The sequence below is a fragment of the Carassius carassius genome, chromosome 21 (genome assembly GCF_963082965.1).
Source record: "Carassius carassius chromosome 21, fCarCar2.1, whole genome shotgun sequence".
Lineage (NCBI taxonomy): Eukaryota > Metazoa > Chordata > Actinopteri > Cypriniformes > Cyprinidae > Carassius > Carassius carassius.
In genome coordinates this window covers 20719865-20785166 of record NC_081775.1, presented here as the reverse complement: position 1 = coordinate 20785166, position 65302 = coordinate 20719865, and the positions used below count along the sequence as shown (strand labels likewise).

General features: G+C 39.8%; 3 protein-coding genes across 5 annotated transcripts; all 3 read left to right on the top strand.

Annotated features, from left to right (window-relative positions):
- Positions 1-5857: 5857 nt before the first annotated feature.
- On the top strand, positions 5858-14976 carry LOC132097193 (tumor necrosis factor receptor superfamily member 14-like). Of its 3 annotated transcripts, XM_059502825.1 has the most exons (6): positions 5858-5950; positions 13589-13776; positions 13931-14056; positions 14298-14453; positions 14544-14631; positions 14706-14976. In XM_059502825.1, the coding sequence occupies exons 2-6, from the start codon at positions 13653-13655 to the stop codon at positions 14902-14904; spliced, it is 693 nt and encodes a 230-aa protein (XP_059358808.1). In that variant the 5' UTR covers positions 5858-5950; positions 13589-13652; the 3' UTR covers positions 14905-14976. The 3 variants fall into 3 exon arrangements, with proteins under 3 accessions (XP_059358808.1, XP_059358810.1, XP_059358809.1); XM_059502827.1 differs by having other exon boundaries at positions 14544-14836; XM_059502826.1 differs by lacking the exon at positions 5858-5950 and having other exon boundaries at positions 13062-13776.
- Positions 14977-16260: 1284 nt separating this feature from the next.
- LOC132097816 (tumor necrosis factor receptor superfamily member 14-like) lies at positions 16261-32227 on the top strand. The gene is made up of 6 exons (XM_059503763.1): positions 16261-16391; positions 21326-21712; positions 22042-22167; positions 31388-31543; positions 31690-31777; positions 31851-32227. Exons 2-6 carry the CDS (start codon positions 21586-21588, stop codon positions 32092-32094), a joined length of 741 nt encoding a protein of 246 aa, XP_059359746.1. The 5' UTR covers positions 16261-16391; positions 21326-21585; the 3' UTR covers positions 32095-32227.
- Positions 32228-45026: 12799 nt separating this feature from the next.
- On the top strand, positions 45027-47676 carry LOC132097817 (tumor necrosis factor receptor superfamily member 14-like). Its single transcript, XM_059503764.1, has 6 exons — positions 45027-45113; positions 45350-45656; positions 45817-45942; positions 46051-46200; positions 46756-46843; positions 46930-47676. The coding sequence occupies exons 2-6, from the start codon at positions 45524-45526 to the stop codon at positions 47126-47128; spliced, it is 696 nt and encodes a 231-aa protein (XP_059359747.1). The 5' UTR covers positions 45027-45113; positions 45350-45523; the 3' UTR covers positions 47129-47676.
- Positions 47677-65302: the final 17626 nt, after the last annotated feature.

Sequence of the window (65302 nt, the reverse complement as noted above, 5' to 3'; positions counted from 1 at the left end):
AAATTGTTTATAAGAGACCAAATAAAATGCCTTGTTGTGGTTATTGTCAGCATCTGCCAGATTTTCTATACCTTTTATATGTGGTTTGAAAATTGTACCAAAAAATGAGTTTAACATACTCTGTTACCCAGTGTCTAATGAGTGAATGAGAGACAGATTTCAAGAGTATGGTCTTTAGACCACCTTCTTCTTTGCTGTGCACCTTTGACCCTTCGTTTAAACGGATTTAATTATTTGATGATTTTACCTTTACTTTCCCAAACCTTTTCATTTTCCATATCATTTTCATTTAAATGTATTTTATTTTATTTATATTAGATTAGATTTTAATGCAAATGAACAAAACTCAGCTTAGATCTTCATCATTTTCTTCCATGGAATTCTTACAACTCAAAAAGAAGCATCTAAAATCTGCACATCCTACTGCAAGCAGGTTCTCTGCTATTCAAGGGAAATAATGTAAGTTAGTTACAATTTAAATGGTTGTTAAAATTAAATTTGCACTGTTACACTGTTAAAATGGATTTTGCATAGAACTTGAAATAAAAATTGAAAATTTAAGTAAGCAGTTTGCATTGCTATGTTATGCTGCCTTCGCATGCTGTCAGAAACTTCCTACTTTCCACTTCTGAAGTTGTAAATATGAGTTTAGTCACGTTCAAGTGCTTGGTTTTCAGAAAGAACAGGAACAAGTGTGGACTGTGGACAGCCCTATCATATTTATTAATACCCAACATGCTTTGAATAACATCCCATTCACTGGTCACCATGTAAATATTAAGATATTTAGCTGGCTTACAATTCCTACATTTCAGTCAAATAAATGCTCTTTTCGCTGTGTTCAATACATACAATAGGCATCAAATGGTTATTTATATACGTAAACATCACTGTAAAAGTAGCCTATGTGGAATAAACAAACAAAACTTTACTACAGCTACAGTAGGCCTATGTTACTCTCTTCCACCATGTTTAATTTCATAGCCTGCCCAAATCAGAAACTCAGGTATCGAAATTATCTGCGAGTGTCCCACGTGTAAATACGACTTGAGAGGCCGTTCATGTCTAGGAAACTCATATTTATGATCATAACCTTGTATATTCTGTACTTACTGCTTATTGCACTTCTAGTTAGATGCTAACTGCATTTCGTTGCCTTGTACCTTACATGTGCAATGACAATAATTGAATCTAATCTAATCTAATTTCAGGTCTTTTATTGTTTTAATACTGATGATTTTGGCATACAGCTCATGAAAACCCAAAATGCCTGTCTCCAAAAATTAGCATATTTCATCCGACCAATAAAAGAAAAGTGTTTTTAATACAAAAAAAGTCAACCTTCAAAAAATTATGTTCAGTTATGCACTCAATACTTGGTCGGGAATCCTTTTGCAGAAATGACTGCTTCAATGCGGCGTGGCATGGAGGCAATCAGCCTGTGGCACTGCTTAGGTGTTATGGAGGCCCAGGATGCTTCGATAGCGGCCTTAAGCTCATCCAGAGTGTTGGATCTTGCGTCTCTCAACTTTCTCTTCACAATATCCCACAGATTCTCTATGGTGTTCAGGTCAGGAGAGTTGGCAGGCCAATTGAGCACAGTAATACCATGGTCAGTAAGCCATTTACCAGTGGTTTTGGCACTGTGAGCAGGTGCCAGGTCGTGCTGAAAAATGAAATCTTCATCTCCATAAAGCTTTTCAGCTGATGGAAGCATGAAGTGCTCCAAAATCTCCTAATAGCTAGCTGCATTGACCCTGCCCTTGATAAAACACAGTGGACCAACATCAGCAGCTGACATGGCACCCCAGACCATCACTGACTGTGGGCACTTGACAGTGGACTTCAGGCATTTTGGCATTTCCTTCTCCCCAGTCTTCCTCCAGACTCTGGCACCTTGATTTCCGAATGACATGCAAAATTTGTCCAAAAGTCCAGTGCTGCTTCTCTGTAGCCCAGGTCAGGCGCTTCTGCCGCTGTTTCTGGTTCAAAAGTGGCTTGACCTGGGGAATGCGGCACCTGTAGCCCATTTCCTGCACACGCCTGTGCACGGTGGCTCTGGATGTTTCTACTCCAGACTCAGTCCACTGCTTCCGCAGGTCCCCCAAGGTCTGGAATCGGTCCTTCTCCACAATCTTCCTCAGGGTCCGGTCACCTCTTCTAGTTGTGCAGCATTTTTTGCCACGCTTTTTCCTTCCCACAGACTTCCCACTGAGGTGCCTTGATACAGCACTCTGGGAACAGCCTGTTCGTTCAGAAATTTCTTTCTGTGTCTTACCGTCTCGCTTGAGGGTGTCAATGATGGCCTTCTGGTCAGCAGTCTTACCCATGATTGCGGTTTTGAGTAATGAACCCGGCTGGGAGTTTTTAAAAGCCTCAGGAATCTTTTGCAGGTGTTTAGAGTTAATTAGTTGATTCAGATGATTAGGTTAATAGCTTGTTTAGAGAACCTTTTCATGATATGCTAATTTTTTGAGATAGGAATGTTGGGTTTTCGTGAGCTGTATGCCAAAATCATCAGTATTAAAACAATAAAAGACCTGAAATATTTCAGTTGGTGTGCAATGAATCTAAAATATATGAAAGTTAAATTTTTATCATTACATTATGGAAAATAATTAACTTTATCACAATATGCTAATTTTTTGAGAAGGACCTGTATAACTTAGCACCTAGCATCACGTTATGTGTTTTGATAACTTTAATAACTGGGCAGCGGATTTCTAGTTCCCAGTATGATTTGCATATGACTGGATGAGCAGAATAAATGAAACCTATGGCTGGGAGGATGACAGAGAAGAGTTCAGTCTAGCGCTCCCAGTTAGGGTGACCACCTGCTAATAAGCCCAAGGGGGGACAAGGGGTATGTTTCTGAGGGACATTGTGGGACACTGCCTTGCGCGGCGGTGCCCCCACCCCATGGGCACACTCACTGATAGTGGTTTACCTAGTGGTTTACCCATTTCTAGCACATACCACCTTACATGGTATATTAATAATGCCCTATTCCCCTAAACATTTGTAATTGCTGATGTATGCTCATGACAGAATTGACAGATGCACTTCCACTTACGATTTACTTTATTTTATTTATTTTTCATTACAATTTATTCACTTTAAATAAATTATAATATAAAATTCTAGGATTAAAATGAATTGTAGTTGCTCAACACCACAGGAACAGTTAAAAAAAATTCTAGGGTCAGAGCTTTAGGGGTGCTGAGCACCCAATGAGCCCCAATGCCTCCACCCACCCTCTTTTCACACGAAAACAAAAAATATGTCTATTGAAAAATAACTTTATAATTTTAACATTGATTCAACTAACTCTAAAATCCAGATTTTTTTTTTCTTTTTTTTTGAGACCTTTTCAAAACAACAGCTTAATTGTGAGAGTTCACACAGACAGCCCTCTGTAACAAACACAAAACCTTCTTCACTCAGTGGGTTTTCCTGACCGTTAACTCCATGTGCCTCCTTTTGTATCAACAGTCATCAGATTGGTTACATTAGATTCAACTTTATTGTCATTGAACAAAGTAACAGGTACTTGGACAACAAAATGTAATTCATCTTCTGTAAATTATTTACAAATGGCCATCTCTAACATATCTGGATGCACGCCTGTCTGAACTTTCATAAACCAATATGTCATCAATAAATAATAATAAAACAAGCTTCATATCAAGAGTCATTTTAAATGTCTTTATTATTATTGTTGTTATTGGGCTTAGAAACTTTTTTAAATGACAAATTCCTTTCACAAGAGAAGCTTGTGAGTTTGAAATAAATAAATAAAAAATAAAAGCAGGGGACCATTGCCTAGATAAGTAATTTGATACAACAGCAGCGGGTTAGCATTATCTGTTACTTTAACTTAACACTTTTCAGCAGAAGAAAAAAAATGTCATTATGGACTGTCCCTAGTCTCTCACCTGAATCGGTCTTTTTTCTTTTAAAGAATTGTCGTATGTCCATTGCTCACTGCCACACACACACACAGAGAGAGAGAGAGAGAGAGAGAGAGAGAGAGAGAGAGAGAGAGAGAGAGAGAGAGAGAGAGAGAGAGAGAGAGAGAGAGAGAGAGAGAGTAATGCTAGGAGTTCAGGAGTTAAGCCTGGTTAAGGTTAAATCCTGTGTGTGTGATGAATGAATAAATACAGCAAAAGAAAAACATGAAACTTTCTTTTATTGTCTAGTTTGATTGTCAGCCACAACTGAAAAATAACAGATATAAATCTAGGAATTAATAACAATTCTTTTAAAAAGCCACAGTGAGTGTTTTCAGTGATACGTCGTTTGTTTTCACTCAAAACGCCAGGGCTTCATGTTTCCATGACGACTGACGAGAAAAGACGCACGTGACGTCATGTTTACATGACTCCCGAGTATTAAATTAACGATAAACTTTAACAACAGAGACACACGTACGCACTACACAGGTTCGCAGTTTATTTGTCGCGCTTCTGTTTTTGTTTCACGCTCTAGCAGTTAATAAACAGAACTGCATGCGTCTTGCGGAAGAACATTATAACCGGCGTTACTTCTCTCCGTTTATGACTATGGACGAGTCACCCAGGTCCTGTGCTACTCCACAGCGGCGGCGACCCGCCGGACTAAAATAGTCCGAAAATAAACACTTATTATAGATGTACCACCATGGTGATTCAGGATACTGACTCCAGTATTCACCGATATGGTATCGGAACTTAGGTGCATCACAACCGATCACAACACTACATCACGGGTTCTCACTCTGCGTGTGTTTCGCGCTGGATGACGGTCGTGCTGAGCGGTGCAGGTACAGAAGAGAAGAGGATGACACCATTTGCTATGGGGGGATGTTTTCATTTTCCTCCTTAACACATACATTTTAAACCACAAACTACGGAGTGTGTTTTGGACATTATTTAACCGTGTAAAAGACGAACAAAAATTTTAGAATAACAACATACTCTACATTAACATTACTCCAAGTTTTAGGGGTGCTGAGCTCCTTTTTAGGGGTGCTTCAGCACCACTAAAAAGGGGCTAGCCTCGCCCATGGTCTAAACTCACAACTCCAGAGGTTCACGGAACGAGAAGGGGGAGAAAGGATGGTGAACTTGCATGTTAGTAAAGGCAGGCGCATGAAAAAAAAAAACAGTTTGAAACAGGAGACACCTTCTCTTTTTTTAATTGATGATGGCGGTGCCTCACTTTCTCCATTTTTCGAATTGGAAAGCATGCATCTAAAAGTTCCTTCCCAGTGTGTCTGGTATGCACGTGCGTGCGCTGTCATGACAACAACGAAAAAGTTGACAACAACGACCTAGTCAGCAGTTCAACTGAGGGGTGGGTGTGGCAACAGTAGCGTGCTGAACTGTCAAGTAATGTTCGTTTGGCTGCCTGGGACTCGAAGATATAGAGCGACCAACTTTTTTTGAGCAAGCATTGATTATGCGTGACACAATCTCAATTTGTGGGACGCATGAATTGGGCTTCAAACGCTGTGCGCGCACGCGCTACGCGGGACGGGTGGTCACCCTACCTGTTAACCACACAAAACACGAGTTGGTGCAATTTTGGTGTACAGCCTACTGGTGATCATATTTTTTCAACAATTTTAATCCTGATTTTCTTTCACATGATGCGAGGTCATGGGACTTTCTGAAACCAGGAACACATTCTTCCGCTATGTGGAAATCCCCACTGCTGTAGCATACATTGCTCTTAGTGTTTGAATTTGATCATTAATAGCCTAATACTTATTACAATTTAGTTAATTACAGTATGTTTTAACTATATATTTAGAAGGATCAATATTCTAAAAGCTCGGCTGTCTTGATAGTGTATTTTCAAACTTGCCAACCAAAATAGCAACAATCTGAAAGCAAAACTGGACTTGAATGACGACGCGAAAAATACATAGCCTACGTCCTTTTTGTGAACTGACTTGTCTTTACCGCGGGTAAGTTTTTATTATATTTATGAGGCGGCGGTGCAAGGCTAGTCTACTAAATAATAAATACACACTCTTGCTGTCTGTATTGTAAAGGCGCTCAAACAGGCTGTTGTCTACAGTAGCCACATTTTCGTCACATTGGAATTAGAAGGCTTCTTCAGACATATCTGTCACTTTGAAGACTTTTGAAAACTTTGAAGCTCAATATCTCAAAATTGCTCAGAATACGCCCAGTGAACCACTCTGGTCAGTTCATGCGTTTCTCTGATCGGATGGCTATGCGATGCTGAAAAGACCCAGGGCTACGTTTACTGAAACCTTAACACTACAGTTGTTTATGTTGTACCTTATAGTTAATAGGCTAGTTTGCCGAAATATTCTTTAAGTATACCTTCTCTAAGTCATACCTTCGTAAGTTGGGTCTCTGGACTACTCTGTCAGTTTTGACAGTTCACAGTTCTTTGCATCTCATTATATATAATAGTTGTGTGCAAAACCAAAACTGCGCAGTCCGTGGAGCTTGGTTCGGCTTTATCGAGACAAATTCATCTGCTGGCGGCTCTCCTCTTTCTCTCTTTTTCTCCGCAATATAGTACGCTAGCTGTTGATTTTATGTTTATTCTGTTGCGCTTTATTGAGTAGGCTAGGTCACCCAAAAACAGAAATTAGTGATTTACACAATTATGTGAGGCGTCTGCTGAGCAATCAACCCTGGTTGTGGAGTAAATGAAGACACTATGGAATATATATTATGATAATATAAATGACCCATTCAAGTTCAAAGGCCAGTGAAGGCTGCAGGGCCGGTGTCCTGACATTTTATCCTACCCATCATCTGCTGTGGTTTTAGTTTATAGGCAATATTTTTGTTGGGAAAACAAAGCAAAAACAGAAAACATTGTGTTATATTGTATATAACACAATAATATAATTACACAATGATATAGTATATAATATAAAAAACCCAATAATATAATTTGATCTAGAATTATGTTATATTTTAAAATATAACATCATATTAATTTCTTATTTACTGAACGATTGTGTAAAACCACATTTGGGACAAACAGCAAACATGCCCCAATATCTTGAATTTTAGGCATTTATGATATAGTTGCCCTGCATCATATCAAAGTCCTTTTCTATAGTCTTTGATCATATTTGATCATTACACACACACACACACACATATACATTTTTCTTCCATTTCCTCACTATCAATATGAAGATCCAACAGTTAACAGAGCCAGCCAACTGTATAGGAATATAACAACACATCATTTGTATTACAACCCGAATTCCAGAAAAGTTGGGACGTTTTTTAAATTTTAATAAAATGAAAACTAAAAGACTTTCAAATCACAAGAGCCAATATTTTATTCACAATAGAACATAGATAACATAGCAAATGTTTAAACTGAGAAAGTTTACAATTTTATGCACAAAATGAGCTCATTTCAATTTTGATTTCTGCTACAGGTCTCAAAATAGTTGGGACGGGGCATGTTTACCATGGTGTAGCATCTCCTATTCTTTTCAAAACAGTTTGAAGACGTCTGGGCATTGAGGCTATGAGTTGCTGGAGTTTTGCTGTTGGAATTTGGTCCCATTCTTGCCTTATATAGATTTCCAGCTGCTGAAGAGTTCGTGGTCGTCTTTGACGTATTTTTCGTTTAATGATGCGCCAAATATTCTCTATAGGTGAAAGATCTGGACTGCAGGCAGGCCAGGTTAGCACCCGGACTCTTCTACGACGAAGCCATGCTGTTGTTATAGCTGCAGTATGTGGTTTTGCATTGTCCTGCTGAAATAAACAAGGCCTTCCCTGAAATAGACGTTGTTTGGAGGGAAGCATATGTTGCTCTAAAACCTTTATATACCTTTCAGCATTCACAGAGCCTTCCAAAACATGCAAGCTGCCCATACCGTATGCACTTATGCACCCCCATACCATCAGAGATGCTGGCTTTTGAACTGAACGCTGATAACATGTTGGAAGGTCTCCCTCCTCTTTAGCCCGGAGGACACGGCGTCTGTGATTTCCAACAAGAATGTCAAATTTGGACTCGTCTGACCATAAAACACTATTCCACTTTGAAATAGTCCATTTTAAATGAGCCTTGGCCCACAGGACATGACGGCGCTTCTGGACCATGTTCACATATGGCTTCCTTTTTGCATGATAGAGCTTTAGTTGGCATCTGCTGATGGCACGGCGGATTGTGTTTACCGACAGTGGTTTCTGAAAGTATTCCTGGGCCCATTTAGTAATGTCATTGACACAATCATGCCGATGAGTGATGCAGTGTCGTCTGAGAGCCCGAAGACCACGGGCATCCAATAAAGGTCTCCGGCCTTGTCCCTTACGCACAGAGATTTCTCCAGTTTCTCTGAATCTTTTGATGATGTTATGCACTGTAGATGATGAGATTTGCAAAGCCTTTGCAATTTGACGTTGAGGAACATTGTTTTTAAAGTTTTCCACAATTATTTTACGCAGTCTTTCACAGATTGGAGAGCCTCTGCCCATCTTTACTTCTGAGAGACTCTGCTTCTCTAAGACAAAGCTTTTATAGCTAATCATGTTACAGACCTATATCAATTAACTTAATTAATCACTAGATGTTCTCCCAGCTGAATCTTTTCAAAACTGCTTGCTTTTTTAGCCATTTGTTGCCCCCGTGCCAACTTTTTTGAGACCTGTAGCAGGCATTAAATTTTAAATGAGCTAATTAAGTGGATAAAAGTGTAAAATTTCTCAGTTTAAACATTTGCTACGTTATCTATGTTCTATTGTGATTAAAATATTGGCTCATGTGATTTGAAATTCCTTTAGTTTTCATTTTATTAAAATTTAAAAAACGTCCCAACTTTTCCGGAATTCGGGTTGTAGTAGCTTTGTTTTATGAAAGCCTTATAAATCTCACTTTGTTTTTGATCAGCTACCTTATCTATTATCTGATTTAATCGTTATAAAAAATAAATAAATAAATGACATCCATATGCGGCCCCTCCCCTCCCTAAAAAAAGCCCAAGCCCCGCCCCATGCATGGCGGTTGAAGAGGTTTCTGGTCAGGGTGGACTAACGCTGTATCGAAGCTGTGGTCCCCTGGAGGACCTCTCGTCTGTTTCAGACAGGAGTGAGGATGGTGTGGTCTCCAGAAGGAAAGTGATCATGACTGACGCGTCCAACTCCGGGTGGGGCGCACTATTCGAGGTCAATCCGGCATTTGGCTCCTGGAAAGCTCAGCAGTGATGCCTATATCAACTGCCTGGAAATATTGGCAGTCTCCTTAGCCCTTAGTCCATAGACAGGCTAGGGGAACTAGTATTAATGTTAAAAAACTCATAAAGTGAAATTAACCTCAGTTGTCTGAGATAAGGGAATGAGAGTTATGTCACTTGACGCACTACAAGCTGTATGAATCGATTATCATCGCTTTAGTTGAATAATCTGATGAACGATGTTACGGGACGACTTATATAGCGGTCGGCCTCAACCGTTTGGCAGGCTAAAGCGCCATTGGTTTGTGCAGCTACACCAACGTGAACAAATCAGGCTTCAGCAGAAAAGAAAATAGGAGATTTATCCTTATCTCAGGGAACCGAGGTTACGTTAACCCTCTGGAGTCTAAGGGTATTTTTGGGGCCTGGAGAAGTTTTGTCATGCCCTGACATTTGTGCTTTTTTCAGTTTCTTATAAATATCTAAATGGGTAAAGACTAATCTCACTGTAATCAGCACAAACTGGGCTGTAATAATATGTGAAATGCATGTATGTACATGATTGTGTTTTTGAGAAAAAAAATATTATGCGTGGTTAGTGAAAAACTAAAAATGTTAAAACGCTTGAATAAGGCAAAAAAACACATAAAGAACAATGGTTCCCGGGATTTTTGAGAACTGGAGCTTGTAGCCTAGAATTTTTCTTTCTAAATGATGTGAAAATCATCTTGTTTACTCACTCACTCATTTTCTAAGACACTTTTTGTTGGTAAAAGTCATATGCGAGTAGGCGTCAACTACCATGAATATCATTGTGATTTACACCTGAGAAGACAAAGGGCCGCATAATGAGCTGCATAATGAGCCATTCAGTCATCTGTGCCACTGTGAGTGAGGAGTTACAAGAGAGAATGTGAGAACAAAATAAATCTATATAATTTTATGTTTGTAGTTTATTAAGAATATATTTAATTATCCCACAACATAATTTAATATCCACTTGGGGGAGCAGTTAAACAGTTTATTAGAAACAATCAAAGCTGACTTTCAAATAAATTGTTTGGCATGCTTACTCCAGTCACACAATCCTTCAGAAATCCTTTTAACAATCTTATTTTCTACAAAAAAAAAAAAAAACGTTTGTTGTTATTATTATCATCATTATTATTAATGTTGAAAAGAGCTGAGAATATTTTTCTGGGTTTTTAGGGGGAATAAATGGAAAGAAAAGCATTGTTTTTACATTTGTTACAGTTATGTATTTGTTACATTTATATTATTTACATCAAGCTTTCGAAGGGTAAAGTGTTGTATATTGTTATTGAAACTTCATAATGTTTCACTTGATTATACATTTAGTCAGGAATTATAGTTTGGAAAAAGTCTAACTAGTAAAACGTTTACACGTTATGTGAAAACTAGTACAAGTATATAAATAAATAAAAAGAGACTTACTCATGTTTATGATCTCTGCTGAATAAAGTGCTTCATTCTTTTTTCTGAGGAAATCCATTTCTCAAATCCTCAACCACATCACATCTTTTTGGGGTGAATTATGTGTTATTCCTCTCATCGCGAAGCAAACAGTAAAATAAAAAAACTTGAACAGTCTCGCTGCTTTTTCTTCTGTTATGGGCGTATTCAAGCCGCGCGCTTCAGTTTGAATCTGAATAGCGCGTTCGGCGCGGGGGCGTGGTCACATTAGATATAATGAAGGGAGACATGAAAAACAGACATCGCGTTGTTTTCATATGGATTACTTTATCACAGAATATCTGTTTTTCGGCGGCACTTGTTTAGTTTAAAAATAGACATGTCAAGCTTTCTATAGATATCTCTCTCATGTATTTTCGTTGAGTATTCACGGAGTTACAGTTCATTTAAATGACGTGTTTGTAAAAGAAGATCAGCGCAGACAAAGACTGCAGACAGCGCACCTTGTTTGTTATCTTTATTTTATAAGTGCACAAAGTTTTGTTGTTATTATGTCTGTATCCTTTACAGATTCGATTGATGTATTGCTCTTATCTGTACGATTAAAACTGAAAGTGTAATTTAAGTTCTTTTCGGGGTTATCAGGAGAAAATGACTCAAAACGCGTATCCGCGTTAATCGACTTGATAGGTTAAGTAACCAAAGCGTTTTGTGTGTGTGTGTGTGTGTGTGTTACGGTTACCATCATGAGTTCTTACACCAATATAATAAAGTCTGCATGAACCGGAAGTTGCTGCTGACTTTATTTCAGTGTAGTGACGTATTTCCATCTGAAACATATTTAATAGAGGGCATGGTTTTATGTTTGCTTTCCTCCACTCTTTCTCTCACTCATAGTAAACCTAAAGGAGGGGTGTGTTTGATGATATTCTGCCCAAGCCGTCAAACTGATGTCATCAGAGAAGGAATGCCATTCCAGAGCAGAAGCAAATTTTCAGATTTTGATTAAAGATTACCAAAAACAAACAGTTTTCAGTGGATTAGTTTTACGAGGATTAATTGTTCACATCAAGACTTCCAATGTGCACTAGTCAAGTAAATAAAGTCAATTTTGATTTCATGTGGACTCTAAGCTAAATAATTTCTGGCAGTTAACATAGTTTAAGTAGGCTACTGATTAATTATCAAACTCATTAAATTAATGTTGGAATAAAATAAAACTGACATAAATGAAAAATCATAAGATTTGACATGTCATTGGACTAATTTGAACACTTTTTGTGTCATGAGTAATTATAATACATTATCATTATGCATTAATTATTCATGGCGCACCGTTTTGCCATTTATGTGCTCTTAAAGTATAATTTCTAAAAAAGCTTGTGACAAAATAAAATTGTCAGGAAAACAAGGCAGATTACGTTTGTTCCCCGATTTACCTAAGTGTTTTTTATGAAACTTTGCACATTGCCTTTCCTAATAATGTGCTAGTTTGCAAGTTCTGTGAGAAGGGTAACTGCAGCCTGGAGATCTCCAAAAAGGGGAGGAAATTCCAAAACGGGGTGCATGGGAGCTCCAAAATAGGGTGTGTCTTCCTCCCATTGAGAGATAGGCACATGACACGCATGCACAATTTTCCCCCAATCCACTTAAGTGCAAACTACGCCCCACAGCTGATTCTGAAGTTTTTATTTGTTGTGTCAGTTAAAGTGTTTCCTACACTATGCAACAAAAATTGTAACCCCTAAACCTACCCCACACCTTACTTTAACCAGTAAAATTGACTGAATGGCGGGATTGGTGCTGAATAGTGTGTTAAAGAAAGTTGCATTAAAGGAGATAAACGGTTAATAAGATTATGGGATATGTGACTCACCGGACAATGGCACCTTTTTAGTTACACCCAGCATCACTACCCCCTCCTAGCCTGCGAATGTCGTCCCCTGGGACGGCCCCGTTGCTTGGAATAAAATGATAGTGTAAAATCTTTCTCCTCCGCTGGGACGGCTCCTGAGTGATTCCCGTTTACATCATGAAGCAGAGGTTCAAACTTGGGTCCAAACACCACTGGCCACAAGCTTTAGGCTCTGGTCTCATGGAGAACATTTATTTATATAGCATTTTTTTTAATGAACTAGAAACAATGTTTAATTTATAAAGTTTTATTTTTAAATGTAAGTCAGTAACAATTGTCTGATGCCACAGCCAATGGTGAAAGTCTTTACGAAAGGAGACCCCGCCCCATTTTGAAGGATCTGCTTGTGGCTAAAATGTACACTCTCTCAGGTCACATCCACATGAAGCCAGGACTTTCCCTATCTGATATTTTTCTTTCTTCGTTCTTTCTGATAACATGTCGTCTCAAGAAGTATCTGAAACCGACTCAAAACTATTTAGTATACATGCCAGACCAGTATGTGGCGCTGTAATTTTGCTATAGAAATCAGAGAAGAGAAGATTTGAAGCATGCGCATAAAGCTTGCACACTGTATACAAACCCAACACAAAAACAAGATGAACATGGAACAATTTATTAATGTGTTAATGAGGCCTAGTGGTTAGAGAGTTTGATTCCTAACCCTAAGGTTGTTGGTTTGAGTCTCGGGCTGGCAATACCATGACTGAGGTGCCCTTTAGCAAGGCACTGAACCCCCAACTGCTCCCTGGGTGCCGCAGCATAAATGGCTGCCCACTGCTCTGGGTGTGTGTTCACTGCTGTGTGTTTGTGCACTTTGGATGGGTTAAATGCAGAGCATAAATTCTGAGTATGGATCACCATACTTGGCTGTATGTCACTTCACTTTCATATCTATATATCTTGTGGAAAATGGGCATCTGATGTCCTTTTCAAAATAAATTGGATAGCCTTTTAATATAATATTCCATAAATTATCAGAGCTTAGTAGACATGATTATTATTTTTAACATTTTTAACACCCCTTTCTCTCTCTCTCTCTCTCTCTCTCTCTCTCTGTTTATTCCTAGAAATGTAAGGCACCCATCAGACTATGCCATTAATGTGAAGTAAACTCAACTGAGATTTGTTAGCATGATCATTTTAAGCATCACTGTTCTACTTGTGATTGTTCCTTTTAATTATGAACTTTGTGCTTGTGGATGTGCACGTGCTGAATATGACATAGACAATCAGTGCTGCCCCATGTGTGCTCCTGGTAAGGATGCCAAAACAAAGTATATGCCGTATGTATAGGAAATAATTAATTAATAATCAATTTACTAGTAAAAGAACTTTGAAATACCTCTCCTTAAAATAATACAAATGTTCCTAGTAGGCCTATCTTAAAAAGACATGCACTACATCTGTAGGGAACCATGTTCAATGGCACTGCACAGATGATACCAGTACAACTTGTCATCCATGCCCTGAATTCACTTTTAGTGATGAACCCAATGGCCTCATGAAATGCTTCCCCTGTACTGTGTGTGATGCAAGTGAGTGTTTTCACTGTTAATTTAAAAATATACATATTTGTTATAGATTGATTAGCATAAGCTTGATGGTGAGGAAGCATGTATGTAAATACAAATGATTAGTTGCTTCAATGAACATGTCCCTTAAATTGCATCAAATGCAACTGTGCTGTTTATGTGTATATAATAATAATAATAATGATGATGATGATAAAAAAACATGTAACCGAATGCATGATTGTTTTTACTGATTCATTTCCAGGCCAAGGTTTAAGAGTGAATAAAGCATGTACTCGGTCATCAGATACTGTCTGTGGGCCACTGAAGAGATTCTACTGCATTAACAAAATGAAAAGTAGCTGCATTTCAGCTGTGCAACATTCTGAATGTAGCCCTGGACAATATATCAAACAAGCAGGTAAATTATAAAAATCTATTGCTTAAATGGACAGTGCACCATGAAACACTTTTTACATACTGACAAACACAATGTTGACTGTCTCTGCAGGTACTGGCTCTACAGATACTGTATGTGCTGACTGTACAGGTGAAACATATTCAAATGGATCGTTCTCATCCTGTTTACCACACACAAAGTAAGTGCATGCTTAAGCTGTCTATGTGTGCTGTTGGTCATCATTTTTCATCTTATACTGGTTTTCATTAACAGATGTGAGGACATGGGACTTACGGAAACAAATCCAGGAACATATTCTTATGACACAGAATGTCTAAATCCCTATACTGATGTAGCAATCATTTGTCCTAGTGTTATAGTTTCTTTAATGTGTTTAAGTGTTTTCACAGTTATACTTGTTCTGAAAAAGAAACAATCAAAACATCTAGTAAGCATTATTTTCTTTTTTTAAATAGATCTTATCTTATTAGTTAAATTACTAATGATTTATCTTCCGTTCACACAGGAATACAGGTATACTGAAAATTATAACTTATTATAACTTAAAATTATAAATATATAATTATAAAAAAATAACATTAAAAATGATGAAATAAAACAAATATTTGCCAAGTTTTAAATAACAAAATGTTTATTTGCTTTTGTTGTAAGGAAACAGAAAAGCATTTAAATGAAAAGTCCAGCTCAAAAGGTGAGAGTAAGTCATATAGATATACTGTAGACATATCCATGACAGCTAATGAACAAGATGATAAATTTCAGTGACATATTAGATCTCAATTCTGAAATAATATTTTGACTTTGAGATAGCAATGCAAAACATTATTTGTATTTATACAAGCTGAAAAGTAATGCTTTCCTTCACTGTGTTTACAGTTGTTGCTGGCCGAGAAAATATTGAGGGAGACAGACAGGAAGAACAACCCCTAACAACAGTTTCGACTCAATCTACATGAAGGAGTTTCCATGTCTGAAGTCCAGCAGAGACCCCAACAAAACCCCAATGAAACAAACTGAGGGGCACTTACGATTTTCTTATTAAGTATGTAAAATGTAGCAGCAATATGAATGAGCTAACATAACCTTATTACAAAATTGTATATCTGCACTATTCACTTTCTAAAACACTTCTTTTTATTTAAAGAAACGGTATATTAAATTCTTTTAGTCTCAATAAATATTTGTATAGATTTATTAAAGTGTACATTTTTAGGAAATTATATTAAAACAGGCTTTTTTAATAACAAAAAGTATGTGTTCACTTACATTTTATTTAATAGGCTATGGTCTACTTCAGTGATAACATAACCTTTAAAAACAGCTTCAGCATTCTGTAGAAATGTTTTTAAATTTAAATTATTATTTACTGAATATTGACTATTTGTATTTGCATTTTAGTTGGACGGGCACCCTCTTGGTAATATTTTACTCAGTAGCCTACATGTTCAGTAAAGCTTGCGTTACAAACGTTTTTATACATTCTATGGTTACAACCACTGATCTATAATATAGATCAGTGGTTACAAGACACTTTTAGCCCAAAATGTAATTGTTCAAAAAAGAAAAAGAAAAATAACAGAAATTAACGAATCAAAAATGCAGCAAATAAGTTAGGCTATATTTTCTTTTCGTGGTCAGTCAATAGCTGCGTGTGGTGTCCACTAAAAGGAATTACTTTTAAATGACAGTAACAAGTTATCTATAATGTATTACAGTTTGGAAGTAAAACTTGCACAACACTGGCTGTATAGTTTCGGTTTCAGTTATCGCAATCCTCACACATTTTTGTGAATTGGCAGTAAAAACACTGGGCTTGGTCTGTCTGACGCCATATCAGAATACAAACTGAAACAATAACGCGGCTATATTTCGAGACAACCAACGTCTGTGACTTATGTTTTGTTGAAGTAGAAGAAGTGGTATTAGCCCTTTCTGCTGGTAAGTGGTTTTAAAGTTTTATTATTGAGGAAAACGAGTGACCTGCAGTTTTAAACTCCAGATTAGCTTATCACAAGTCTTGTTAAAAAATGTCCGGATTGTGAGAGCAACTGAAAAATATCGACCAGTACAAGCTATAGTCTATTACTGTGTTTAAACCACTATGATACTATAGCCTATGATGGTAGTGTTTCTTTATATCCTTCATTTTTATTTATTTCTAAAGTGAAAGTGATTTTACATCTCTCATCCACCCAAGTAGATTCCATTTAATCCAGTTTAGCTGTTTTCATGAAAGAAATCTTGCATGGTTATATTTTACCTACTGTTGCACAGCTACTTAAAGGGTTAGTTCACCCAATAATCAAAATTATGTCATTAATAACTCACCCTCATGTCGTTCCAAACCCGTGAGACCTCCGTTCATCTTCGGAACACAGTTTAAGATATTTTAATTTAGTCTGAGAGCTCTCAATCCCTCCGCCCCTCAACTCGCACGTGTCAGTGTTTATGAAAAGATTAAATGAAACGGGACAAATTTAATCTTGATAAACTATGTATCATTATAAAGATCTAAGCCTCAAGCATCAACGACGGATGACAGTTTAACCACGACAGTTTTTCAATGGAAAGCTAATAAGACTGTATTTGCTACATTTGTGTAAGCAGTACACATAAAAACATGAACATTAGATACCAGATCCGTAGTAATAAAGAGTTATAAACACATCCACAGCTGTAAATCCCGGTTTAGTTAGAAAGGTAAGGGTCCACTGAATGACATCTCATGAAGCACGTTTAGTCCAACGAAGTAATAATGTTGTAATATGGATCATTGTAATATGGATCATCATGGATTCAGTTCTTCAGCGACAGAACTGTTTGCGTCCGTTATGGAATAACTCACGGTCAGAAACTGTGCTTGGTAGTAAAAAACGGCATGGTTTTGCAGCGTACAGTGCCACAAACAGAATGAGACAATCCACCAGAAAAAAGAATGAATGTAAGATAGGCAAAAGATAGTATATTTGAATTTTGCCACTCCCTTGTGACGTGCTCTGACACACCTGTCAGCTGATGGAGCCGGAACTTATAGCGATCGCCTTTTTCTTTGTTTTATTTTTCAACAGTTTTTATATATGTGAGAGTTTGTTTTATGTTGAATGTGAATGTATCTGCATGATTACCATCTGATTGAGTGCAAATCAGCCCAAATCAGCTCGCTATTACTGTATGATCACGGCTATCAAAGTGAACGCGTCTATATGAATAGAGAGAGTGGATTATTTACTTTGTCACATTTGTGTTATTACCATCTGTATAAGTGGCCATCAGCACATCAGCACTTATTTGCATCATAATTCATTGTAAATGCTGCATTTCTAGCAATCTGAGGATGTTCTGTAATTGGCAAACAAAGTAAAAAAAAAATGTATTTTTCTTATTATTCTTATTTTTCTTACTCAAATTATTCTTATTGTATTTTTCTAGTGCTCAAATAAATCACTTATATGATGTCTAAGTTTCTGTCTAGTGTTTTATAATCGAAAAAAACTATGCAGTGGTATGTTTACTGACTAAATAGTTTGTAGAAGCCTTCAATACTATTGGGAAATATATTTTATTATATTGGGGGGTGGGGGGTCTAGACATAGTCTCATAAAAATATTAGCAGGAGTCTCATTTTTCCTGATATCTTATTCAGATTTGAAAGAAACATGTGGCTTTCAACCCATTACTTTTCTAGATTGCTCAAGGACTCATTTCACGTATTTTTATATCAAAAAAAAAAAATATGTAAGTGTGGTAAAAAAAATTCAATATAACAATATAACTATAACTTTTAATATTTTTGAGCATTATCAAATCTGGTTGATAAAAAGTAAAGCCCAAAGGGTCTTCTTTCCAAAGACACCTAAATTATGTTTATAACACACTGAAGTAGGAAACTGTTACAATTATAAGTTTGGTAGAGCACTTTCAGCCGTGAGTCCCACAATGGGGGGTGCTGGCTAACAGGTTAAGCTGTTAACTTTTTTAATGTGGCTGACACTCCCTCTGAGTTCAACCATACCAATATCCGTAGTAATTCATTTACTCAAACAGTACACCGACTGAACTGCTGTGAAGAGACAACTGAAGATGAACACCGAGCCGAGCCAGATAACAAACGAACGATTGACTCGTTCTCGAGTTAAGAACCGGTTCTGTCAGACACGTCTGATTCGAGAACTGAGGAGCTGATGATACTGCGCATGTGTGATTCAGCGTGAAGCAGAATGACACACAGAGCGTCTGAATAAAGTCATAGTTTTTGCTGTATTTGGACCTAAATGTATTTTCGATGCTTCAAAAAATTCTAACTGACCCTCTGATGTCACATGGACTACTTTGATGATGTTTTTCTTACCTTTCTGGACATGGACAGTAGACCGTGCTCACAGTTTCAATGGAGGGACTCAGAGCTCTCGGACTAAATTAAAATATCTTAAACTGTGTTCCCAAGATAAACGGAGGTCTCACTGGTTTGGAACGACATGAGAGTGAGTTATTAATATAATAACATAAATTTGATTATTGGGTGAACTAACCCTTTAATAAGCCCTTTGTATCTACATGAAAAGTTTTTTGTTTTCATACAGTTAAACCAAAAAATTATTCGGACTAGATATAATTTTAGAATTTTTTTTTTTTTTTTGCTAGTGTGTTTATTATGTAAGCGGGGATAGCATAATTAAGTGAAATGTCTATCTTCATACAGTGGACGACCAGTAAAATTTATAAATATTTGGGACCAAAAAATATTCAGACACTTTGACCTGACCATGTTTTGCTTGAGTGTTTTTTCTTAAATTGCTAATGCAAAATTAAGCATTCTTTGGAAATTGGTTGACCTAAACTGGTATTACTGTATCTAATACTGCATTTAAATTTAACAGCTGAATAAGTTTTGGTTGATTGTAATCCATTACATACCTTTATATCAAAGTCATCTGACATTATCCAGATGAATCTGTTCTGACAGAGTTTAACTCGGAGTTCTTGTCAAACTATAGCAAATAAATTGATAATGTGAGAAATGTTTAAGGTGTCTGAATAAATTTTGGTTTGATTATTATTATTATTATTATTATTATTATTATTATTATTATTATTATTATTATTAACCTTTGTCTCACACTATTGTCTCACACCCCATCCCACTGGGGTGGTGTTGGCGCAGTGGATAAGACACATGCCTTTGGTGTGAGAGACCTGGGTTTGAATCCACTGTGAGACACCAATGTGTCCCTAAGCAAGACACTTAACCCCTAGTTGCTCCAGAGGCGTGTAACCTCTTACATATACAGCAATTGTAAGTCACTTTGGATAAAAGCATCAGATGAATGAATCACTATGAAAAATATTTTTACTGTCAAAAAATCCTTTGATTTTCTGGAGCTTAACCATCCAACTGAGGATGGCCTACTTCGCTCCTGTTCTGAGGAGAGCAGGTAAGTGACAAGCATATTAATCTATATAGTTATAAATTTTTTACTTTGGTTTATGTATAAGCATGCACTACCATTAGCTTCTATTTAATTTTCATTTTAACATTGTGAAGGGCTCACAAACTGTTATGCTTTTGCTTCTATGAAAGAGACTCACTGTCTAAACTGATTTGTGTTCACAGACAGATGTTGTCAAATCCTACAACCTCATCTGCAGAGAGATACTGCCATTCAGTTACAACAAAACACATAATGATGGATGTAAAAACATTGTCAAGACATTTTACACTGGAACTTGGACTTCATCACGTTTATTTTGTGTTGTTATTTAGTTTTATTTTTTCATCTGTTTATTCATGTCAATTATCATTTATTAATGTATTCACATTAAGCTAATAATTCTTGTCCAATTTGCTTTATATAAACCCTAATATATGTTATGACTATTGTGGAGTAATGTAATATAAGTAATATATTAATGAAAATAAACTATTATTTAAAAAGGTTTATAACACTTAAGTTTCAACACTTTCATAGCACATTTGCATAATTCATTATGGAAACCTTTGAAATTAGTATGAAACATAGTCATCCATTTATTCTCCAAAATAATGTCTTTTTTTCAACTATTTCTGTTGTAGAATGCAATAGCTTATGTATTTGATATATTTAGTCAGAATGACAGTGTTTTTTAAATGTTTCTAATGTTTAAAAAAATAAAAAATGTTAAAATTACAGAATTGCCTTATGTGATGTATGACTGTTTATTGTTGGACATTGTTAGTAGACAAATAAAACCGTGAGAGGGTGAAACTAGTATTTTTTCCCTGATTATCCACAAGCAAATGTGTCATTGGTTGAAGAAACACCCGTTTTAAAAAAGGTGAAATTTCAGAAAAATCGCCAATTGGCAGAATTTTACTATACAGTATTGAAGCAACATTTTTAAGATTTATAACCTTTTACAGTTTTATAAAATTTACAGTACAAACATTTTTTCATCAACTGAAATAATGTTCATATACCAAATTACTAAAAGTGGTCACACAAATACAAAACACTATCATGGTTACACACAACATAAAAATAATGGAGTTAACATTAATTTAACATAAGATGTAACATACAACTCTATAATGTGCTTAACTTGTGAGAAATAACCATGAAGCAGTTATTTCAGTTTAAAAAAATCAAATGTTGGCTGACAAACAGAATTGTTCAATTTCAATATATTATAGGATGACCTCAAGAACACTCCACAGAATTGTACATTTAGCAGTACTTTACTGTAAAATTACAAAATGAAATACCATTAAACAATTAACAGGGGTTTGTAGTATCATTTACAGTTTTTGCTGCTGAAATTTTTTATAATTTTATACAGTGTATAAACAAGGTTTACAATGAGCTGATCCTTTTTCTGCTTTTTCTGTTTCATTTTAGTTTTCCAAAGAAGGCATATGTCTGCAAGAAGCTTGTGGAAGCATGACCTGTAGAAGAACTGAGTCTTGAAGAGTCTTGAACTACTGTCGCCTTGACTTTCAGTTTTCTACGAAATCACTCCATAATGTTTACAGTTAAGGCACACATCAACCATCATCACAGGAATCAAACCTTCTGAAGGTTGTGCTGTAGACAGCACAGTACTAATCTAATGACATCCAAGAAATGCTACATTGACTGAATAAATCTAGACTGTGACTATGTTCACTTTAAGGATCATTATTTTTATTACACTAATTGTTCCTCTTAATTATAAACTTTGTTCCTGTCAGTGTTCTCATGCTGAATATGAGATACACAAGCAATGCTGCCCAATGTGTGCCCCTGGTAAGACTGCAAGTTATAACATATATACTACTTAACTTTATTAATATATTTTTTCATCTTTATATGTTTGTTTATTGATTTACAGTATTAGAAGTTTGTTGTTGTCTGCTTTATTCTGCCATAAAGCATTTGTTTCAGTTTAAATTCATTCACAAATTATAAAGGGCTTTTCTTTTACGTAATTACTAATTAACTATCTGGAATTATAAAGGGCTTTTCCAATGCTTTCTAAATATTCTGATATTTTGATACTTTTTTTTCCAAAATGGTAAAAATATTATTCAATATTGTTAGAAATCAACAACAAATTTTATGTGCTGCCTATTCAGGAAACCGTGTTCATTGGCACTGCACAGATGATACCAGCACAACTTGTGTTCCATGTCCTTCATCAACTTTCACTGATGAACCAAATGGCCTCACTGGATGCTTTCCTTGTACTGTATGTGATGCAAGTGAGTGTTTCCATTACCACTTGATATGTGGTAATCTGAAAATGTAAGATTGATGGTGACAAACGTCTCAGGTTATATGCATGTAACCATGGTTCCCTGAAAAGGCAACAAGACACTACATCCTCTAGCAGTTAATGTGGGGAACTCCTTCAGCGTGGTGTCTGAAGTACATGTCTAAATATGACAATAACATTGGCTGGCGACAGCCTATGACTTCACTACCAGCGTGGCCATTGTACAAAAGGGTGCTTGGAGGATACGTCATCTGCTACATACCCAATAACTTACCTGATAAGGGCTGATATGATAAAAAGATATCCAGTGCAAAGAAAATTGCAATGTACCGGAAATAAACACCTTCCACTGGACCAGAGAAGGAGATTTCCTATAGATTCCTTTTTCCAGATGCCATGAGCTGGAAGGCCATCACTGGCATACCCCAGCCCAAGTGGGAAGTGTTTGTCATTGGTATCAGTGACAATACACACCTAGAGTGGGACCCAAGGTGAGGAACCAGGGTCTAGAAAAAGGGTACGATGCCCGTAAGGAGTAAACATTACCATGTATATGGATATTAGAAAGTGCACATGATGCTCAGCATGTGCACTTGGCATAAGCATGGATTTTAGAAAGGGCACTGCCAAGCTCAACCAAGAGCATCAGGAAGGCCAAGGAATGCCTATAAACCTGGTATGACTACCTCACTGACCTCAAAGGAGTGGAGTACTTGACTCTCAGATTGTTCTCACATGTTCTCACACAAACCTCACATGTTCAAACTTCACACATAACGTACTCGGTTACTAAACGTAACCTCGGTTCTCTCTAGAAGAGCGAACGAGTACTGCGTCTTAGCTAAGACGCTACGGGAAAAGTCTCTTTTCACGAAATACTGAAGCAAAAAATTATCCTTAATTTTTTATTTTTGTAAAGCGCATTTGCAGCAGTACACAGCCATAGGCGAGACGGCTCGTTCGCTCATTGGCTTGTTCTGCGGCAACTGCACAGCCTATCGAGCGCAGGCTGATGCAACATCAGACCAATAAGGGCGCTTCGCGCCCTTCTTGCCACTTCCCGCCGAAACGGGTGTGGCTCAACCTATAAAAGGAGCTCGAAAAGGCTGACTCACCTGATTTTTCATCTCTTCAGCGAAGCTCACGCATCGCTGGATCACGAGGAAGCAAGCGCCGTCTGGAAGAGCATATCAGCAGGACGAGCCATCCTGAAGCCGCTGGCACTGCCGCCTTCCACTGCATCCGTAAATGCGGCAATATGACATCACACAGCCGAGGCAAGGCCTGACCAATGTGGCAATGCGGGTCTTACGCAATACTGCCCATATAACAGTCGGCAGCGCATAACGCTCATGAACTCAGAATTCCCCTCAGGGCCCTGATTCTTCTATACCGACAGCAGCCTTGCTTGCAAGGTGGGAACCTCCAGGTTATAGAACCTGATAAATGTAGACGGCGAGGCCCAACCCGCCGCCATACATATATCCTGCAAGGAGATCCCAGTAGACCACGCCCACGACGAGGCGACGCCTCTTGTGGAGTGTGCTCTGACGCCCAACGGGCACTGAAGGCCCCTGGAAGCGTAAGCTAACGCTATGGCGTCAACTATCCATCTGGATAGAGTCTGTCTCGAAACAGCCATTCCCTTGGAACGTCCACCAAACGAGACAAATAGCTGCTCCGTCTGCCGAAAGGCAGCAGAGCGAGACACATAAGCTCTTAAAACCCTGACAGGGCAAAGAAGACTCGAGTCTCCATCCTCCCCTGACACCGGCAGGGCAGACAGGGCAATAACCTGAGCCCGAAACGGTGTGTTGAGGGATTTCGGCACATAACCGTGCCTAGGTTTGAGTATGACCCTTGAGTCATTGGGCCCAAACTCCAAGCACGACTGGCTCACCGAGAGCACGTGCAAATCACCCACACGCTTCACAGAAGCGAGAGCCAACAAGAATACTGTCTTGAACGACAGATGCTGAAGGCTAACCGATTGGATAGGCTCAAAAGGGGGACCCTTCAAGGCCTCCAAAACCGCCGCGAGGTCCCACATAGGGACTGACGGAGGTCTGGGAGGATTCAGCCTCCTAGCTCCTCTGAGGAACCGGATGACTAAATCGTTCCTTCCTATTGACTGACCGGACGCCGTTTCAGAAAACGCCGCGATGGCCGCCACATAAACTTTGAGCGTGGATGGGGCTCTGCCCTTATCCAACAGCTCCTGTAGGAAGGAGAGGACCTCCGTCACCTCACAACTAAGGGGTGAATAACCTCGAGCTGTGCACCAGCTGGAGAACACCGACCACTTCGAGGCATACAGACGTCGTGTCGACGGAGCTCTAGCCTGAGTGATGGTATTTAGCACTCCCACTGCGAGATCAGCGGGTAACCGTTGAGTGCCCATACATGGAGGGACCACAACTCCGGTTGAGGGTGCCAAATCGAGCCCTTGGCCTGCGAGAGGAGATCTCTCCTCAACGGTACCGGCCACGGGGCGACATCTGCTAATTGCATCAAATCTGGGAACCATGGTTGGTTCTTCCAAAGAGGTGCCACAAGCAGTATTGAACATCTCGTTTCTGTCACCCGTTCTATCACCTGCGGAAGGAGGGAGACAGGAGGGAACGCATAAAGCGGGCAGCACGGCCATTTCCGTGACAGCGCGCTTTCGTTCTTGGAAAAGAACACGGGGTAGTGAGCGTTTTCGTGGGACGCAAAGAGGTCCACCTCCGCCATGCCAAATCTCTCCCACAACAGCCGGACTGTTTGCGGGTGTAGAGACCATTCGCCCGTAGGGACATTGCCTCTGGACAGCCTGTCTGGACCCAGATTCTGCAGTCCAGGCACATGCACTGCTCTCAGCGAGCGCACGTTGCGTTGAGCCCAAATCAGGAGGCGTTCCGTCAGCCTGCACAGGTTTCGGGACCCGAGACCGCCCTGGCGATTTATGTAGGACACCACGGACATGTTGTCCGAACGGACTACGACGTGGTGATCCTTGATATGGGGACAAAAGCGCGTCAGCGCGTTCTCCACTGCCAGCATTTCCAGGCAGTTGATATGATGGAGCTTTTCCCGTTCTGACCATAGGCCAAAGGACGGTCTGCCTTCGAGCAGCTCTCCCCATCCCGAAGTGGAGGCGTCCGTCGACACCATTTTCACACTCGGGGAAGTCCCCAGGCTTACACCTGATTGGTACCAGCCGTTCACTGTCCAAGGTGCTAGAGCCGCAACACAGCTCTGATCGACCTTGAAATGCAGCTGGCCAGACGCCCACGCTCTGCGCGGCACCCGAGCCTTCAGCCAGAACTGCAGGGGGCGCATGCGGAGCAGGCCCAGCCGCAGAACCGGAGATGCTTAGGCCATGAGACCCAGCATCTTTTGACAGTGTTTGAGCGACACAGTCGCGCCGCAGCGGAAAGAACTCGCTGCGCGCTGAATGCCCATCGTGCGCTGTGGTGACAGTCGCGTCGTCATGGAACACGAGTTCAGAACTATACCCAGAAACAGGATCGTCTGACTGGGGTTCAGCGAACTCTTCGCCCAATTGACACTGAGGCCGAGCTTCTCGAGGTGATCGAGTAAAATGGCCCTGTGGTCCACGAGCTCCGCTCGTGATCGGGCCAGAACCAGCCAGTCGTCCAAATAATTCAGCACTCGTATGCCTCTGAGTCTGAGAGGAGCGAGCGCTGCATCCATGCACCTCGTAAACGTACGAGGAGCTACGGACAAGCCGAATGGCAGGACTGCAAACTGGTATGCCTGACCCTCGAAGGCGAATCTCAAAAACCGCCTGTGGTTTGACGCTATCTGTATTTGAAAATACGCGTCCTTCAGATCTATTGACATGAACCAGTCCCCTCTGCGAATCTGCGCGAGGAGCTTCCTGGTCGTGAGCATTTTGAAACTGCGTTTCATCAATGCCTTGTTCAGCTGTCTTAGATCCAGTATGGGCCTGAGACCACCGTCTCTCTTGGGCACCAGAAAGTATCTGCTGTACAGCCCCCCTCGCTTTGAGCTTGAGACACAGGCTCTACAGCCCCTTTGCTCAACAGTTTTGATATTTCGGCCCGAAGTATGTGTGCTACTTCTGTTTTGACCGTAGTTTCGACGCGCGCTGAAAAGCGCGGTGGGCGTTGAGAAAACTGTAGCGAGTAGCCTCTCTTTATAATGCCTAGCACCCAATCCGAAACCCCTGGAAGCGCTGACCATGCATCTGCATGAATGGCTAAGGGCTGGATGCGACACGCGCTCTGTTGACTGGGCAACGGCGGCGCTCGAGTGTGCTGCGCATCTGAGGCGGGGAGCACGCTGATCACAGCGGGCAGATCGCCCATCCTCGACCCCGTTCCAGCGCTTAACCGACTAGAGGGAGGCTGAGCAGGTCCCGTGGGACTCGATATATCTGCGAGTAACCGTGGGCTGCATGTGTGCACTTTTACCACTTTCAACTCGCCGTCTGCCTGTGCAGAATGTACGTGCACGGGCCTCGTTTTTACAGAAGCCCCGCGCCGTAAGTGACATAGTGTATGTGGGCACTGGGAAGTGGGCACGTTTACTATGCGGCGCGCTCGACCGATCTGTGTCGATCTTATGTGCGCTAGCCCTGTGTGCAGGGCTGTGCTTACATGCGGGGATGGGCACTGGGTAGTGGGCATCGTCACTGCATTTAAAGCACCATCGGCCGTGGCCGGACGAGCGTGCACGGGTTTAGTTTTTACAGAAACCACATGACGCGTGTGACATAGTAATTGTGGGCACTGAGGGGTGGGCACGTTTACTATGTAGTGTGCGCGACCGACTTGAGTCGACATTATGGGCGCAGGCCCTGTGTGTAGGGCTGTGCTTACATGTGGAGATGGGCACTGAGGAGTGGGCATCGTCACAACATTTATAGCACCATCGGCCGTGGCCAGAACACCAGAAAAAACACTCTTTTTGTGAAACATCTGGGTAGCCGTGATAACGGCTTTTGTGTGCAGGCAAGCGGGCACTCGTGCAGGCTTGCGCATTGCAGAAGACACTGAGGCAGTCACAACTCTTGGAACTGCAACAGCGGCGCGCTTGGGTGAGAGCTCGGCCGCAGCGGAACTCGAACACCGGCGCTTTCCCAGCAGTGCTAGGATGCTTTCAGGGCTTCTGGCTTCACCGCAATCCTCTGCTGCGGCTCCCGCGGCGCGGGGCGATGGCTCGAAGAGCGAGAACGGGGTCCCGAGCTGCGTTGCTGATGCTGTCGTGATGGCGCAGCAGGAGGCGGTGGGCGTGACTGAGAGCTCTGTGGGGCCGGTCTAGAGCGGCTAGCTGCAGAACTGGAGCGCTTCGGCAAGAAGTGCTTGAACGCCTGTGAAGCTTTCTGGTCCTCGGCGAATCTCTCCACAAACTCGTTGACGGAAGATCCAAAGAGGCCGGCAGGAGTTAGCGGAGCGTCAAGAAACGCAGCGCGCTCAGACTCCTTGATGTCAAAAAGCGTCAGCCACAAATGCCTCTCAGCCACCGTAGCGGAAGCCATAACCCGTCCCATGGCCTGTGCAGCGGACTTAGTAGCGCGGAGGGAGAGATCCGAAGCACTCCTCAGATCCGCGAGACAGATCGCTTCAGGTCCCATCTCATCCAGCTTGCGGAGAAGATCGCCCAGCCTGCCCAGCAGCAGAGAATATCCGTGCGAGCAGCGATGACGTCATGCGGCAGGCTTTGAATGGCAACGCCGTAGTCCGCCGTCCAGCAGAGGGCGGGCAAAGGTGCGCTGCTATAGCCTGTTCCACCGGCGGAAGTGACAGGTAGCCTCTGTTCTTAGCACCGTCCAGTGTGGAGAATGCTGACGAAACAGATGAGCGGATTCTCGCCGAGAATGGAGCGTCCCAAGCCTTCGCCACTTCTTCGTGAAGCTCAGGAAGAAAAGGGGCGTGTTTTGAGCTTGAGGAAGAGCGCTCATCCGGAAGATAGCTACCATCCAGCTGGGAACGTGAAGTTGGCGCTGGTGCAGACGACTCGAGGCCGAGGCTCGCCGCGGCCAACGAGAGTACACACATCAGCTCCTTATCGATATCCCCCCGTCTGCTGGGCCTCTGAGCAGCGGGCGCGAGATCCACGGAGCTCGCCCAACCCTCACTGCCCGAAGCAAGCAGAGAGCACGTGTCTTTTTCCTCCGAAGCGGGCCTGAGATCCACTTCCTCCGATGACGCGTCGGCAAGCAGCGGACACTGAGCATCGGGAAGCGATGCAGGGGAGACCGGCGAAGCGGAGGGAACCGGCGAGCTCGGCCGAGCTGGAGGCGGTTCTGGTAGGCGCTGCGAGCGGCGCTTCTTACGGCACTGCGGCGCAGCGGATGATGCAGGCTTCGAGAAGGATGGCAGGCGAGTCCTCAGAGTCACCATAGGCATCCACTCGCAATGAGGGCATCCGCCATCAGCGAGCGCAAGCGCTGCATGGTCTTCACCCAGACAGGAGAAGCAGATGACGTGAAGATCTCCTTCGCTGAGCGGGGTTCTGCACGAGCCGCACGAAGGCATCTTTAAAAAGACGCAGCTCTTTTGTGAATGTGCGTCGCAGGGCGAACACACACACAGAATATTACAGAACAAGGATTGTAAAGGATATGGGCGCCGGATAGCGCAGCAGGAACGGCAGTGGAAGGCGGCAGTGGAAGGCGGCGGTGCCAGCGGCTTCAGGATGGCTCGTCCTGCTGATATGCTCTTCCAGACGGCGCTTGCTTCCTCGTGATCCAGCGATGCGTGAGCTTCGCTGAAGAGATGAAAAATCAGGTGAGTCAGCCTTTTCGAGCTCCTTTTATAGGTTGAGCCACACCCGTTTCAGTGGGAAGTGGCAAGAAGGGCGCGAAGCGTCTGATGTTGCATCAGCCTGCGCTCGATAGGCTGTGCAGTTGCCGCAGAACAAGCCAATGAGCGAACGAGCCGTCTCGCCTATGGCTGTGTACTGCTGCAAATGCGCTTTACAAAAATACAAAATTAAGGATAATTTTTTGCTTCAGTATTTCGTGAAAAGAGACTTTTCCCGTAGCGTCTTAGCTAAGACGCAGTACGAGAGAGCTCTCGTAAGAGAACTCTGCTCCTGGTAGCAACCCTCTAAATCGAGGGGAACACTGTCAAGCTCCATTATATGGGCAGTCTGCATAGTAGCACAAGATAGGGCTCGGGGAATGGCATGCTAATAGGAGACCTAAAGTAAGGGGAGCAGGGCCAAACTCAACCATGAAGGCAGCCCATCAGGAAGGTTAAAGGGAAGTCTTTCAGCCTGGTGTTACCATAACACAGAGCTTAGGGAGTGGAGTACTCAACTCTCAGATCAAGAGGAGGACTCACATGCTCAATCTGGGAACGGCATGCTGATAGAAAACCATTCTGGAGAGGGGGGACCACTGCAAAATTCAGCCATAATGGCAGCCCATCAGGGAGGCCAAGAAAGGCCTATTAACCTGGTATGACTGCCTCACAGAGCTGAAAGTAGCAGAGTCCTTGGCTCACAGATTGAGAGGAGAACTCATATGCTCAATCAAATACCTCAGTAAGGGGAGGGGGATCCCACACAGCAATGCTTGGAAAGAGCCTGTTGAAAGCATAACTAAAGGAGAGCCTACAGTAATTGGGAAGGTATAGTAGACAACAAAATCAAGACAACCAGAGTGAAGTGGATGATGTATTCTCTCTCACCTTTTATAACATGGTCGTGCCAGTACTGATGCACAGGCATTCGTCATCCAGTGTTGTGGTTGTGTTTAGGTGTGTGCTTCAAACACAGGTCACCCGAAGGTCAAGGTGACTGCTAGAGGATGCAGTTGGTGTTCCCTCGAAAGGTAATCATGTCTGTTTATTCAAGTGATTTAGGAAACTGCATTGTTGCAATCTAGTTGCTACAGGAAACTGTCCCTAAAAAGAATATAGTGTAAGTATATTCAATTTCAAATAATGCCTAAAATGCAAATAATTGCCTATCACAGCTATGCTGATGATACCCAGATTTACCTACTGTAGCCTTATCTCCAAATGACTACAGCCCCATTGACTCCCTCTGCCAATGCATTGATGAAATTAATAGTTGGATGTGCCAGAACTTTCTTCAGTTAAATAAGGAAAAAACTCATTCATTGCATTTGGAAAAAAAGATGAAGTTTTCAAGGTGAATACATACCTTGACTCTAAGGGTCAACTAAAAATCAAGTCAGGAATCTTGGTGTGATTCTGGAGACAGACCCTAGTTTCAGTAGTCATGTCAAAGCAGTAACTAAATCAGCATACTATCATTGTAAAAACATTGCAAGAATTAGATGTTTTGTTTCCAGCCAAGACTTGGAGAAACTTGTTCATGCCTTTATCACCAGCAGGGTGGACTATTGTTATGGGCTCCTCACCTGCTTCCCAAAAAGACCATTAGACAGCTGCAGCTCATCCAGAACGCTACTTCCAGGATTCTGACTAGAACCAGAAAATCTGAGCATATCACGCCAGTCCTAAGGTCCTTATACTGGCTTCCAGTTATATTTAGGATTGATTTTAAAGTACTTTCGTATTTAAGTCACTAAATGACCTAGGACCGAAATATATTGCAGATATGTTCACTGAATATAAACCTAACAGAGCACTCAGAATACTAGGACCAAGTCAGTTAGAAATACCAAGGGTTCACACAAAACAAGGGGAGTCCGCCTTTAGTTACTATGCCGCCCGCAGTTGGAATCAGCTTCCAGAAGAGTTCAGATGTGCTAATACACTAGTCACATTTAAATCTAGACTCAAAACCCATCTGTTTAGCTGTGCATTTATTGAATGAGCACTGTGCAATGTCCGAACTGATTGCACTATATTTTCACTGTTTTGTTCTGTTTTTTTTAATGTAAAATCATTTTCTAACTGTTTTTAAATTCATTTTAAGAAAATGTTTTAATCATTTTATTATTTTTATTCTTGATTATTTTACTTTCTTTTAGGTAAAGCACTTTGAATTACCATTGTGTACGAAATGTGGTATATAAATAAACTTACCTTACCTTGGCTTGCCTTGCCTAAGTGGCTTCAGATGTAACTGTGCAAGTGTCTTCTGAAGCCCCATTCAGATTGTCAGCCCAAATCCGATTTTGTGCATATCCGGATGGAATCTGATTCCTTGCAGACTTGCACAAAAATCTGATTTGGGCTGACAGTATGAACAAGGCATAAAAGACAATTAATGCAATGCCTAATTTTTTTTTATCCTAGGCCGTGGTTTAAGAGTGAATAAAAAATGCACTCGGTCATCAGACACTGTTTGTGGGCCTCTAGAGAGATTCTACTGCATTGAAAAAAAGAAAGGCTACTGTTCTTTAGCTGTGCAACATTCAGAATGTAGCCCTGGGCAATATATCAAACAAGCAGGTAAATTATAAAAAAAAAAACTGGTATATAAACATACATGAAACATTGCTTATTGTTATCTGTGCTGCATTAAATGGAATAGAAGAAGGAAGTAATGAATAGACAAACACAACAGTGACAGTTTAATTTGCTGACTGTCTCTGCAGGTACTGCCTCTACAGATACTGTATGTGCTGACTGTACAGGTGACACATATTCAAATGGATCTTTCTCATCCTGTTTACCACACACAAAGTAAGTGCTCACTTATGTGTGCTGTTGGTCATTTTTTAACAAATCTGATTCTGCATACAATATTATTTCACAGATGTGAGGCCCTGGGACTTACTGAAACAAATCCAGGAACACATTCATCTGACACCAAATGTGGAAATCCCTCTACACCTGTAGCAATAATTGCCCCTAGTGTTATAGTTACTTTAATATTAATTTTAGTAATACTTTATTTCATATTTAAACATATTTGGAAGAAGAAGCAATCAAAAAGTTCAGGTAAGGGCTATTCAGTTATATTTTGTAGTATGAGATCTATTGTTGTGTTTTTTATATAATGGAATTTTCTTTGAAAATTAATCAATTAATCCAGGCTGGGTCACTTTGATAATCATTCATATACACAGTATATTGCTACATTTAAAAATGATGGTGCTGTAGAGAGGATTTTATACAGATTTATTATTATTATCAACATTGATTACAGTTGTGCTTGTTATTTTTGTGATAAAGTAACATTTAGAGGTTTGGGGTAAGAAAAAAACAAAAAATAAACATAAATCAGTGGCATTCATTTAAATGATTCTATACGTCAAAGAAATCGGAAATAAATTACATCAGGGTTTCCACAAAAATATTAAGCAGCAAAAACTATTTTCAACTATAATAATAATACACATTTTTTATAATGTCATGTTTGAATGATTTATGAAGAGTCTTGTGACACTGAAGACTGGAGTAATGGCTGCTTAAAATTCAGCTTTGCCATCACATGTATAATATTGTAAAATGCACTAAAATATAAAATTTATACTATTTTATGGTATTAATGTTTTAACTGTGTTTTTGAGCAAATAAAATCAGTTCTGGGTGAGCATAAAAGATGCATTTCTAAACCAACAAAAAAATTATTACAAATATATGACAGGTAGTTTATTGTGAGTTACATTAATATATACTGTTTTCTCTTTTCTGTTCAAACAGGGATACAGGTATGTTCAACTTTTTACATGAAATAAGGTAAAACAAAGTTTGTTTACTATGTTTTAATAATGTTTGTTTTTGTTTAAAAGGAAACAGGTTTACCGCTTACTGTTGAAAATGACAGTTCTAAAGGTAAGAATAAAGTATATCATATTGACAAAGACATGCTAAATGCATTTTATTCAGCTTATATAGATGACGAGAAACATAAAAATCCAATTTTAGATTTTAATTATGTGAATTATATAATATTTTGCTCCTTTATGGTTATTTGACTGTGTCAATAAATTAATGTAAACATTTTTTGTGCTACTGCAAGCTGAAAAGTAATGGTTCAATGTTTTTTCAGTTGATGGTGACAGCACAAGTCCTGACAACCTGTGAATGACTTCAGTTTCTACACTACTCAGATCTTTCACTACATTTATCAAAGGAGTGAGATTTAGCAGTTTGAGCCACAGTTATTGAAACAAACATCAAACAGCATCAAATTATTTTGTCATCATCTATTAATCAACTACTAATGAACTACTGTGTGTGTCAAGCCTAAAAATAATAATAATAGTAATATTTAATGGAGCAACAAGTACATGAGCCAGCATAAAACTGCATTAGCACTTTCTATAAGACGGCGTCTGACAATATTTTAAATTTTTTGTATAAGTGTAGCGCCCTTCTCCCTTCGATTTAAGTGGGAGGGGCCCTGGGTAAGTTTATTTTTAGATCTCTCTAAGTAGCCTCTGAATATTATTAATTTTATTTCAATAAACCCTTATCTTTTCAATTAGTGTGCTTAATAATAGACTACAATAACCACAGAGTCAGAAATAAAATATAAACTTTTAGTAGTTTACTCAAATAAAAAAATTTAAAAAATCAAATAGCAATTGGAGATAAAATAAAAGTTAACCCTTTAAAGTTTTACAACAAAAGGATCTTTCCTCCTTCAAACTCAAATCAACAATTTACAAATACAACACTGTATTAATATTCCGTATCACTCTGGTTATTTATATAACAGATAAACTAATAAGATGGACAGTAAACACAAAATGCCACCAATATCACCAATGTGTTGATTAGTATACTCAAGTTCAACGAGTCTTTGTTGTCTCAACACAACGGTTACGGCTCACAAAACATTCCCCAACAGTAATCAAAAACCCCCGGGTGTCAATTCAAATATACAAATTTAAATAAAATAAATACCCTGATGCAGGCCTGATACGATGCTGGGGTTCGTTGAGGCACAAAACAGGTTGCCGCTTCACTCAACGAGTAAACGAAATAAACAACTGTCTTACCGATCGTTAGTTCAAGCCGGCTTTCATGACGCACAAACTTCCAGCACGAGGGGGATTGCTGTCCGACTAACTGACGGCAGATCAGCAAACTCGTCCAACGCTGCCAGAGGAACCACTGAGAATCCCTGGTATCTCAGGGCGCTATCTGGATGTCTTCTATGGATTTGGTAAGAGAGACGATTCACGGTAGTTTTCCACACACGCGACCTCGCGTCTCTCACGTATGATAAGCGCTGTTTCTTGAGAATCGCGCTACTCAGTCATTTGATAATCAAAGGGGAAATTACTATCCCCACACGTTCAAACAACATTTTACCAACTTTAAATCAGTTCTCGTATGGACAACTGTCCTAAAATGGTATCTTTTATCAAACTAGTTCTCAGACATGAACGATCTTCCAGCCATCACCTCTTCTTCCCGGACGTCACTCCCCTCCCCGCCCCTCAAATTTTTAACAAATCCCAGCTCTTAACAGTGGCAAGTACTTTTAACTCAACACATAATCATACATTTTCCTTCCTTTTCAATGAAAATAATATTATACAAGGAAACCAATACACATACAATACATGTATATAAATAAAATATTAGAAAATAATATTAAGGAAATATTACTAAACCAAATGAATACCCAAACTATATGAATAAATTTCAACCGGGCTTCACCCTCCCCCCTTTAAATGTCTGGATGTCCCCATACAGACTAGTGGACTACCTAATATTTTCTTTTAGGATCTTACCTACACTACTGCTTTACGTTTCTTGTGATTGACTTTTTTTCCTATTTGAATTATTACTCCTCTGTGCACAATAGTTAGGGGCTGATCTCTAGACTTCCCTGGCTTGTCATAGGTGAGTTTAACAACTGGCTTTACTCTCCTTTTTTCCCTAACTGGTTCACTTTCTTCCATTTGCTCGCTTGTCTCTTCTTGACTTTCCTCTTCATCTTCTACAGAAGAACTGGACGAACTTGAAACGTCGCTCTCTGCATCCTCTTCATGTACCAATTCTTCTTCCTCAGTACCAAGGTCTTCATGGAGCAGGTTCCTTTCCTGGTATACCAATTCTGACTGGCTGGGCAAAGTGTCATTCTTATTCAGTGTTCCCTCCAGATATGATCTGTAAGGTTTTGAAACATTGTATTCAAACTCAGAGGAAGTCTCAGAAGATGATATATCTTCATTTGTCAGTGCGGGAGCATCAACATCCGTTCTTTTCTTCCTCCTCACTGGGTTTCTCTCCACTTTGCTCTGTGGCCACCTCACAAGTTGCCCTATGGGTAACAGTTGGTCTCTGTGAAGTGTTCTGACCTTTCCGCTTCCTGTTTCAGGTTTTACCCGATATACTGGTATATTTGGGAGTTTCTCACAGACTACATAGGGTACTGGACTCCATCTGGTTTGAAGCTTGTGTTTACCTTTCAACCCTAAGTTCTTGATCAACACACGATCCCCAGAATTCAAGGATTGAAATGACACTCGTTTGTCATATGATCTTTTATTCCTTTGATGGACTTTGTCAGCCTCTTCCATTGCTGACTGGTAAGCCCGTTTCAGCTCTTTTTTCATATTGCTTATATACTGTGAGTGTGACACATCATCCATCCCATCTGGTGAAGTTCCGAAACAGATATCTACAGGTAACCGGGCTTCTCTCCCGAACATCAGGAAATAGGGCGAATACCCAGTAGCATCATTTTTGGTACTATTATAAGCATGCACCAAGTAAGGTATCTGTTGGCTCCAATTTCGTTTTTTCTCAGCATTCAGGGTTCCAAGCATAGCTAAGAGGGTACGATTGAACCGCTCAGGCTGCGGGTCACCCTGAGGATGATACGGCGTTGTCCTTGATTTTCTTATACCAAGCAGGTTCAACAACTCCTTTATCAGCCGACTCTCAAAGTCACGACCCTGATCTGAGTGAATGCGTGCTGGTAGGCCGTAATGAATGAAGTACTTCTCTACCAGTATTTTAGCAACAGTAAGAGCTTTTTGATTCTTACTGGGAAACGCTTGTGCATAACGTGTGAAGTGATCGGTAATTACTAACACGTTGCCCAAACCTTTTGAGTCTGGCTCCACAGAAAGAAAATCAATACACACTAAGTCCATCGGCCCACTACTCGTTATCTGATGCAATGGGGCAGCTCTTTGACATGGACTCTTACGAGTAATGCAAGCTCCACAGTTCTTGACATATTCTTGCACGTCAAGAGACATCTTGGGCCAATAGAATCGATTTCTCAAAAGTTCTGTAATCCTTTCTACCCCCAGATGACCTAAATCCTCATGCATGGCTTTAAGAACTACTTCTCGGAACTTGGTGGGCAAAACCAATTGAAAGAATTCTCGATCAGACTTTTTGGTTACTCGCTGAAGCAATCCATCTTTCATTAATAGTTTTCCAGCTTCATGCCTCAATGCCACCACTTCGGGATCTGTTATTTTGCTTGACCACTTTCGTTCCTTCAGTGCAGTTATCGCCTGTCTCACAGTCAGATCTTCGTTCTGAGCTTTAATCAACTCTGGTTGAGACAGCAACTGTAAAGAATTAAGCTCCAACCTGGTGGGATAGGCATAAGCTTCTGGTATGGACTCTGGAGGGGCTCCTAGCTGTTCCACATATCTAGGATTATCTTCCAAAGACACCTGAGAACTCACCCGTTGACATATGGACTTTACACCCGACACAGGTATGTCCCTCCACTTGTTAGCCTCATCCTCATCCACAAATCTTCTGGACAACAAATCAGCATCTGTGTTGCTCTTTCCGGGTCTATACTGAATGCTAAAATCATACGTAGCAAGAGCTGCTAGCCACCTGTGGCCTGTTGCATTCAGCTTAGCAGATGTCAACACATATGTGAGTGGGTTGTTATCGGTTCTGACATGAAACTTGGCACCATACAAGTAATCATGGAATTTGTCCACGATTGCCCATTTCAATGAAAGAAATTCCAGCTGATGAATGGGGTACCTTAGTTCTGCTGGTCTCAATTTTCTGCTTGCGAAAGCCACTGGCCGCAATCCTTCAGGGTGTTCTTGATATAACACAGCCCCAAGGCCCTTCAAACTAGCATCCACATGAAGGATGTACGGCTTACTGGGATCGGCAAAGGCTAAAACAGGAGCATGTGTTAAGCAATGAATTATCTGTTTAAAAGCGGACGTGCAAGATTCATCCCATCGATCTCCAAAGGGCTCTGATTCCTTGAAGTAGGTCATGCTCTTTTCTTTGCCTGCCTTCTTTCCTTGTTGTGTCGGCGCATAGCCCTTAGTAAGCTCAGTCAACGGCCTAACAATGGAAGAGTAATTGGCAATGAACCGCCGATAGTAGCCACAGAATCCTAAAGAGGATCGCAGGGATTTCAGGTCCGATGGCTGGGGCCAACTGATCACAGCCTCAATTTTGTCAGGGTCTGTTGCTATTCCATCCTTGGATACTATGTGTCCAACGTACTTCACTCGATTCTGGCAAAAATGACATTTGTCAATGGACACCTTTAATCCAGCTTCCTCCAGACGATCCAGTACTTTCATGAGTCTCTCCTCATGCTCCTCCAGAGTCCTTCCAAAGACGATTAAATCGTCTAGATACACCAAGACTTGGAGTAGGTTCATGTCTCCGACGACTCTCTCCATTAGTCTCTGAAACGTCGCAGGCGCTCCAGTGACCCCTTGTGGCATCCTCTCGAATTGGAAAAATCCTAAAGGGCAGATAAAAGCAGTTTTTTCCTTGTCAGCTTCTGCCATGTCTATCTGATAATAGCCACTTCTTAAATCGAGAACGGAAAACCACTGACTACCTGCTAGACAGTCCAGTGCATCATCAATTCTGGGTGTTGTGTATTGGTCGGGAACAGTTCTTGCGTTCAGGGTTCGATAATCAATACACATACGGACTGCTCCATTCTTTTTCCTTGCAATCACAATTGGGGATGCATATGGGCTGCGAGACTCTTTGATAATACCAACAGTTAAGAGATCTTGTAGATGTTTCCTCACATCGTCTATATCTGCGGGTGCTAGACGCCTAGAGCGCTCTCGAAAGGGTCTTGAATCAGAGAGCCGTATGTTATGCTCTACTCCCTTAGCGTGTCCTACATCCCATTCGTGAAGCGAGAATACTTTAGTTCTTTTGCTCAACTCTTGTTGCAGTCTCTCCCTCCATTCTGCTGGAATGGATGAATCCCCAAAGTTGAACAGTTTTGGATCAATCATCTCATCAACAGTTTCACTCACAGAAGAAGGGCTAACTGGATCTGCTAGGTACAAATGGCCAAGGACAGTTCCTACCGGAATGGTCACTTCTTTCATTGAGTCGTTTTGCAAGGGCACCAGTAGCTGACTGTTTTCCATTGCTTCACTTGGCACTATGACGGTTTGTACTAACACTCCAGCCGGAATTGAAGTCACAGAAGACGCATCTATCATGAGTACTGCTTTCTCAAGAGGCTCTCTCATTTCCACCTCACATTTTGCGCACCACTCACCTCTGGGCGAGAGACTCAGGGGTTCAGGACCTGGCCACTTCACACATCCGACCGCATCATCCAGGTCAAAAGGTATGGTAGCTGTCGAACAAGATGGACCATCCTTCTCTAAGGTGGGCTCAATTTTTATACCCAAGGTATGCGCAATATCGGTCCCTGTTGACTCTTTGCATAACTGGGCCAAACGGGTGAACAGACTGGCGTTTGTGCCAATGATCACAGCAGTCTGGTCAGGGCTTGTAGGACCAGGACAGATCAGTGCCAGAACTGAAAGACTTTCTGAGCCACCAGTAGTTTTCTCTAGGAACTCAATGTTCACTACTACATACCCTATATACGGATAACTGGAGTCACTTAAACCCCACACAGCCAACCCAGACACAGGATGGATGGGAACCTCAGGTAGATATTTTCTGTACCACTTCTCAAAGATTATGGTCACTTGAGACCCACTGTCCAATAAGGCAGAGCATGGCTGTCCATTTACACGCAGCTGTACAGTAGAGGGGGGTCCTATCAGTCCTTCTGGAATTTGCTTTCCACAAAGTGAACTAACAGCACTCTTTTTCGCTGAACAGGAGGTATTACTCTTTTCTGTTTCTGCAGGCATTTCTTTTTGTCCCCATTTCATTTTCCTATTTGTCCGAATCAATTTTTGAATGACTTTATCCTTATTCTCAGGATTTTGACATCGTGGGGCAATATGCCCTTCCTCTCCACAGTTGTAGCAAAAGTACTCTTCAGAGTCATTGTATTGCTTTCTTGGACTTACCAGTGGTTTCCTTGGAGTACTGGCATTTAGGGTGAGAGCTGAAACCCCTTCATGGTGACAGTTTTTCCCTGTGACTTTCCTTTGAAGGCTCTTCACTTGCTTCTTAAGAAAAGCAATTTCTCCTTCCTGTTGAATTTCACTGGCATTTGTTTTTAGACTGGAGGTGGGTTTGTGTTCTACCACGGGCTGAGTTACCATTGTGGCAAACTGGGACTTTAACTCTTTGATTTCAGCTTTCAGAGTTTGAATCTCTTTCTGCTTACCATCCGTTTCCACACTTGTACTGATTTTTTGTACCCGTGTGGTCAATTTTGCACGAGAAGCTTCATATTCTTCTTCAGCCCGGATTTCGCTTAACAGCTCAAGAAATTTAGGAGGTTTTGTCTTTCTTTCTCGGAGTCTCAAATGAAGCAGCATCAAGTCAGCACCAACAGCACCTCTCAGCAATTGCTCAACGCGTACTCGATCACGGAAATCCGCCGGTATGCCACCCCTCTGAACCACTTTGGTTAGGGCACGCTCCAGTCTCCTTAAGAAATCTGACAATTTTTCTCCTACTTGCTGCTGCAACAAACGAAAAGCGAAATACAAGTCATCACCTGACTCTGCAGATCCAAACGCTTGCTCGAGGGCATCCAAATACTCCTCTGGAGTAACATCAGAGCCAGAATCACGCACAGCTTTGACGATTTCTAATGCTGGGCCTCTTAAACTCTCAATGATCCTCCTTTTTTTTTCTTTGACAGGACACTCGCTTTCTTCCACCATCAAACATGCTTGTTCCATCCAGTGTTCAAACGGTTCCTCGCCTGCAGGAGTAGGTATTGCTCCAGAGAACATCCTCAACCGTCTATAACCTCCTACTTCACTTGAAGTCTTTCCAGTCTTTTCTAACAGATCTCCAACAGCACGGATAATAGCATCAGGCGAAGAGTTTTCGGACGCAGAGGATGAAAACATGGCCTGAATATCCTCAACTTTTCTCCCTTCACTCTGAAGTAGGGTGTGCACTTTTCTAGCAAAATCCTCAGAACTAGTATCATCTCCACTTGAGGTGACAATTTTCCAAGGTTCTGCTCCAGAAACAGGCAAGACTTCAGGGGGTACTAATGTTGGATCAATTTTCTCTTTACTCTCACAGAGAACAAGGAAACACTTGAGCTTATCTCTGAACATCCTTCCTCTTACTCGTACGCGGCCCAGGCACTTGATTGTCTGCATTGTCTCTTCAACCTGTGCTACATCCAAATCTTCAGGTACAATAACCATTAACGCATGGTCTTCGTTCAATGCTTCTCCCCTGCACCAGCCCCTAAGCTCTTCTCTAAACTGCTGCATTTTGTGTGTTTTTTTTTTCTTACTAAAAAAAAATTAAAGGTATATTTTTGTCACTGTTCAAGCTAAATAATATCAGGGAAACTATAAGATCCCAGCGGTGCCTCCATTTATGTAGCGCCCTTCTCCCTTCGATTTAAGTGGGAGGGGCCCTGGGTAAGTTTATTTTTAGATCTCTCTAAGTAGCCTCTGAATATTATTAATTTTATTTCAATAAACCCTTATCTTTTCAATTAGTGTGCTTAATAATAGACTACAATAACCACAGAGTCAGAAATAAAATATAAACTTTTAGTAGTTTACTCAAATAAAAAAATTTAAAAAATCAAATAGCAATTGGAGATAAAATAAAAGTTAACCCTTTAAAGTTTTACAACAAAAGGATCTTTCCTCCTTCAAACTCAAATCAACAATTTACAAATACAACACTGTATTAATATTCCGTATCACTCTGGTTATTTATATAACAGATAAACTAATAAGATGGACAGTAAACACAAAATGCCACCAATATCACCAATGTGTTGATTAGTATACTCAAGTTCAACGAGTCTTTGTTGTCTCAACACAACGGTTACGGCTCACAAAACATTCCCCAACAGTAATCAAAAACCCCCGGGTGTCAATTCAAATATACAAATTTAAATAAAATAAATACCCTGATGCAGGCCTGATACGATGCTGGGGTTCGTTGAGGCACAAAACAGGTTGCCGCTTCACTCAACGAGTAAACGAAATAAACAACTGTCTTACCGATCGTTAGTTCAAGCCGGCTTTCATGACGCACAAACTTCCAGCACGAGGGGGATTGCTGTCCGACTAACTGACGGCAGATCAGCAAACTCGTCCAACGCTGCCAGAGGAACCACTGAGAATCCCTGGTATCTCAGGGCGCTATCTGGATGTCTTCTATGGATTTGGTAAGAGAGACGATTCACGGTAGTTTTCCACACACGCGACCTCGCGTCTCTCACGTATGATAAGCGCTGTTTCTTGAGAATCGCGCTACTCAGTCATTTGATAATCAAAGGGGAAATTACTATCCCCACACGTTCAAACAACATTTTACCAACTTTAAATCAGTTCTCGTATGGACAACTGTCCTAAAATGGTATCTTTTATCAAACTAGTTCTCAGACATGAACGATCTTCCAGCCATCACCTCTTCTTCCCGGACGTCACTCCCCTCCCCGCCCCTCAACATTTAACCAATCCCAGCTCTTAACAGTGGCAAGTACTTTTAACTCAACACATAATCATACATTTTCCTTCCTTTTCAATGAAAATAATATTATACAAGGAAACCAATACACATACAATACATGTATATAAATAAAATATTAGAAAATAATATTAAGGAAATATTACTAAACCAAATGAATACCCAAACTATATGAATAAATTTCAACCGGGCTTCATAAGTATTACTAAAATGTATTTTTTTACTTAAAATTTGAGCCTATCTTAGAGTTCTGCTAGCTGCTGAGACGAACTTTTACTAAGAGATAGACAGAAGTCTTAAAGCTAAGAGTAAGTGCGGGGTTGACTTTGATGCTATGGATAATGTCAGCATACTTACCAACTATGCACACAGTCATTGGCTGATTCAGAGAAATATTGTCGAGTGCAATATTATGTTGCCATATTCAAATAAAGGTTTTATAATAAAAATGCTAATTTGAACATCAAATAAAGATTTTGTGTTACTAATGAAACAAGTAGGCTCTATATTCAGCTAATTGTCAGCCTCTTATATTTATGCTTCTTGTAAACAATTAGTCAATATGCATTAGGGTTGCCCTCGACTAAAGATTTTTTTGGTCGATTAGAAGTCGTTAATTTTAAGCATTATTCGACTATTAGTCGCACTTTATTAATAATCCATATAAACCATAATAATGAGCCTTTAATTACCTAAAGGCTGATAAGCGAACAAGCGCATGCAAAAAAAACCTTGCCAGATTGCTCTGTGTGTGTGATTGGTCTCGGGTGCATGGTGTGATTGTTATCAGGTGAATGTGATTGGTGCAATGGAGCATGGGGAATGTAGTCCGGGGTGTACTGTGTAGTGTGAGTCTGTGTTGTGGATAATGACCTCTGATGGTGAATAAATGGAAGTTCAATCACCAGATCATGACAAGGACATAATCAAACATTTGGAACTGGGATAACCTCCAAACTAAACCAATTAGAATTTTTTTTCTAAAATGTTTATATTCCGAGGTAGATTGCTAGCAACAGCCACTTTAGGATATTTCAGATTTGGTCTTAGTGAATTAGGAGTCCTCTTAAAAAATATATATAAAGAATATATATATTGTCACGATCTCTAGCTGGAGTGCCCGTGAGCTTCATTAGAGGGCACTCCATTCCAGAATCTTGCCACTTCTCCCTGGACTCTATTTCCCATAAACCTTTTCCAGGACTCATCACCTCATCAGTCTCACACTATAAAGGTTGCACACATCCACACACAGTTTGCTGATTATTGTTTATAGCCTGTACCCTGTATTTCTTTGCTTTGCCTTGCCTCCTTGTTTTTGAGCTTGGATGCGATGTTTATCTGGTTTATTGATTGTTTTGCTGCCTGCCCTGACCTCTGCCTTGGACTTGGACTGACCTTGGATGGGATGTTTATCTGGTTTATTGATTGTTTCGCTGCCTGCCCTGACCTCTGCCTTGGACTGTTTCGGATTTTGGATATCCTTCGACATACTTGACGCTGTTCTTTGATTACTGCCTGTTTCACCATTCTCTACAATAAAGCCTGCATTTGGATCCGACCTTGCCTACACAACCCTGAGTGTAACAGAATAATCAGCCATTCCACTTCCACATGGAGCTGGCCCTCCGTCACTCCCCCTTTTCTGCCTCCGCTCCACCGCCCTCCAAGATCGTAGAGAGCATCTAGAAGCCACTTTTTCTTGGGGGGGGGGGGGGGGGGGCTATGTCACGATCTCTAGCTGGAGTGCCCGTGAGCTTCATTAGAGGACACTCCATTCCAGACTCTTGCCACTTCTCCCTGGACTCTATTTTCCATAATCCTTTTCCAGGACTCATCAATTGCAATCACCTGTCTCTCATCACCTCATCAATCTCACACTATAAAGGTTGCACACTTCCACACAGAGTTTGCTGATTATTGTTTAAGCCTGTACCCTGTTTCCCTGTATCTGTGTTTCTTTGCTTTGCCTTGCCTCCCTGTTTTTGACCTGGGACTGTTTGCCTGGTTTATTGATTGTTTTGCTGCCTGCCCTGACCTCTGCCTTGGACTGTTTCTGATTTAGGATATCCTTCGACATACTTGACGCTGTTCTTTGATTACTGCCTGTTGCACCATTCTCTACAATAAAGCCTGCATTTGTATCCGACCTTGCCTACACAACCCTGAGTGTAACAAATATATATATATATATAGGCTATTTTAAATTTTATAATGCAATGATATTATTGGTTTATATTTGTATAAAAAAATGCTTGTTTTGTGTAGTTTTTAAATAAACAGTGTTTGAAATTGTGACTATAGCAGTCATTGTGGGCAGCAGTCATAGTTGGACATAGTGGAAAAAGTAAATTTTCTGTCAATTCAAGTCTATCTTCCAGTGCTTGATCTCAGCTTATTTCTCTTCTAAGTCAGATTACATTATCATAGGATAATAGGCAATAAAGCTTAATAAATAAGCAAATATTTTAGCTGGATGCAATGGTTCAAAGTAAAAAAAACAAAAACAACATTTTAGTTCATTTGTTTTACTGTTTTAGTTATAGTAGCAATTTGCTTGCTCAGTAAAAGAACACATCTCTTTGTGCTGAAGGCGAAAAACAAAGTTCAGTATTTGTGCCTGCTGACTGATAATTTTGTGAACACACAGTGGGACATTTTGTCATGGGTTTGTTATGTGGAATAATGGGAACATAAAAATGACTCTGACCCAATGGACAATGATTACCTTGTACTATACAGAAAAAAAGACGCCACATACAAATCAGCCATTGTTTGAGTTTTTTTCATTTCCCTAGCTGAAACAATCACATCTTTCTCCTTCTGTGCCAGTCATGCCCAACAGTTTGAATGCTTTATGAAACAATACTATATAAATGAAACACATTATGGAAAATAAAATACATTTCAGCATAAACAGGGTTTTTATTTTTATTTATTTACTTTTTGTAAAGTCAAGTAGACTATATGCAGTCATGTTTTCAGGCTAGTAATCTCAGGTTTGTCAAATTTTCATGAAATTTAACAAACTGACTAAGCAGTGTTTGGAGAGCTAAAGTATGTTTAAAGATTGAAAGTAGATCAAGCTCATTTTATTACAGCCACTGAAAACTGTAATAATATCTTAACAATGGGACACTTTGTGTCAAAGAATTGTACACAATCAGTCACATGCTTTATTCATTACTGCTGCCTCCCCTATCAATAGATTGGTCTGCAGCTGTGAGAAACATCTTATTCCTTTAAAGTAAGTGCTTTTCTTATGCTTTTGTGTTGGTAAATGGGTTTAATGAATGTATTCACTGCTTGTCAAGTTGATTGGGTAATGCCAAATATAATTTTTTAGGATCTTGAGAAGAAATTGTGTTCTTATCGAAGCAGCTGCTTTTAAAAATAGCATTGTTTTATGATTTTTAAAGAATTACTGTTAAAATGATCTTTTATTTTGGTTGAAATAACAGCCTATTTTCTCCTTTATTTTAGCCTGTATTGGGTCCTTTACTGCCCCCCCCACTCCACAGAAAATGATATCCATCAGAAAATGATCAGAACCTGCGACATTCAACACAGAGAAGTGCTTCTGAAGTCTGATAGAAAGACTAAATCCACTATCAGCTCTTTGCACAGACACACTGAGTTGACCCATTTTGCATCTTTATGAAAATGAAGCTTTTGTTGATTATTTTGTACATTGTTTCTATTGCCTTGCTACACATAGAACTAGCTTATTGTATCTGCTCCAGTGCTGAATATGAGATAAACGGACATTGCTGCCATATGTGTGCACCTGGTGAGTGAATGGTTCATAGTAATAAAAGAGATCTTTAGTTTTTAGTACAATTGTTTACAAGAAGAATTTCAAGATGTCTTGACTCGGGGCTTAGAAAAACTTTTATAGAAAAGTTTGCATTGTAAAAAGGAACCTTCTAATATCCTATATACTTTTAAAGGTAATCGTGTTTTATGGCATTGCACAGTGGATACCAGCACGACTTGTGTACCCTGTAGTGCATCCACGTACACAGATGAACCTAATGGGCTTGAAATGTGCTTTTCTTGCTCAACCTGTGATGCAGGTGATGGTTTTACATTTATTAAGCAGAGAGTTCAGGATATCCAAATGAGTACATTCATTTAACATGCTTCATTATTCATTAATAAATGTTATGTTTCAATATATTTAGGTTTAAGGCTACAGAAGGCCTGTACACGGTTATCAAATACTGTTTGTGAGCCACTTAAAGGATTCTTCTGTATGGTCAGAGAAAAAGGCAGCTGTAAATTAGCTGTTAAACATTCTCAATGTAATCCTGGAGATTACATCCAACAAAAAGGTACGGATGTTCTCATTATTTGTGTAGATGTTACTGAAGCAAGTGCACAAATAATTGGCAAATACTACTCACAAGTTACTTGCATATTAGAATAAGCAGAAAAGAACACAAAATAATCACTAAACTAGACCTTATTTAATATATTTTATTAGCTATATAAAAAATTTTTATGATGAAAATGCCACAGCTATCTTCATCAACTTTCTGGAGATATAGTAATTCTAGCTACAGTATAGTTTATATCTATCTAAATCACATCAGAAGTATCTGCACTCTTTAGCAACCACAAGGGCATCTTGTGGATCATAGTTTTTGGTACCAAGCAAACAAAGTCTTACACAGTAACTTATTTTTTGTCAAATATTACCAATTTTAGAAAAACTGATCCAACGTATGTACGTCTACGGTTCACAATCTTCTTAATATTCAATAATCAATGTTAAAAACTAAACATTGAATACTTATTAAAGCCCTGTAGTGTTTTGAATTGAATTTAGACTTTGTGAAATTTTTTGAAATTTTTTCAAATAACCGGGTGTCCTAATATCTTAACAGGAACAGCAAGCACTGATACTGTGTGTGGTGAATGCACAAATGGCACCTACTCTGATGGCACTTTCACAGCTTGTCAGCCACATACAATGTGAGTAGTTTTACATTAAGTTTTACACTAAATTCCTGTTCTAAAAGGTCTGGACTTTCTAACATCACACTGTTGCATATCTACAGATGTCAGAGTATGGGTCGTAAACAAATAGAAACAGGAACAACATCATCTGATGCTAAATGTGAATATACTCCGAATGGTCTTGTTATTGGAATCGTATCTGGTGTTGTGGTCATTGTTGTTATTGTTGTTATTGGAGTCTCAGTAACCCAGTTTGTCACATTCAAACATAAGTCAAAGGCTCGTCCAGTGATAAGGTAAGGCTTTGACAGTTTTCCCCCATTATAATGTACTTTGCATTAATCTGATTAATTTAATAATCATTTTTATACCTCTTTAATGTTTCAGGTCCGTCCAAGTACAAAATGTTGGTGGAGGGCTCTTAAAGTACTTACATAATCCATGGACATAATGTTACTTATTACATTTTAACCAGTCAAAGTGAAACAAAAAGAAAAACTTTACTTGTTACTGATAGTAGACAAGCTGGTCACTGAGAGTGATAAAACTATGCACATGTGTTTTCTTGCCTATAATAAAATGTATTAACATTACTGTGGTACAGATTAAACACTGTAAAAGATTACAAGAAGAAGACAATGTAATATCATAAAAATAATTATTCTTAACCAGTTACATCTGTAATGAAATGGATATCAACACACTCGCTATTAATATTAGAAATTAGTAATTTTGACACTACTTGCATGATATGTTGAAATTAGAACACAATATAACAGTACTTGTGAACAATTTTGTGACATGACATTTATTGGTAAATATATAAAAAAATCTGTAACTTTTTCCAATTTGAGTCTGAATCTCTGTATATGTTCTAAATGTATTTGTTACTCCATTTTATATTTACTTATACTTCTGCCGCCATTTTTTTGTAAATACAAAACAAAAACATTATTATACATATCTATTATACTGTCACACTATTTGCCTTACTGTACAGTGCAAATTCAAAGTTTAGAATCATTTCTCATTCAGACATGTTTTGTACAAACTGTTACAAAATGTTTCATGGTTTGTACAGCAACCGATAGAGATCAACACATTGCAAAACACCAGCAAATTCAGGAAACAACTTTGTCAGTTTTGTACAATGCAACCAAATACAGAAATGTGTTAAGTTTTGTACAATGCAACCAAATACAGAAATGTGTTGCAAAAAGCAAAGACCACAACAGAAATGTTTCAAGAGGAATCCTCATAAGTGACAAAAGCTGTAACGGCTGTAACTAATAACCTGCAAGGTGAGTTTTTGTTTATTTTAACATCCTGATCTATATTTGGATGTGTGTATTGCAGTACGTTTCTGTATTGTATCTGCTTGTGTTGTAAGTTTTTGCAGCTCATTTCTGTATTTGCTTTCATTTGTGAGGTTTTTCACAGTGCTAATGCATTCTTCTATATAAGCTGAATGAAGGCTGCAAAACTAAACTAGACTCAAAAACATTGAGACTTCCTTCGAAGGAGCTTGATGACATGGCAGCCTAGATGTTATGCATCCTTTCCATTTGAAAAGCATCCATAACAATGTGAAACTATTTTTATATGTTTTGTATCATTAACAGTAATAATTAAAAATATAAATATTTTGACAGCTTATAAAAGCTAATCTGTTATTATGCATGCATTGACATTACGCATAATGCTTATCCAACAACAACAGTTTAGCATTAACAGTGAGTTGTCCAGAACATCAGAAGTGTATGTTGGGTGATTTTTTGTCTATTACTAGTCCTACAGTGTTCTGGAATGTTCCCATCGATCCTTGAAAAAGTAGATAGTTTTAGTACAATTTATACAATAACATATCTGCACATGAATTCATAATGATGGAAGATCTAAAATTCACCTAACCAAAATATTTACCAAAATACTGATGTTACGTGAAAATTAAATAGTGCATAAAAACTAGCACTGAAGAACCATAAAAATATTTTGAGAGTGAAACAGTAAGTGAAAGAAATTTTTGTTAAATTGTGTAATCTGGCAGGCCCAAGGGGAATTCCAGAAAGCAAGGTCACTAACTTTACCATCACATCTCCACCTTTTTCTTATCGTAAGAGTGGGAAGAGTCACTTTTTATGGGTCTGGCTTCCCGTCTTATCCGTGTCCAGCAATTTTATAGCTGTACAGAAAAGCTTGTGTTGCTGCTTGATATTGCAAATGGGTGTGTCTGACCATATTATTTTCATGTATTTTCTTAATAATGAGCACAATAGTTTGTAGTGCAAACAGTTTACCGTTTACTGCACGTTATTATAGTTCTCATTATTTCCCTATTACGTTATTTTGTTTAGTTGTCTTTTTTCAGAATTATGGGAGCAGCATGATCTCTATTTTAAAAAAAAGCAAGGAAAAAGTAAAGACAGAAAGATAGAAAATCATTTAAGTCTTTTTTTAAGCCCCTTATCTTTTCCGACCCTATAGCAACACCCCTAGCATCTACATTTGGAAATCCAGTTATACTTGTGTGCAGGAGCACCTGTACACGCTGTACTAGTCTTATTTTTGGTGACCTGTTTACATTTTAGTTTTAGTCTAGTCTTTGTGTGAAGCTGTCATTTTAGTTTTTATTAGTTTTAGTAATGTTCATACTCTTTTTAGTCTAGTAAAATTTCTCTTTTTAGTCAAATTTCAGTCAACTAAAAGTCTGAGCATTTTAGTTTTATTTTAGTCAGAATTATCCATGACTATTTTCGTCTAGTTTTAGTCGACGAAAACTGATGAGATTAAGTCTAGTTTTAGTCAATGGAAGTTGTATTTTATTCTCTTTTTAGTAATTCAATTCTATTTAACCCAGTCAATACAGTATAAGTACCAAGTAGTATAGACGAAACCAAAATTTCTTTTAGCCAAACCCATTTCAAACAAGGTTATCTTATTATATTATTGTTACCTTATAGACTCAAGAATACATCCATTCCAGACATGGAAGACCCTCTGATTTGAATTTACAACATTTATTTTACCAACCAAACATATTAGAACTACACACATCGGTCCCTTTTTCTGTGTCAGACTTAACTTTTTTTGTTGTCATCTTGAATCTAAATAATGCCGCGAATGGGGCTTGAGGAAGTGACGTCACCTGCGTCTGCACAGTGCGACCTGATGATGCCCCTGAAGTGAGACACAGGAACAGAAATACTGCAAAATAATAATAATAACATGACTAAATGAGACAAAATAACATAACATTTTGTTTCATCTCGTTTTGGTCAATGAAAATGAAGAGACATTTTAGCATAGTTTTTATTTTGTAAACCACATTTAGTTTTTATTCAACAATATTTAGTCATAATTTTCGTTGACGAAAGCAACACTAGGCTGTACACACAGTACGTATATACCATAAGTGCTGACTGACCTGAGAAACAATTTCTCTGTAAATTCTCTGTATTTCTGCAGCTATTATTAATGTATTTCCAGCAATGCCAATCATTCTTTATTAATCATTCTTTTGAGTCAGTCTCTATTTAAAGGAGTCATGTGTTGTTGCTAAAACATCATTATTTTGTGTAATGAAATACAGTTTAAGGTAAAAAATATTTTACACACTGTACATAACTGATTCTCCTCTGTGCCCCGCCTTTCTGAAATGCATAATTTTTTACAAAGCTCATCATTCTGAAAAGCATGTGCTCTGATTGGCCAGCTATCCAGTGTGTTGTGATTGGCTGAATGCCAAAAGCATGTGATGGAAATGTTACGCCCCTTGCCATACTTTGATCTGTGTCCCAATCAAAACACCACCACTACAAGACAAAAACAATAAAACCCATTACAAACAAGCCATTTGTTGCATCCAGTGGGGAACATAATTACTGATTATAAAATCTTATACTCTGTTTTTATGTGTTGCGTTTCATATGTCTTCGCTTGTGTGTGTCATGTCAGACTAGTCAGACTAATCACCTTATAGGCTACTTCATTTACTCTATTTTCTAACTCAATAGCTCTCAAATGTAATCTGTTGTGGAATCACTGCTGTCTCTTTATGAATTAATGGAATATTCATTCCAGACAATGCGGAGTAATAAATAGCAGTGGATGTACGGGCCTGGAATTTTACTATAGTGCTATAGGCTACATGCTGTGTATAGTGAGAGAGCCGGGCAAACGTAACCTGATGTAACTGTTAATTTTTTCCTTTTAGCTTCTCCCAATTGCTTTTATCTTCATGTCTTTTGCCTGCCATCCCTATCGGTACTCAAAACTAGCCCAAACTAGCCCAATCGCTTTCGGGGATAAAATACACATTTTGGCGGGCTTCCCCTTGTACAATTTGCATTTTCATGGGCTAAATATCACGTTATTGAGGTATTTTTTCATCCTGGGTTGTCATGAAAACAACCCCTGTCAACAGTGTTAAAGTAGCCCATTTCTGTGGAAAAAAATAGATTGCATTAGCAACCCTTTTTTTCGGCCGTCCGTCAACAACATTTAATGACCATTTTTCTCTTATGATGAACCAGCCATCGATGGACAGATGTTCTGGACTTCTCCAGATGGCCAGTCCACCCCTGTGTGACATCATATACCTCAGTAAATAAATACAATTTAAATTCACGTGCCACACACTTCAATGCACTTTGAATGGAACATATAAATTTGCTTTGAACTGGTATCATGGCAGAATATCCTGTGATGTCTACTTCGCAGGGCACTTACATTCGAAAAGAACAAACATTTGAAGCCATGAGAGAAATGTGCAGATGTGCAGAATGTGCAGAGCATGGGGGACGTGAGGACTGGAATTGAGAACCGCTGCTCTATACTGCTCAAAACTGGCATTTGAATCATCAGGGGCAAATCCTTTACAAATGTAAATGTACTTATAGTCTGTATGTCAGAACAGCTGGCATTGTAGTCTTCTCTCCCAGGATCAGGAAACAGTCCTCCAGAAAATGTGCTACACAAATCTGAATATTTGGGTTAGACTGTTCTGAAACAGTGTTGTAAATACAACTTAACCACTGATTTCTAGTTGTGTCCTCTTTTGGAAGGCCAAAGTAGTTTTATTTTCACAATGAAACAGCGTCTACTGTACACAACATGGTGCAGACGGCAACAGCGAGAATCAAAGGCTGTGGCCTCCACAGTCACCGGACCTGAACCCAATCGAGATGGTTTAGGGGTGAGCTGGACCGCAGACAGAAGGCAAAAGGGCCAACAAGTGCTAAGCATCTCTCGGGGAACTCCTTCAAGACTGTTGGAAGACCATTTCAGGTGACTACCTCTTGAAGCTCATCAAGAGAATGCCAAGAGATATTCTGACCCGGGAGTCGCGAACGGACTGGCCAACTGCGCATGCTTCCTCATACCAACATAGGAGCTGTGAAGGAGCAGACGTGACTCTCCTGGTCTTCTAAAGACTAGGTTCTTTCTAGGTTTTTACAGGTACAGTAATCTGTCTGACAGGCCTCCGGAGGCGGGGCCTGCAACATAGACATTAATAAAACACAATCTAATAGGTAGATAAAATTATTTATTGTTGGTTTCCTGTAGATGTATCCCTTCTAGCTACAACCGTGAATGTAACACATAATTACTGTATTTACTCCATTATAAGATTAGGTTTAGGGCTGTAGGTGTAGACATTAATAAACCATAATTTTACAGTAGCATAGATAAATATTTTATGATATGACACCCATATCTGGTGTTTGTCTTAAAAAGCGTTCTTAAAAAGCATAGCTAATACATTACACACAAACATTAGACTACCTTTAGCCTTTTACCCAGGAGCTGGTTCATTGCCTATGTTGAATCATCTGAAGCAAACAAGAACACAGAGACCAAACTGTACTGGAAAGTCTGTGTATGGCAAGCCTTGGTAACATTTAATCTTTAAGCCATACTAGTATCTTTTTTCATGTTACTAGGACTTCTTCCAGAAAGACTCAGGAGGTGTAGATAAGACTGGAGTATTTATTTACAAAAACATACAAAAAACTAAATTATTTTGGCTTAGGCCCCATCCGTAGCGTGGATCAGAAGTTTGTAGATACCAGCTAATCCTGCCAAAGATGAAGGCAGGGCGGAGCCTACCCCAAAAGAAAGATGAAAAATGTAATATGCACCGGGTGAAGTAAGACAATGATAGAGACCCAGAGGAAAAGGGGCCCCAGCGGGCCCCAGGAGACTTACCTCATAGCTACAAAGGGTAAACCCAAAAAGGAAGATAGGCTCAGAAAGAATGCCATGAGGGGAAGGCCAGAGAAACAGGATACAGAAAGAAAATGCCACGTAGATACAAAAAAAATGTATAAATGTCAGGGCATGACAAAACTTCTCCAGGCCCCAAAAATACCCTTAGACTCCAGAGGGTTAAGTAGCACTTGAAAATCATCGTAGATCTACGGGTGCTCTTGAGTCATTGTAAAGCCCTAAGTGCATCGCAAGAAGACAGATTTATGTGGTCACCTGCAGGACAATCAGCAGATTACACCTTTAACTTGATTCAAGTGCAATGTGAATATAATATAAGGATTTGATTGTGTTTTATTGTACACTTTATGACTCGTTTTCTTTTTTATACATTTATAAATGAAATAATTAAAAGGGGCAGAAAAAATAACAGAAATCGAGCATCGCGTTAGTTCAGTCAGGCCACGTTAGTCACGCTTGCATCAGCTGACAGTCAGCTGTTCCTGACGTGTACCAATCCAGTCTTGACACCTATCACATGCAGTCTATTTAAATTTCCATTTTTCAGTGTCTCTTACATCGCATCGCTACTTTCAATTAACTCCCTCCTCCAACCTCACCAACTGAACCTGTAATCCGATCTAACTTTGTTCTTTCTTTACAGTCTCTTCATTGGAAGCAGTCTCAATCACATTTTGTTTACAACTCATGTAATTGTGAATTGTAATTATGTATGCTCATAATGGTTCTGTTCTGTACCCGAGGGGGGTTTGTCTTGCTGCACTCCCCGCTCTGTCTGTAGAGGTCATGGAAAGAAAAACCATTGGTTGAAAGTAGTAATATGAATAGTATTTCACCACCAGTAATTGCAAATATAAAGTCAAAATAGAAGGGATTATGAAAGCCTTTAAAGATGTAAAGATTTAGCTTATAGAGTAGAGGAGATGTTCCACGATAGGCCGGACAGTGATAGAGGCCACGATAGGCCATGCTGAGAGTTAGGCCACGATAGGCCACAGAAAAGGCCCCAGCGGGGCACAGAAGATGGAACGGCCCCGATAGGCCTTAAAAGAAAAGCCACAATGGCCGCGGAGAAAAGCCTAGCTTGGCAGAGAAAAACCATCACAGGCCAGTTTTGCGAAGGACAATAATAGACAGTTATGTAAACGAAATAGTCACTTACCTGAAGGCCACAATAGGACAAATGAGCAAAAGCTGCTATAGGGCGAGTAATGTGAAGCCTAATGTGTTAGGCCATTTGAGGCCCGACTGGCTGTGTGACATGAAAGCCTTGTGTGTAGATGATCACGATAGGCCATTGTATGAGAAGACCGTGATTGGCATAACATGAGAAGCATATCTGAAGGACCACCACCAGTAGTTTGCAAAGAGTACTATATTGTACCTTGGGTTTTACATGAAATAGTTTAGAGTCATGTAAATGGCTATAGATGAGGATTACGGGAATTCTAAACCCCCGCATTGAGTAAGAGAGGCCATTAGTTTAGGTTAAATTATAGAAGTAGAATTAGGGTCCTAATAAATAATTGTGAAAATTAATATAGTCCAATTGCTGGTTCAGAGGTTCTTTATCTGCATGAGTTGAAAAATTCAGTGAAGTGCATATTTGCTCAGCCTTCTCCTCACTCTGCTCAGACCTCCCGCGGACTGCAGTGAGCTCACAATGCACAATCTCATTTACAGTAATAAAGAATATAAAGAAAATAGTAATAATTAATATCACATCATGTGTATCAACAGTCAGTGAAATAATACAATATTTATTTATATATATATATATATATATATATATATATATATATATATATATATATATATATATATATATATATATATACATTGACACTAACCAAACTCATAAAATATACATCTTTAAATCACCCACATTACAGCATTTTATATAACCAATTAAGTTGAACACAGATAACAAAGAAATCATTAAACCAATACATATACATACCTGCATGAGTTGAAAAATACAGTAATTATCTGTTGCATTCAGTGTAGTGCATATTTGATCAGCCTTCTCCTGTCAAACAGTCAAACATAGAAAAGATATCAGCAGACACGCTTCACAGGCCAACTTTCACACTAACATAAAACACAACTCATAAAAAATTATAATTTTCTTTTCTTACATATATGTAGCAGAAACATTAGGATTTTGTGTGAATTTAAAATAAACACAAAAAATAAAAGTTATAATTAATACCTGTTACACGTGTGCGTACCTCTGCAGATTAGACACATGAATGTTCCTTTAAGATTGTCACTAGGTTGGCCCGATGTGCTGATGTGTATTGGAAACAATCTCCTGAATCTGTCTGGAAACATTCTCCAAGCCATTCTCTTCAGATGTTTTGAAGTAAGGAGGGATAAGTGAAAATTATTTATGTGGTAATATTTTTTTTTGGTCACACTTTATTTTAAGGTCCAATTCTCACTATTAACTAACCTTTAACTATGCCTTTTGCCTCAATTAACTCTCAATTAAAAAATAATATGCTGCTTATTAATAGTTTATGAGGCATTTTAGGGTATTGGGTAGAATTATGGATGTCATGCATTATATGTACTTTATTAGCACTAATGAACAGGCAATATGTTAATAATAGGCATGCTAATAAGCAGCAAATTATTATACTAAAGTGTTACCATTTTTTTATTGTCGCAGTGATGCTGATCCCTCTGTTTTTCATAATCGCAAATCGAGGAGCTGTTGGAGGCAGAGGTACCCGCACTAAAAAAACTGCACCTTATAATATACTAACCAAAACACAATAAACTAGAAGAAACAAATATGGTAAAACAGTAACACGGGTATTGCTCATGTTCAGTCTATTCAACGCTACATTCAGTGCAACTGCGTGGCCCTCTATTCTACACTTGACTTGCTGTTTTCCAAAACATAATCATTTTAATTTGGCACCAGCTGCAGTAGTTACAAATAGATAGCCCCCCAGCTATAATTGAGCTAAGGTATATCCCCAGCCCCAAGCTATCATTGAAGAACCTGTGTTCACCTCATGCTGCAGGAGTGTGGTTGGGGTGCGAGGTCTGTATTGACCAATGGATGGAGACCTCAAGGCAGTGCCCTAAATGCAGAACTGTGTCATCACAGAAGTTGAAGGCCTATCCAAAGTTCTTGAAGTCACTAAGAGTTTTGTGTAACAGTATGCATTTTCCCACTTCCTGCAGTAAATCTAATGGTTTAATCCTCTTGAAGCCACTAAGAGTTTTGTGTATTTCTCTGTACTTAGAACAGTTTGAATTTTTCCACTTCTTGCAGTAAAATTTGTTTAGTCAGTAAGGTCCAAGCAGGGTATGTGCAAATGTGATAGTTTTCTAAAACATTGCAGTTTTGTTTGTATGTTTTGTGAAGATTCAGTTAAGTTTTTACAGATTACATTTTCCATTATACTTACTGACGTATATCTCTGCATGCAGACACCCAACTGTACAAATTAATTTATAGATTTAAAACCCAGTCCTGAACCTGGAGAACCATGTTCTGCAGAGTTCAGTTCCAACACACTTACTTGGACATTGCTACTGATCCTGAAGACCTTGCTTAGCTTAGGTGTGTTATTCAGGGCAGCTAAACTTTGTAGGACACTGGCCCTCCAAGAGCAGGACTGAGAGCCCTGACATTAGCTCTTTACATTCATTACATGTGATTTATCAAAACCTAGTACATTTTAAAATATACAGCTCATGTAAAAGAAAAATCCAGATGGACAAACATTAAATGCATAAACCAGTGCGAATAAACAATATCTTAAAAGAAATTTGGAGGTAAGTTGAAAAAGCCAGAATGGGACGTGTTAAGTAGTTGTACAGCTTGAAGTGTGAAGTTTATTCTTGTATAAGGCATATTCATGGCAGTACACATGAAATTCATGTATTTATTTTTCATTTAAACTGCTGTAAACAGAAAAAGAGTAGACTGGATTTTTTTAAACCCGTCACCCCTCTAGTGGATATTAAGTATTAAGGCCTTCATTGGTCAGATAAAGAAAGTCAACAGGATTTTTTGGGAAGGCAAGTCTGACCAGTTATACTGCAACGTGAGTCAGACGAGTCTGAAGATCTGAGCTGAATTTGGTGAAAGTTTTGTTCGGTGTCAATTACTCTCATAATAAAAAAAATAAATAATATTAATGATTAAATATATGTTGGCTATCTTAATCCCAACAAAGAAGAGAAACATCAACCAATTTATTATGTAATACAACTAATATTACTAATTTATTTCATAAATTTAACCATATTCATTTTCACAATTATTTATTAATGTCACACACACCTACCTAGTGCCTTTTGACTTAAAAGACAAGAGTGGTAAATGTTACAGACATATTATCTTGGAACTGTTCTGTCTATTATTGATTTTTATTTCCACTTCACTTTTTTCAAAGAAGATAGAACTATTTGCACTGTATTTATCAGTGGGACAATATTCATACAATACTATAACCTATAAATAATTTAAAGAGGTCACTTGCAAGTTGCAGCAGCACAAATTATGTGCCCAGCAACATCTGATTCAAATATTATGCTAATTAACAGTGAGTGCTGGTTTCAGACATCACAGTGCAGCACTCGCACTCACTCTTACTCTGCCTGAAAGAATGACCAATCAGATGAAAGGAGCGTTTCAACTCCGCCCACAAGTGCGAATGAAATATTGAAGCCATAAACCGATTTGTATCCCAAACAAAAAATATCAAATTGAGCCAAAATTTAATTTTCTGTTTGTTAAACTAAACGGAAAAACTAATAAACAAGCCATTTTTAAATTTCTCATTATGGAATTCCAAATAGGAAATGAAATGATCAAAATGTACATGGACCCTGGATGAAGTGGATAATCAACTACAAAGAACTCAAAACAAAACGCCTCAGGTTACGAATGTAACCTTGGTTCCCTGAGTAGGGAACGAGACACTGCATCCTCTAGGGGTCGCTACGGGGAACACCTCGTCGTGACCCGTGTCTGAAGCATACAATGAAAAAACGCCAACGCGTTGGCCGGCGACAGCCTCTGACGTCACTACCGGCGTGACTATAAATAAGCGCCCGGGAGCACGTCATTTACTTCTTCGTCTGAAGCTTGCATCCGAAGCATGGCTTAGGAAGCTAGAGGACGCAGTGTCTCATTCCCTACTCAGGGAACCAAGGTTACATTCGTAACCTGAGACGTTCCCTTTCAAGGGAACTTCGAACTGCATCCTCTAGGGGGCGCTACGGGGAACAGTATACCCATGCCGCCATGCTGAGGGGAGTGCAGGCCAGAACCATGGCAAACACTAAGTACCAACTCTACCAATTTCCATGGGAGTTGCCCCTGGGACGTATAGACGGCTGTCCGTGACATTATCCCTTACGGCCAGAAGCCTAGGCTACATACCCAACTTACCTATTAGGGCCTCGACCCAGGGTTGAGCTCAAGGCTTGGAATCAAGAAGGATTCCTTTAAAGGGATATGACTAAGAACCCAGTATTTATACAAGGTCTCGCCTGTCACACAGGGTTAACTGCTTGCTCTCGCACAAGCTTGCTGAAAATTCTGTCTCAACAGATCTCTGGCAGCAACACCCTGTTTAGATGGGTATCCGAGGATACATGGGTGGAGTGGCGCCCAAGATGAACGGGGCTTTTACCAGCTCAAGAAAGGGCACGAAGCAACCGCGCGAAGCCCTCACCATAAAGGATTTAAGAAAGAACGCAGAGCACAAGCGTGCGAACTTACCACAGTGTGGATTTCAAAAAAAGTGCACAAAGACCTCGCGTGTACACTTACCATAACATGGATTTCGAAATACTGTTTTATGGATTTCGAAAAGGAGGGGCTCTCGTGGCACTCTGATCGAGCCCCTCACAAATGGAATGGTGCATCTCAAAACAGTATGTTTGAGAGTCATCAACCCAATCTGAGCGCTTTGGGGGAAAAAACAGAGAACTCCGTCTCATATTAGAGGAGAACTCCGAATTTAGAGTAGCGCGATCATAGGCGACCCTCCTTGGAAAAGGGGAGCGCTGCTAACTACCACGAGAAACACCCATATATCCCCTCAACATTGAGGGAGCTCTGGATTGGAAAACGGTCTTAAAAAACCTCGGTTGAGAGACCGGAAGCTACAAGTTGTGCCTTCTCAGAGATCACACCTACAGCCTCTAAGCTCCATGCGGGGGCGCACCCTCCGCCTGCGAGAGGAGATCTGTCCTGACAGGAACCTCCCATGGAGTACCGTCAAAAAAGAGAAATCAGGCCCAGGAATCGTACCTGGCCAGAACGGGGCTACTAACAGCAGCCAAACACCGTCCCGGCGCACTCTCTCCAGAACTCCCGGGTGCGGAGCAATCGGGGTAAAAACCCGTACATATGAAGCCTCGGCCATGTCTGTACAATGGCGTCCAGCCCCATTGGAGCTGGATGAGTCAGAGGAAGCCAGAGGGGACAGCGCAATGCTCTCTTGAGTTGCAACAGATCCACCCGAGTCTGGCCAACCCCTACAACTCTGCTTCATCACCTCAGTGTGAAGCCGCCATTCCCCGGGCCTCGGCCCCTGCCTCAACAGGATGTCTGTTCCCATATTAAGATGCCCAGGAATGTGACTGCTCTCAGCGAGAGGAGTTCTCCCTGGGACCACCCTTGAGGGACTTAAGCGGCCAGGAGGCCCCGTAGGGTGACCTGGCCGAACATCCATGAAATTCCCTGCAGAGCTGTGCCAGCTTTGATGATCAGCGAGGCTCCCTCAGAAGCCTGTGACCTCGGCCGACTAAACCGGAGCACTGTAAAGGAAACTCACAGAGTTTTTTTTTTTTTTTTTAGTCGACACATAACCACCAGCAATTTAATACATAAGTATATACAGAAAGGGTTATAATTTTACTTACCCACCCTCCTTTATCGGAGCCCCCCTCAAGGGGCGCCTCCTTTTAGTCCGGACCATCAGTAAGGTGGTTGTTCTGTGAACATAAAACCATCCAAAACATCATAAGTCCAGCATAGGAGACTGTTATGCAAGAAATTCCCCACCTAACCTCAATTAGGTGGAGAGCTGGTGGTTTACAGGGGCATTAGGCAAAGGAGGATAAAAAAACAGAAGTTAAAAAACACCCAAGGGAATGAGTAGCTACGTTAGGTATCGCTCCGATTCGGACGAGAACGCTACCTTGTCTGAATCACATCCCTCAGGTCCTGCTTACCTCCTCGTGACCCACGATTCCTCTTACCCTTACCTGTCGGCGGGGGAGGAGCGCGAGCCGCAACACTAGCCTTCTGCGCCTGTCTTTGATCCTCAGATCGAGACGGGCCAGGACCCCTATATTGTTCGGGCTCGGACCTGGACCTTTGTGGAATGAAGCATTTAAAGGCAGCTGAGCGCGCCCTTGCCTCCCTGAACTTTTCGACCACTGTCTCAACGGAGGTACCGAAAAGTTCGGAAGGCGAGACCGGAGCATCGAGAAGAAAGCCCCTTTCTTTCCTCCAGATGTCTGCCAGGTTCACCCACAGATGTCTCTCCATTACCACCATGGCTGCCATAGACCTACCCATGGCGGAGGCAGCCTGCTTGGTAGCACGAAGAGAGAGGTCTGTGGTGCGGCGCAGCTCGGCGACCTGATCAGCTGAAAGGCCCTCGCCTTCATCCAGGTCCTTCAGCAGGTCAGCCTGATAAGCCTGAAGCACTGCCATCGTGTGTAACGAAGCCACAGCCTGACCTGCTGCTGCGTATGCTCTGCCATTTAAGCGGCATGTATCCTGGAGGGACTTAGATGGCAAAGAGGGAGATTTAAGAGAGGATGTTTCCCCCACAGAGAGATAGCTAGCTAGCGTCTCTTCCACAGGGGGCATCCTCTCATAGCCGTTTTCGCGCATTGCCTCGATATTGGCATAACTCGTAAGCCGAAACTGATGGATGCGAGAAGAAAACAGCCTCTTCCATTCTTTCTCAATTTCTGCATGTAAATCAGGCAAGAATGGAAGGCTCACCTGGGCTGGAGGGCTGTGGTCAGACAAATAACGCTCGTCGAGACGACCTCGCGGCTTCACTTTGCTGGCACGCTTCCATGGCAAGTCCAACTTTGCCGTGGCGCGATCCATAACCTCTAACAGCTCCACATACGCTGGGCAGGAGGATTGAGGAGACTCAGCCTCAGCTTCTTCGCCACCCTCAAACATCTCCTGCTCTTCCTGGGCAGAACCCAGCAGAGCACTAACTTCAGTATCAGAAAGGGTTAATGACAACACATCTTCCTCCTGAAGTTCACTCTTGCCTGCCGCCAAAGAGCGTGAAAGGGAAAGTCCCTCTCTAAACTCCTCAGCGAGCTCCAGATGCGATCCCCACGAGCTCATTCTCCTCCGTGCCTCAGCAGCGGCGGGTCCTGAACCGCGGGAATCAGACGGCCATCCCTCTTTCCTCGAAAAAAGAGACAGACGAGAGCAGAGCTTTTTCATAGAAAAACGCTCGCAGTGCACGCAGATCACCCCCTCAAGGACATCGCGTGCGTGCCCTTCACCCAAACAAAGACGCAAAGACTGTGTGTGTCATCAGGTGTCAAATAACGCCGACACGGATGTACACACTGTCTAAACGCCTTACTAGTGGATGCCATGATAAACAGAGAAAGATCGCTCTTACCGTGGTCGTTCTCTCAGAATGCACGCTTCAAACAAAACAGTCAATGAAGACGAAGAAGATAAATGACGTGCTCTCCGGCGCTTATTTATAGTCGCACCGGTAGTGACGTCAGAGGCTGTCGCCGGCCAACGCATTGGCGTTTTTTCATTGTATGCTTCAGATACGAGTCACGACGAGGTGTTCCCCGTAGCGACCCCTAGAGGACACAGTTCGAAGTTCCCTTGAAAGGGAACACTAAATTTTGAAAGTTTACTTAAAAAACTCAGCTTCGCTGAGTCCTGTCAAGCCGAAACGGTCTTTGCGTAAATGTGCCACTGGTGTCATACATGTGCCATACATGCAGTGTTGGTCATCCTACTTTAAAAAAGTAATTAGTTACAGTTAAAAATTACTTCTCCCAAAATGTAATTGAGTTAGTAACTCAGTTACCACATTGTAAAATTTTTTATGTTCTATAACGCTATTACGTCCTTTAACATATATATAATGTGTTATATAACAATATATATAACAATATATAAGATGTTTATATGAACTGATTGAAGAATAAAAAAAACTATAAGTATTTTAGAAAATGCTGTATTTATTTGAATTCAATCGATTGTAGCCTGCCATATGATATGCATAGAAATAAAAACATATAAAAAATAAATATTGAAAATAAAACCGGTTCTTCTCAGTGAATCGGTTGAACCAGTTCACCAAATAGAACTGAATCGTTTGAAACGGTTCGCGTCTCCAATACGCATTAATCCACAAATGACTTAAGCTTTTAACTTTTTTAATGTGGCTGACACTCCCTCAGAATAAACCAATATCCCGGAGTAATTCATTTACTCAAACAGTACACTGACTGAACTGCTGTGAAGAGAGAACTGAAGATGAACACCGAGCCGAGCCAGATGACGAACTACATGCCCACTGCGAAGAATCGGTTGTATCAGTTTTCAGATCACCAGTACACTGACTGAACCGAGAACTGTTTCTGTCGGACACGTCCAATTTGAGAACCGATGAGCTGATTCTCGTTCTCGAGTCAAGAACCGGCTGTATCGTTTTTTTCAACCGGTTTATTGAATCGAACCATCTGAAAGAACCGGTTCACGGAAAAGAACCGAACTTCCCATCATTAGCGTGCCGTGCAGTGAGACAGCGTGAGCAGGTCACTGCCCACCCAGCCAATCATCATCGGATTTGCGTCATCATCCCCACTCCTGCTCTCTAGTGATGGGAAGTTCGATTCTTTTCCGCGAACCGGAACTATATACTACTATCAGTAGTATAAAAATGCATTAAATTGCATAAATTATTTCTATAAGTGAAAGTAGCCAACCCTAGAAATGTGTTGTCATGACTTTTTAATTATATTTTTTTACAGTCTGATCACGAGCTGTATTCGTTTTACTTTTTATATATATATATATATATATATGTTTTAGTTTATTGAAAATAAAGTGGCTAAAATAGAAGCAGACACATTTAAATTAAAACAACCACAAAAACATGACTAGGTCTTGAGGGAAATATATGTTTTATTTTTTTATAGAACCCGCCAGATAAATTACAACTACTAACATATAATATTAACAGATTTTTAAATGTATTTTAAACAAGTGTATTTTAAGTGAAAGTGTCTTCAAAAGTACAGATGTTGGTGGGTAACAGAGTTCCTTGGGGAGCTTAGGAATTCGTTGACCCGGTCCTTAATGCGCTTGCTGTCAGCGCTGGACATGTGGGGAAACCTCTGGGAGGCTGTGCTTGTAATATTCTGTCTTATGTTCATGGGCAATGCAAATTTGACTGGTAAATGAATGATAAAAAACTATATTAAATATTGCTTTGAAAAATTTCTTTGTCATTTGAATATTTATTTTAAGTAGGATTTAAGTAGGATCACCCAGACCTAAAAGCAAGTAAAGAAGGCTCACTTTAAAATCACTTAAGTTGTCAGTTAATGAAGCTGTTATTGAATTAATTAATGAAGCTAAAACTGAAATTATTGTTTTTGGTCCCCCGAAATTGAGAAACGGGCTTATTAAGGAACTTGGCAATCATTTCCCATCAGTTTCTTCTCAGGTCAGGAACCTACGTGTCATCTTGGACTCTGAATTATGCTTAACCAAGCAAATAAATTCGGTTGTTAAAAATAGTTTTTATCAGCTACGGATTATTTCTAAACTTAAATCATTCTTGTCGTTTCAAGATGTGGAGAAGGTCATTCATGCTTTTTTTTTTTTTTTTTTTTACAATTTTTTTTTTTATTATTGCTTAATTTACATAAGACAGGGAACCAACAATGTAAGACACTTTCATATGAGCACAAAGTTTACATTAAAGAGAGAAAAATAAATAAATAAATAAATAAATAAATAAACACAAATAAAAAACAAAAAACCAAACAACAACACAAAAACAAGGAGCAAGGATGAAACCAAAATTGTAGTCAAAATCTAAAAAAAATTAAAATAACAGATATTTTGACAAAGAGAAACATAACCTTTCAGATTTTCTATTAAGTGTTTTGAGGCATTTTAAGCTCTGAAACATTTTAACAAACTCGCATAAAAATATATTGAAGGAAGGTTTACATTTTTTCCATTTACAAGTATGTATATGATATTTAGCCATCAACAAAACAAAATTCACAACATCAGAGAAGGATGAATTTAAATCACATTTAAAAAAGAGCACATCTTGCTGGGTTATAGGAGAAACTGTCTCCATTTTTACTGACAACCAGCTATGTATATCAAACCAAAATTTAGAAGAAACCTCACAATAAAAGAAAAGGTGATCAAGTGTTTCAGGAAATGAAGAGCAGAAACCACAAGGATCTACATCGAAATGAAATCGTTTTTGTATAAAGTCACTAACTGGATATATCCTAAACATAATTTTATAATGAGTCTCCTTGACCTTTGGAGCAACTGGGTAAACCATATAACGGGTAAAAGCTTTGTGCTTTACTGAGGTTTCAACATCTCCCAAAAAATAACATTTATAATCACCAGTGATGATACGTTTAAGTTCTTTATAAATAAGTTTGTTGTTACACTTATGGTCTAAAAGGTCAACATTACATATTTTCAAAGAGGGAAGAGAAACTACTGGTCTAGATAAAAGATCAGAAAAACTGCTTTGGATTATTCTTAACAATCCAGTAGGTATAGCATTGCATACCTTATTATAACCTTTTAATGTAATTTTAACTCTGTGTTTATTAATGAAATCAATATAAGATAAGAAAAAGCCATTATCATCTAACAAATCATGAATAAAAATAATACCTTGACTATACCAATCACTTTTAAACAGAGATTTTCTATTAACAATTACAACCCTATTATTCCAAAGAGTGGAGTTGTGAGGGGAAAAGTTATGGGTAAATATCATTTTCCAAAAAAACATTACTTGTTTATGAAAATTAGATACCTTCAGAGGAATTTTACAAGGGTCGAGATCACATCTCAACACAAAATCAAGGCCGCCAATTTTTTTTAAAATGTGGTTAGGAATATGGTACCATATCGAGTGTGTCTTTGTTAAACACTCTTTCAACCATTTTATTCTGAAAGTACCAAGAAGAGATTCAAAGTCAATG

Coding starts and splice junctions, on each gene's coding strand:
- LOC132097193 (XM_059502825.1), top strand. CDS start 13,653: ATGATCATTTTAAGCATCACTGTTCTACTTGTGATTGTTCCTTTTAAT. Junction 14,057..14,297: donor CTGTACTGTGTGTGATGCAA/GTGAGTGTTTTC, acceptor ATTCATTTCCAG/GCCAAGGTTTAAGAGTGAAT. Junction 14,454..14,543: donor ACAATATATCAAACAAGCAG/GTAAATTATAAA, acceptor CTGTCTCTGCAG/GTACTGGCTCTACAGATACT.
- LOC132097816 (XM_059503763.1), top strand. CDS start 21,586: ATGTTCACTTTAAGGATCATTATTTTTATTACACTAATTGTTCCTCTT. Junction 21,713..22,041: donor CTGCCCAATGTGTGCCCCTG/GTAAGACTGCAA, acceptor CTGCCTATTCAG/GAAACCGTGTTCATTGGCAC. Junction 31,778..31,850: donor TCCTGTTTACCACACACAAA/GTAAGTGCTCAC, acceptor ATTATTTCACAG/ATGTGAGGCCCTGGGACTTA.
- LOC132097817 (XM_059503764.1), top strand. CDS start 45,524: ATGAAAATGAAGCTTTTGTTGATTATTTTGTACATTGTTTCTATTGCC. Junction 46,201..46,755: donor AGATTACATCCAACAAAAAG/GTACGGATGTTC, acceptor ATATCTTAACAG/GAACAGCAAGCACTGATACT. Junction 46,844..46,929: donor GCTTGTCAGCCACATACAAT/GTGAGTAGTTTT, acceptor GCATATCTACAG/ATGTCAGAGTATGGGTCGTA.